Source organism: Pseudonaja textilis, chromosome 7, assembly GCF_049901715.1.
Source record: "Pseudonaja textilis isolate UNSWEBS1 chromosome 7, rPseTex1.2, whole genome shotgun sequence".
Lineage (NCBI taxonomy): Eukaryota > Metazoa > Chordata > Lepidosauria > Squamata > Elapidae > Pseudonaja > Pseudonaja textilis.
In genome coordinates this window covers 4021694-4092664 of record NC_141996.1, presented here as the reverse complement: position 1 = coordinate 4092664, position 70971 = coordinate 4021694, and the positions used below count along the sequence as shown (strand labels likewise).

General features: G+C 44.7%; 1 protein-coding gene across 2 annotated transcripts; it reads right to left on the bottom strand.

Annotated features, from left to right (window-relative positions):
* Positions 1–21407: 21407 nt before the first annotated feature.
* WNT11 (Wnt family member 11) lies at positions 21408–69454 on the bottom strand. 2 transcript variants are annotated; one of them, XM_087936905.1, is made up of 5 exons: positions 69207–69454; positions 53963–54198; positions 51056–51291; positions 44187–44479; positions 21408–22128 (listed from the first exon to the last, which is right to left on the bottom strand). In XM_087936905.1, exons 1-5 carry the CDS (start codon positions 69287–69289, stop codon positions 21954–21956), a joined length of 1023 nt encoding a protein of 340 aa, XP_087793031.1. In that variant the 5' UTR covers positions 69290–69454; the 3' UTR covers positions 21408–21953. The 2 variants fall into 2 exon arrangements, with proteins under 2 accessions (XP_087793031.1, XP_087793030.1); XM_087936904.1 differs by having other exon boundaries at positions 51056–51333; positions 69207–69453.
* Positions 69455–70971: the final 1517 nt, after the last annotated feature.

Sequence of the window (70971 nt, the reverse complement as noted above, 5' to 3'; positions counted from 1 at the left end):
TAGATTTGTTTGTGTTTTTTTTTACTGTTACCATTTGACTCTGGTGCCATCTGTTTTAAATTAGGAATAAGCCAGAACCTTGCGCTGTTTAGCTATGTGTTTATAGAGTTCAGCCTCAGGAAAAACACTTGGTTTCTGCTTGCGAACCATGTTCACAAACCGTGCTATAGTTTGAGACAACTTTCTTCCCGTGTTTAAGATTATAATTGACCCAGAGAATGGGAGAGCAACAAAAATAAGAAGACGGTGCAGTTAAAGCCAGAAAATTGTTAAAGCCAGAACATTTAGGAACAAGAAAAACCAAATGTACAGGTACAGAATAGGTGGTACCTTGTTCAATAGAGGTAACTGTGAGAGGGATGTTGGAATCCTAATAGACAACCATTTAAATATGAGCCAGCTGTCTGCAGCGGCTGCCAAAAAAGCCAACATAATCCTAGGCTGCCTTAACAGAGGGATAGAATCAAGATCACATGAACTGTTAATACCTTGATAAGACCACACATAGAATACAATGCAAATTTCTTCACGAGGATAAATGACGATTGATGGCTAAAAGACACTTTAAGGACAATGCTAGAACTGTGTTGGATATTTTGGAATGAAAATAAATATATGAAAATAGCAGAAGAAAACGTATTTATTATTAGGAAGATGGTAAAATACCCGGTGTCGCTATGACAACTACTAATTGAATGTTATCTTTTATTGTGCCTGAAAGCAGACTTGTATATTTATTTATTTCTTGGGAAATGTGATGTAACAAAGATGTGATGTAACAAAAAAAAAAAAACATTCACTTTTGGTCACCACAATATAAAGAAGATCTTGAGAGTTTGGAAAAAGTGCAGAGAAGAGCAACCAAGAGGATTAGGGGGCTGGAGGATAAAACATACGAAGAACGGTTGCAGGAATTGGGTAGGTCCTGTTTAATGAAAAGAAGGACTTGGGGTGACATGATAGCAGTCTTCCAATATTTGAGGGGCTACCACAAAGAAGAGGAAGGAGTCAAGCTATTCTCCAAAGCACCTGAAGGCAGGACAAGAAGCAATGGGTGGAAACTGATCAAGGAGAAAAGCAACCTGGAATTAAGGAGAAATTTCTTGATGTTGAGAACAATTTACCAGTGAAACAGTTTCCCTTCAGAAGTTGTGAATGCTCCAACATATACCGTAGATTTAAAACCAGAAATATTTTTGTCAGGTAGGCATTTTGCCAGAAAAATATAATAAAGGGAATATATATTTAATACTGCACGTTCTGATGGCAGTGAGAATTGTATTTGCACAATATTGGGAAAATGAGGAAACACCTTCAGATGAAAATATAACCAAAAAAAGATTAGATTGTGCTGAAATATATAGGTTAACATTAAAGATAAAGGATAAAGAAGATGCAGATTTTTTTTTAACTTGGGATTTCTTTTACCAACGGTTAGATAATAAAAATAGAAATTAGGAATGGAAAGAATACTATTATATAAAAGCAAAGAATATTGCCATCACTATTATTATGTATATATAAAATGAACCAGATAATTCACTGTTTATTACTTACATACGTTAAAGAAAAATGTACAAATAAAAATAATCAAAATAGAAATTGTGAGTGTTCCATCACTGGATGTTTTCAGAAGAGACTGACCAGCCGTTTGTCTGAAATGGTTTAGGTTCTCCTGCTTGGGCAGAGGGTTAGACTAGATAGTCTCCTGATGTCTCTCCCAACTCTTATTCTGATTGTGACTAATGATTCAGAAAGTCTCTAAATAACGCGAGGAAAAATAAACGAAGAAACTGAAATTTTCTCCCTCTCCAATATACAGGGAAAATGTCCTCCAGCTGCTTTTAACAGCTGGAATAATCTGATTTACGAATTCTCCCTGACGTTGGAAATCTAAGGTCAGGAGACTGTCCTTAAGGATTGAGGGTCATCTTCCAATATTGCTTAGAAATACAGTTGAAGATGCCCCAGATTCAGTTTTCCTCCGGTTACTTCTGGGAAAGGAAAGCAAAGGAGAGGAAGAATGCAGGGAGCAAGAATGCACGTGACTGAGACAAGAGCAAAACGAAGACTTACTGGAAAATAGTTCTGCGGACACGTTAGTCCGTATGCATCTGGCAAAAAGAAGGGGTGTGGGATTTTTCCCCCCTTGTATTGTTCTGGCTGTCCCAGGAGTTGCACACCCAGCTGGGGAAGTGAATAACAGGTGGGGCATTCAACCATGAGTCAGGCTCTGCTTGCAAGAATAAATGATGGAAGGTATCCAGAGGAGTTACTATAGACCAAGTGCTTCCCTTCACTTGTCTGCTCAAAAAAAAAAAAAAGGCATTTTGTGAAAACAAGAGAATTGCATTTAGCCAGTCCAGCGGCTGAGAGCCTGAAGCGACCTAGGCAGGGCTGCGATTCTACTGGTTTGGACCGGTTCAAATGAACCGGATGTTAAAGTTACAGCTGGTTCGCCGAACCAGTATCTCAATCGACCGGCTGGTCCTGCTCACCCCACCTCTCCCTTCCCAGTAGTATCCATGTGGGCCATTTTCAATGGAAGTAAGTGCAGGATCCACGCGGAGGCTCTGGGAGGGGTGAAAATGGGCCTTCCGGAAGTCTAGAAATGGGCCTATTTCTGGCTTCCAGTGGGCCTTCAGAGCCCGGGGTAGGTGAAAACAGCCTCCCCTGGGCTCTGAAGGTCCACCGGAAGCTGGAAACAGGAAGTTCCAATAGGCCACGTCTAGCGTGGCCGTGCCCACCCAGCAACTGGGCTGTGAAATGGTTGCTGGGATTTTTGAATCCCACCCCTGGGTTTAGGTGCTGCTGCTGAACTACATTCCCTGAATGTGCTGAAGAAGGAACGGTCCAACTCACCGTGGCCAACTCATTACAGCCAACCGGCCAAAGCACTCAAAGGCCAGACAAGGAATAATGGATGGAAACTGAACAAGGAGAGATTTTTCAACCTGGAAATAAGGAGAAATTTTCTGACAGTGAGAACAACCAACCGATGGAACGGAAGTTGCCTTCAGAAGTGGTGGGAGCTTCATCCCTTGAGACTTTCAAGAACAAACTGGGCTGCCATCGGTCAGAAATGGTGCAGTTTCCTGCTTGGGTGGGGAGCAGGACTAGATGACCTCCAAGATCTCTTCCAACTCTGTTAATCTATATCTGTATCTGTAACTTGCTGTGGGACAATTTAACAGTTCAATTTAACTATTTAAAATAAATAAAAAAATATTTTAATCTATTCCACCGTTTCTTTGATATTAGGGTAACTCTTGTCCCACAACAAATTGTCTCATGGCAAGTTGGCCATGGTAATTTGACTGTGGCAAGTTGGCCATGTTGAGTTGGCCATGGTGTGTTGGTCATGGTGAATTGGCCATGGTGTGTTGGCCATGGTGAATTGGCCATGTTGAGTTGACCATGGTGTGTTGGCCATGGTGAATTGGTCATGGTGAGTTGGCCATGTTGAGTTGGCCATGGTGAATTGGTCATGGTGAGTTGGCCATGTTGAGTTGGCCATGTTGAGTTGGCCATGGTGTGTTGGCCATGGTGAATTGGCCATGGTGAATTGGCCATGTTGAGTTGGCCATGTTGAGTTGGCCATGGTGTGTTGGCCATGGTGAATTGGCCATGGTGAATTGGCCATGTTGAGTTGGCCATGTTGAGTTGGCCATGTTTAGTTGGCCATGTTGAAATGCCATAGACACTGCTAAGGAAGCCTTCCTCATAGTAAGGGCTATTGGGATGTAGTTTTGCAACATCAGACCATAATGACCTCACATCAGGACTGGGTTTATCAGTTCTCCTCTGTTCAGGCTGACCAAGGAATCTTCTTGCTCATAGAAAAGGTTCCTATGCCAGACTCTAGGATGAAGGTCATAAACTGGGTGAGGGTGGTCAATAAGAATAAAGCTGGATGGGACCTCGGAGATCTTCTATTCCAACCCCCTTCTCAAGCAGGAGATCCTATACCATTCCAGACAAATGGATGTCCAGTCTCTTCTTAAAAACCTCCTGTGATAGAGCACCCACAAGTTTCTGGTGGCAAGTCATTCCACAGATTAATTGTTCTCACTGTTAGGAAGTTCCTCCTTAATTCCAGGTTGCTTCTCTCCTGGATAAGTTTCCATCCGTTGTTTCCCTTGTTTCTTGTCTTGCCTTCAGGTGCTTTGGCGAAGAAGTTGACCCTCTCTTCAAGTTAAGATGATGGTAATGACCTTGCAACCTCTTCGTTCACATGGGATGGTCCTTCACTCACACACACACAGCTGTGGCCAAAATTTTGATTTTATTTGGATCTTCAACGCCACGTAGATGCTCCAATTGAGCCAAGATCCGGGATAAAGATGGTCAGGTCTGCAGAAAATCAGTAAAAAAACAAAACAAAAATTAACTACAGGCCTAGGTTTGTTTTTTCCTCGGGCCCAGGTTTCATCAGTCTTACCTCTCCTTCACCCCAGGAGCATATAAACCAATCAAAGGCTTATGGGAGTCCAGGAAGGTTGTTCTCTCTGGATCGCTGCTGGTGTAAACAAGGCCCTTCTTGGTGGCTTAATTTGCTGGACCACCAGCAACGCACATCTGTCCTAAGGTAAATACTCGGCTTTGATGCAGACGCTGCTCAAATTATGAAAACCCAGAAATGTTTCCTTTCCATCCTGTGACTCTTTCCCAAGACTCCTTCGGCAGCCCGCCTGGAAAAGTCTGAGGTTCTGAGCCGTGAGAAGTTCGTCTTCAACTTTCTCGAGAGGGTCTTTTGGTCTGCTTAGTTTTAATGTTTGAAGGGAATAACGGAGTGGGAGGAGACCTGGAAGGTCTTCTAGTCCAGCCCCCTGCTTAGGCCACTTCAGAAAAAAGGCTTATCCAATCTCTTCTTTAAGCATTTCCAGTGTTGGAGCAGCCACAACTTCTGGAGGCAAGTAGTTCCACTGGTTAATTGTCCTCACTCTCAGGAAATCTCTCCTTAGTTGTAGGTTGCTTTCTTCTTTGATTGGTTTGCATCCATTGCTTCTTGTCCTGCCTTCTGGTGCTTTGGAGAATAAGTTGAGCCCCTCTTCTTTGTAGCAGCCACTGAGATATTGGAAGATTGTTAGCAAGTTGTTCCATGCACCAAAGACAAATTCCTTGTGTGTCCAATCACACTTGGCCAATAAAGAATTCTATTCTATTCTATTCTATTCTATTCTATTCTATTCTATTCTATTCTATTCTATTCTTCTATTCCATTCCATTCCATTCCATTCCATTCCATTCCATTCCATTCTATTCTATTCTATTCTGATTCTATTCTATTCTATTCTATTCTATTCTGTTCTGTTCTATTCTGTTCTATTCTATTCCATTCTATTCCATTCCATTCTATTCCTGATTCTATTCTATTCTATTCTATTCTATTCTATTCTATTCTATTCTATTCTATTCTATTCTATTCTACTCTACTCTACTCTATTCTACTCTATCCTTCTATTCTATTCCATTCCATTCCATTCCATTGCACTCCACTTCATTCTACTCTACTCTTCTATTCTATTCTATTCTATTCTATTCTATTCTATTCTATTCTATTCTATTCCATTCCATTCCATTCTATTCTATTCCATTCCATGCCATTCCATGCCATTCCACTGCACTCCACTCCACTCCATTCCCCATTCTTTCTATTCTATTCTATTCTATTCTACTCTACTCTACTCTACTCTATTCCATTCTTACTCTACTCTACTCTTCTTTCTATTCTATTCTATTCTATTCCATTCCAGGAGGAAAAAAATAGCAACTTACCAAATGCAGGCAAGTTGGATGGCGCGCATGCCAGGTAAGGAGTGAGCGGGCAGGGAGGGGCAGGGCCAGCCAGTAGCCGATTTTGCCAGTTCTCCAAACTGCGCAGAATCCTAACAACCAGTTCTATAGGTTGAATCCAACCAGGTAGAATCCCACCCCTGAAAACACTCAAATTGGACTGGAAGATGTGGAGAGACCTGATCCATGGGAATCCCCAAGAGTTGGACTTGACTGAATGTCATCATCATCATCATCATCATCATCATCAGGGAGGAGCACAATGGAGAATATACATTGAAAGGAACAAAGAGGCTCCTGCCGTTTGCCTAACCATCTGCCAAGGCCAACAAAAGCCAAAGATGTGAAACCCATTAAAGTCTTGTCAGTCACAGGCAGCAGCGGGCAGTTAGCTAATTCTAGGTAGTACTATTGTTTAGCAATAGTTAGTTGTTACAATGAAGGCCTTGGGGCTGCTTACTCTTGTTACAATTAGCCTTGGGGCTACTTACAAATTGGTTCCAAGGTTCTAAAGGTCAGTTCCCCTGTAGTCACGTGACTGAATTTTGGGTGCTCAGTGACATGACACATTTACAGCCATTTGCAATGTCTCATGGTCATGTTTGCTTAACAGTTCCTTCCTTTGTTCCTTCCTCCCTCTCCCCGTTTCCTTCCTTCCCTTTCTCCTTCTTTCCCCCTTCCCTTCCACCCCCTCCTTCCTTCCTTTCTCCCTCTCCCCATTTCCTTCCTCCCCTTCCTTCCTTCTTCCCTCCCTCTCTCTTTCCTTCCTTCTCTTCCCCCTCCCTCTCCTTCTCTTCCTCTTCTCCTTCCTCCCATCCTTCTTTCCTTCCACCTCCTGATTTCCTTCCTTCCTTCCCCTCCTCCCTCCTCCCATTTCCTCCCCTCCCTTCCCATCCTCCTCCCTCCTTCTCCTCCCTTCCCTCCTTCCTCCCACCCCATTTCTTCCTTCTCTCCCTCCTTCCCTCCCTCTCCCATTTCCTTCCTTCTCTTCCCCTCCCTCTCCTTCTCTTCTCCTTCCCTCCTCTCCTTACTCCCTCCCTCCCTTCCTCCTTCCCGATTTCCTCCCTTCCTTCCCTTCCTCCCTCATTCTCATTTTACCCCCTTCCTTTCCCTTCCCTTTCTCGCCTTCCTTCGTCCCTTCCTCCGATTGTCCACCAGGCATCCTTAAAACCATTTGCAAAGTTACTTCCGGTCTCGAAGCCTCTTTCCAAATGTTCCCATATGGTTTATCTCATCGGAGGTTGCCAGAGTAATAGCACATCATTAGGGACCTCAGATCGGAGTGCAATGCGTCGATGAAAAATGGAATTGCAGCCCTCCTAAAGCTATTCTTTGCCTTAATCACAGCTGGGCTGGGAGTGGTGGACACTCAGGGTAAAGAGATCTTTGTAGCAAAGGAGAAACAGAAGGAGAAGTCAACTGTGATTAGGAAGGTTCCTCCTGTGCCTAAGGAAGGAAGCCCTTCCTTTTGTACGCAAAAGCTTTGGATTGCATTTGGATGCCGGTAACGCTGAAATGGCCGGACCAGTTTTAGGTTACGGCAGGGCCCATGGAAAAAGTCAGAGTAATGGAGAGCAACAGCAAATATCAAACAAACGGTGAAGAGAAACAAAACAGGTCACGGGTTTGGAGTTGTTTTTTTAAAAAAAGTATTTGTTTGCTGCCTTTATTTAACAAAACAGAAGAAAGAGAAAGAAAGAAGGGAGAAAAAGAAAAGAAGAAAGAAAGAGGAAGGAAGGGAAAAAAGAAAAAAGAAGGGAGAGAAGGAAAGGAGGGAGAAAGAAAGAAAGAAAGAAAGAAAGAAAGAAAGAAAGAAAGAAAGAAAGAAAGAAAGAAAGAAAGAAAGAAAGGAGAAGGGAGGGAGGAAGAAAGGGAGAGAAAGGAGAAAAGAAAGAAAAGGGGAAGAAAAAGGAAAGAAGGAAAGAGAAAGAAAGAAGGAAGAAAAGAAAGAAAGTAAGGAAAAAGGAAAAAAACAGAAGGAAGAAAAGGAGTGAAGGAAAGGAAAGGAGAAAGAAAGAAAGTGGGAGGAATGGATGGAGGGAGAGAGTCAGAAAAGAAATAAAAGGGGAGGAAAGAAAAAGAAGGAAAGGAAGGAAGGAAAGGGAAGGAAGGAAAGGGGAAAGAGTAAGAAAAGAAAGAAAAGAAAAGGTAGAAAAAAGGAAGGAAGGAAGGAAGGAGGGAAGGAAGGAGGGAAGGAAGGAGGAAGGAAGGAAGGAAAGGAAGGAAAAACAAGGAAGAAAAGGAAGAAGAAAGGAAGGAAGAAAGAAAGAAAGTGGGAGGAGGAAGGAAGGAAAGGGAAGAGTAAGAAAGAAAGAAAAGGGAAGAAAGGAAGAAGAAAGAAAAAGGAAGGAAGGAAGAAAGAAAGAAGGAAGAAAGAAAGAAAGAAGGGAAAAAGAAAAACAGAAGGAAGAAAAGGAGTGAAGGAAAGGAAAGGAGAAAGAAAGAAAGTGGGAGGAAGGAAGGAAGGAAAGGGGAGAGAGTAAAGAAAGAAAAGGGGAAGAAAGGAAAGAAGAAAAGAAAAAAAGGAAGGAAAGGAAGAAAGAAAGAAGGAAGGAAAGAAAGACAGACAATAACTTAAAAATGATATGGTCTTCTTATATTGATACCTATAGATCTGGATCTCCTATGTGAACCTTATGGGGCTGGATTAGGAAATGTCTCTGTTGCAGCCATTGTAAGTTGAGGACAACCCATGATCCTTTTAGGAAAGGATTTCTACAGATAATTGTAAATGTATATGAACTGGCAATTTCAAGAGGATGAGAAACGAGAAACGAGCCTTTGGGGGAAGAGGAATCTCGACTTAAATGGGTTCCATTCCCACCGTTGGAAGCCAAAACCTGAAACACTTTCCATGCGTTTCCGTGGCCCTCGTGACACCACCTTGACGGATATTAATTATTTTAATAACCGGTGACCCCGGATGGGGTTGTCTAAGCTCTTTCCAAACTTTTAACGTGTCTCCGAATGCAGGGGAACCTTTTGATCTCCGATCTGGCAGGCTTCCTGACAGGCAAAATATTCACAGATTTTCTTCTATGGGCGAGGAACCCCACAGAAGGGTCTACCACAATTCCTTTGGCTTTGCACCATTTGTCTGGGAAAGGGAAACGGTTTAGAGATGATTTACAGCCAGTTTTAGTGGGGCATCGGTTTCCCACTATTGTCCTATTCTGTCTCAGCTTTGGGGGTGTTTCCCCCTCTCTCTCTCATCTCTCTCTCTCAACTCTCTTTCTATCTCTCTCTTTTTATCTCTCTCTCATCTCTCTCTGTCTCTCTCATCACTCTCTTTCTCTCTCTCATCTCTCTCTCATCTCTCATTCTCTCTCTCTCTCTCTCTCATCTCTGTCTTTCTCTCTCTCTCAGCTCTCTCTCTCTCTCAGCTCTCTCTGTCTCTTTCTATCTCTCATTGCTCTTTTTCTGTCTCTCTCATCACTCTCTTTCATCTCTCCCAACTCTCTCTTTCTATCTCTCTCTTTCTCTCATCTCTCTCTTTCTATCTCATCTCTCTCATCTCTCTCACAGCTCTCTCTTTCTCATCTCTCTCTCTTTCTCTCATCTCTCTCTCATCTCTCCCTGTCATCTCTCTCTCTTTTCTCTCTCATCTCTTTCTCCTCTCTCTCTCTCTCTCTCTCCTTCTTTCTCTCTCTCTCAGCTCTCTCTCAGCTCTCTTTCTCTCTCTCTCTCTCTCTCCTCCTTTCTCTCTCTCAGCTCTCTGTCATCTCTCTATCATTCTCTCTCATCTCTTTCTCTCTCTCATCTCTCTCTCTCTCTCCCCTCTTTCTCTCTCTCTCTCTCTCTCTTTCTCTCTCAGCTCTCTTTCTTTCTCTCTCTCTCAGCTCTCTGTCATCTCTCTCTCATTCTCTCTCATCTCTTTTCTTTCTCTCTCTCTCTCATCTCTCTCATTCTCCCTTTCTCTCTCTCTCTCTCTTCTCCCTTTCTCTCTCTCAGCTCTCTTTCTTTCTCTCTCTCTCAGCTCTCTGTCATCTCTCTATCATTCTCTCTCATCTCTTTCTCTCTCTCTCTCTCTCTCTCTCTCTCCTCTCTTTATCTCTCTCTCAGCTCTCTCTAGCTCTCTTTCTTTCTCTCTCTCTCAGCTCTCTGTCATCTCTCTCTCATTCTCTCTCATCTCTTTCTCTCTCTCATCTCTCCCTTCTGCCTCTTTTTCTCTCTCTCAGCTCTCTCTTTCTCTCATCTCTCTCTCTCTCTCTCTCTCATAAGAAAAGTGTGGGGACATTGATATATAGAAGAAGAAAAAAACCTTAAAGGTTTCAGGAAGAGAAGAGAAGACCATTAAAGTTGTCAATAAAAAAAGAATATTTGTAGCTCAGGATTGAACAGTGAGGTCCTTGGTGCTCTCTGAGGTTGGTTGTTTTCTTGTAGAGGGTTCATGACCCAACTAGGAAACGTTGTCAGTGCTGGAAGCAGTGGTGGGCTGCAATCAGTTTAACAACCAGTTCGGTTGTAGAGGTGAAGGTCTTTTGCTTGTGAATGGGCTGGCCCAGTCTTTCTTAATGGGCATAAAATATTTGATGAAGGCTGCTTTCTGCCTTGAAAAACCCGTTTCTCTATTTCTCCTTTGGGGAAATATACTATCCTGTTTCTTTTAATAGTCCCCCAAATATTTCATTCTCTAGGAGGGGTGAGGGGCTTCCCACATTACCAAGGGTGGAGAACGGTGGTCCTTTCATGACGTGTGGACTTCAACTCCCAGAATCCCTGAGCCAAGATGGGGGACCATGGCCCTTTCATGACGTGTGGACTTCAACTCCCAGAATCCCTGAGCCAAGATGGGGGACCATGGTCCTTTCATGATGTGTGGACTTCAACTCCCAGAATCCCTGAGCCAAGATGGGGGACCATGGCCCTTTCATGCGTGTGGACTTCAACTCCCAGAATCCCTGAGCCAAGATGGGGGACCATGGTCCTTTCATGCGTGTGGACTTCAACTCCCAGAATCCCTGAGCCAAGATGGGGGACCATGGCCCTTTCATGACGTGTGGACTTCAACTCCCAGAATCCCTGAGCCAAGATGGGGACCATGGCCCTTTCATGACGTGTGGACTTCAACTCCCAGAATCCCTGAGCCAAGATGGGGGACCATGGCCCTTTCATGATGTGTGGATTTCAACTCCCAGAATTCTGGTTCGCCATCATGGACCAGGACCAATCTCACCCCCATTAAAAAAAGGAGCAAATTAGGACTGCCTTCTGAGGAGAACAGAACAAATCACCCTCCACCCAAATGTTTCATTCCTCTCCAGAGCAAGTATTCTATATCCCTAATGGCTGTTTAAAAAGAGAATTGCTGTATATAACCATAGGGAGAACAATAGAAGAGCTCAGAAACACGAGTTTGCAATTTATCCAATCGGTGTAAATTATCCTGTTGGTTTTCATATGAATGCAAGCGGATGGAAGAGATGCCAGGTCCTATTTCCGTAATTGTTGGTTGCTATTATCCTTTATGCTGATCAGATGCAAAAACACAATTTGTAACTAGAAAAATATCCATGTGCAGAGGTAGAACTGGACCAGAGGTGGTATTTAGCAGGTTCTGAGCAGTTCTGGAGAACCGGTAGTGGAAATTTTGAGTAGTTCAGAGAACCAGCAAATACCACCTCGGACTGGAGATTTTACAGTATCCTTCCCCTGTCACACCCACCAAACCATGCCCACAGAACCGGTTGTAAAAATGTTTGAATCCCACCACTGAACTGGACCACAGAAAGGTAATACCTCAACTTAAAACCAACGGTTCCCTTAAGGACTAAAGTTGTAACAGAACTAGAAAAAGTAGATGACCACTGGCAGTTGTGGTCAAGGGGTTGATACCTTCTATAGGGGTTTCGTAGGAGGTTGCAAAGCCGGAGGACTAGAAACGTGATTTCTTCAAGCCAAAAAGCAAGAACAAATATGTTTTTAATTTAGATTTCAGTTTAGTGAGGAATTGATTATATAATCATTCAACTAAAATCTTAAGGCATCTCTGAACACCTGCATAACTGGATAGAAGCATTTCTGTCAAACAGACAACAAATGGTCAAAATTGGGAGCGTCCTATCAAATTCTGCACCCGTCAACAATAGTGTCCCCCAAGGCAGTGTCCTAGGACCAACTCTCTTCATACTCTACATAAATGACCTCTGTGATCATAATTAAGAGCAACTGTGTTCTTTTTGCTGATGATGTAAAGCTATTCAAAACCACCGATAATATTGCTACCCTTCAAAAAGACCTCGACTATGTGTCAGAATGGTCAAACAAATCACAACTTCAAATCTCAACAAATAAATGCTCTGTCCTACATATTGGCAAAAAAAAATCAGAAAATAAAATACAAGCTGAATAGTCAAGATCTTGTTGATGATTCAAACTTTGTCAAGGACCTTGGAGTACTCATCTCAAATGATCTAAGTGCTAGAGCCCACTGTAACTACATAGCCAAAAAGGCGTTAAGAGTTGTAAACCTAATCCTTCGTAGCTTTTTCTCTGGTAATATCACTCTACTAACTAGAGCATGCAAAACATTTGCTAGACCAATACTCGAATACAGCTCATCAGTCTGGAAACCACGTTACATATCTGATATTAATACAATTGAGAAAGTCCAGAAATATTTCATTGGAAGAGTTCTCCACTCCTCTACTCATTGCAGAATACCTAATGCCACCAGACTCGAAATTCTAGACCTAGAAAATCTAGAACTACACTGCCTTCAGTCCGATCTAAGTATTGTGTATAAAATCATACATTGCAATGTCCTACTAGTCAATAAATACTTCAGCTTCAACCATAACAATACAAGAGCAAACGATAGATACAAACTCAAGGTTAATCGTGCCAAACTTGGTTGCAGGAAATACGACTTCAGCAACAGAGTGGTCAACGTCTGGAATACTATACCTGACTCTGTGGGGTTTTTTTCCGCAAACCCCAAAAACTTTAACCTTAGACTGTCTCCTATTGACCTTACCCCTTTCCTGAGAGGTCTGTAGGGGACGTGTATAAGCGCACCAAGGTGCCTACTGTCCCTGTCCTATTTCTTTTATATATATATTTTTTATTTTTCCTATTTTTCTTATATGTATCCATGTGTTCATAACTATGTTTTTACTTATACCTATTATCTTGTAAGCAATTGACTAAATAAATAAATACATAATGATCTGAAAGTTTGAGAACATTTAATAAAAAGATATCAGGCAACAGACAGGTATGTGAGCGAGTTCGGTCTAGTAGTTAAGGCAACAGATTAGAAACTGGGAGATTGGGAGTTCTAGTCCTACCTTAAGCATGAAAACCGGCTGGGTGACTTTGGACCAATCTCTCTGAGCTAACCATCAAGAGACAGTGAGTTCTAGTTCTGCCTTAGGCATAAAAGCCAGCTGGGTGACTTAGGGCCAATCACCAGAAGACTGGGAGTTACAGTCCCATCTTAGGCCTGAAAAGTCAGCTGGGAGACCTTGGGCTAATCACCAGGAGGTGGTGAGTTCCAATCCCGCCTTAGACATGAAAGCCAGCTGGGTGACTTTGGTCCAATCGTCAGGAGATTGGGAGTTCTAGTCCCGCCTTAGGCATGAAAGCCAGCTAGGTGAGTTTTGACCAATCACCAGGAGACAGTGAGTTCTAGTCTTGCTTTAGGCATGAAAGACAGTTGGGTAACTTTGAGCCAATCACCAGGAGACAATGAGTTCTAGTTCCATTTTAGGCATAAAAGTCAGCTGGGTGACTTTGGGTCAATTACCAGAAGATGGTGAGTTCTAGCCCCAGCTTAGGCATGAAAGCCCAGTGGGTGACTTTGGACCAATCACCGGGAGACTGGGAGTTCTAGTCCTGCCTTAGGCATGAAAGCCAACTGGGTGACTTTGGTCCAATCACCAGGGGACAATGAGTTCTAGTCCTGCCTTAGGTGCGAAAGCCAGCTGGTTGAATTTGGACCAATCACCAAGAGACAGTGAGGTCTAGTCCCGCATTGGTCATGAAAGCCAGCTGGGTGACTTTGGTCCAATCACCAGGGGACAATGAGTTCTAGTCCTGCCTTAGGTGCGAAAGCCAGCTGGTTGAATTTGGACCAATCACCAGGAGACAGTGAGTTCTAGTCCTATCTTAGGCCTGAAAGCTGCTAGGTGACTTTGGGACAATCACCAAGAACTAATGAGTTCTAGTCTCGCCTTAGCAATAAAAGCTAGCTGGATGATCCTGGGCTAATCACCAGGAGACGGAGAATTCTAGTCCCACTTTAGACATGAAAGACACCTCGATGGGCTCGTCTCTCTCAGTCCCCAAGGTTGTTGCTGTGGACAAACCTGGAGGAGGAAAGAGGATTAGATACGTTCACACACACCCTTGAGTTATTTATACAAATAATAAAGATGGGATCAAAATCTACTAAATAAAAAGAAAATCAATTCAAATTAATGGAATGGGAGAGGCCCTAAGCAGGAATGCCGATATTCCATGTACCCACGAAGGGGACAAAATTTCTCAGCAATCTTGACAAGCCAGAACGCAAAGTTACATTAAGCAGAAACAGCCCATTAAGCTGAAGGACTTCAGTATGTACTTATGCCTGTCAGGGCAAATCCTAGCTGGAAACCACAGAAATAGGCCTGGGAAGAGGTTGGCTCTTTGGCTGGTCTTACTCTAATCTCTTCTGCTGTCAATCCTGGTGATACAAGAGTGATAAATGTCTCTGGAGATTTGCCGTCATCCAGGTCATGCTGGTCTCAAAGCATGCTTTTTTTTTTTCCAAGAGGCAAATGGACTTCCTGGTTTTCCTTTGAAGACATTTTGCTTCTCTTCCAAGACGCTTCTTCGGCTCTGACCGGATGGCGAAGGATGGAAGGATTTATACACCTTGCAGACAGGGGGCTAGTTTTTGGCCTGCAGAAGCCTGCAGAAGCCTTCCTCAAGCCTTGAGGCCGAAAAAAAGCCTCAAACCGGCTGAAAATCAGCTGTGAGGCGCGCGCACGCGCTGTGAGGTAAGTTTGCCTGCAGCTCGCGTGCCGGCACAAATGGCTCTGCGTGCCACCCCCGGCACGTGTGCCATAGGTTCGCCGTCACGGCTCTATACCATTTCAGACAACTGGCTGTCCAATCTCTTCTTAAAAAACCTCCAGTCATGAAGCACCCACAACTTTCTGGTGGCAAGTAGTTCCACTGGTTAATCGTCTTCCCTATTAAGAAGTTTCCTTAATTCCAGGCTGTTTCTCTCCTTGGTTAGTTTCCATCCGTTGTTTCTTGTCCCGCCCTCAGGTGCTTTGGAGAATAATTTGACCGCTGCCTTAGCCTTCTCTCTTTTACGTTTTGCAATGCAGGAAAACGATGGGATGTGAAGAAACATATTGAGGTGGCAAAAGAGAGAGGGGGAAATAAAAGCCCCTTTTCCAAAAGACACGTGAACGTTTTGGTTTCGCAGCTCTGTTTTCTAACAGGAAACAGGGCAATTCCCCCCTGGGAGCCCTTGATCACTTCGGGAACAAAACCACAGTTAATTGCAGTCAGATTGCCAGATCCTCCTCTCACCCCCCATCCCCCTCACCTGAGTACCCCCAATTCCTCCCCTCCCCAGCAGTTTCAGGTTTTTTAAAAAAAACACACTTTCTGCTTTGATCTAAAATAGGACAAATCAAGGCAGCTTTGGATGGGAACGAGTTGAGTTTCTCCAACAGACACGGACTGCATGCCTGCAGATGGGATGTAGGAAAATGTCAGAAGAGGAATTGCAGAATTTATGGACCAGGGACCAGAAATGGAAAGCATGAAGTTATGTTCCATATAGGACCAGGATGATGAGGGGACTGGAGGCTAAAATATACGATGAACGGTTGCAGGAACTGGGCCTGGCTAGTCTAGGGAAGAGAAGGACCAGGGGAGACAGGAGAGCATCTTCCAATATTTGAGGGGCTGCCACAGAGAGGAGGAGGAAGGGGGTCAAGCTATTTTCTAAAGCGCCTGTAGGCCAGACAAGGAATAATGGATGGAAACTGAACAAGGAGAGATTCAACCTGGAAATAAGGAGAGATTTTCTGACAGTGAGAACAATCAACCCATGGAACAGAAGTTGCCCTTGGAAGTTGTGGGAGCGCCATCACTTGAGACTTTCAAGAAGAGATTGGATTCCCATCTGCCAGAAAAGGTGTAGGGTCTCTCTCTTGGGCAGGGGGTTGGACTAGATGACCTACAAGATCCCTTCCAGCTTTGATTATCTGTTATCAGTCTTCCTATTTCATCCCAAAAGTGCTTAGAATAGAATAGAAAAACAGAGTTGGAAGGGACCTTGGAGGTCTTCTAGTCTAACCCCCTGCCTAGGCAGGAAACGCTAACACCACTTCAGACAAATGGTTACCTAACATCTTTCTAAAAACCTTCCAGTGTTGGAGCATTTACAACTTCTGGAGGCAAGTTGTTCCACTGATTAATTGTTCTAACTTTCGGGAAATTTCTCCTTTGTTCTAAGTTGCTTCTCTCCTTGATGAGTTTCCATCCGTTGCTTCTTGTCTTGCCTCTTCAAGTGTTTTGGAGAATACCTTGACTCCGTCTTCTCTGTGACAGCCTCTGAGATATTGGAAGACTGCTATCATGTCTCCCCTAGTCTTTCTTTTCATTAGAGTAAACATACCCAGTTCCTGCAACCGTTCTTCGTATGTTTTAGCCTCCAGTCCCCTAATCCTCTTTCTTATTCCTTATTGTTTTTTTGAAGAGGCAATGGGACTTTCTGTTGTTGTTTTTTTAATTAATTAATTAATTTTATTTTTGTTTGTCAATTGCTTACAAGATAATAATTATAAGTAAAAACATAGTTATGAACACACGGATAAGAAAAATAAATAAAAAATAAAAAATATAAAAGAAACAATAGGACAGGGACAGGAGGCACGTTGGTGCACGCCCCCTACAGACCTCTTAGGAAAGGGTTGAGGTCAATAGTAGACAGTCTAAGGTTAAAGTTTTGGAGGTTTGGGGAAGAAACCACAGAGTCAGGTAGAGTATTCCAGACATTGACCACTCTGTTGCTGAAGTTGTATTTCCTGCAATCAAGTTTGGTGCGGTTAACCTTGAGTTTGTATCTATCATTTGCTCTTGTGTTGTTATAGTTGAAGCTGAAGTATTCATTGACAGGTAGGACATTGCAATGTATAATTTTATATACCATACTTAGATCGGACCGAAGGTGGCGTAGTTCTAGGTTTTCTAGGTCTAGAATTTCGAGTCTGGTGGCATTAGGTATTCTGCAACGAGTAGAGGAGTGGAGAACTCTTCTTGTGAAATATTTCTGGACTTTCTCGACTGTGTTAATATCAGATACCTAATGTGGGTTTCAGACTGTTGAGCTGTATTCGAGTATTGGTCTAGCAAATGTTTTGTATGCTCTAGTTATTAGTGGAATATTACCAGAGAAAGAGCTATGTAAGATTAGGTTAACAACTCTTAACGCCTTTTTGGCTATGTAGTTACAGTGGGCTCTAGCACTTAGATCATTAGAGATGAATGCTCCAAGTTCCTTGACAGAGTTTGGATCATCAACAAGGTCTTGACTATTCAGCTTGTATTTTATTTTCAGATTTTTTTTTGCCAATATGTTAGACAGAGTATTTATTTGTTGAGATTTGAAGTTGCCATTTGTTTGACCATTCTGATACATAGTCAAGGTCTTTTTGAAGGATAGCAGTATTTTCTGTGGTATTGAACAGCTTTACATCATCAGCGAAAAGAACGCAGTTGCTCTTGATATGATCACAGAGGTCATTTATGTAGAGTATGAAGAGAGTTGGTCCTAGAACACTGCCTTGGGGGACACCACTGTTGACAGGTACAGAATTTGATAGGACGCTTCCAATTTTGACCATTTGTTGTCTGTTTGACAGGAATGCTTCTATCCAGTTATGCAGGTGCCCAGAGATACCATAAGATTTTAGTTCTGCTGTTCCAGGAGATTTAGATTAGCTAGAAAGCAGGAAATCGTTGGATTTCTTGCTTTCTAGTTAATCTAAAAGCAGAGCTGAACCTTCCTTAGGACTGAAGCTTCTATTTTTCAGTGCAAACTTCCAACTCTGTTAATCTGTAAGCTTCTTCAGCTCTGACTGGCAGTTGGGGAACACAAAGCTGAAGAAGCTTCTTGGATGAGAAGTGAAACGTCTTCAGAGAAAAAAAAATTGGCAAAAAAAATCAGAAAATAAAATACCGGCTGAATAGTCAAGACCTTGTTGATGATCCAAACTCTGTCAAGGACCTTGGAGTACTCATCTCAAATGACCTAAGTGCTAGAGCCCACTGTAACTACATAGCCAAAAAGGCATTAAGAGTTGTTAACCTAATCCTACGTAGCTTTTTCTCTGGTAATATCACACTACTAACTAGAGCATACAAAACATTTGCCAGACCAATACTCGAATACAGCTCAACAGTCTGGAGTGAATCTGGCTTCCCCCTTGACTTGGCTTGTCAGAAGGTCGCTAAAGCGGATCACGTGACCTCCCGGGACCGTCATAAATACAAGTCAGTGGCCAAGCATCCGAATTTTGATCGCGTGACCACAAGATACTGCAAAGGTCGTAAGTGCGAAAATGGTCCTAAGTCCCTTTTTGTCAGTGCTGGTGTAACTTTGCAGTCACTAAATGAACTGGTGTAACTCGAGGACTCCCTGTAATATGGCCAAGCCCAGATTGGTTTATTCAGCAGGAAGTCAAGTCAGGGAGCCCAATCTTAGGTTGTGTGTTATGACGTTGTCATCCTGAGAAGGTTTAAGTGCAAGTTTCTTGAAATGTCAACCTGTAGAAGGTACCCAGAGATGATACATCTCATATTTCTCCCACACTCCAGAGTCTGCCAACCCCCAAGTAATCATGATTAAACTTTAGATATCTCCCAATTCTGACTACTGCGGTTGAACAGGTAACAGATAATCAGAGTTGGAAGAGACTTTGTAGGTCATCTAGTCCAACCCCCCACCCAAGCGGGAGACCCTACACCATTTCTGACAGATGGGAGTCCAATTTCTTCTTGGAAGCCTCCAGGGATGGTGCCCCAACAAACTTCCAAAGGCAACTTCTGTTCCATGGGTTGGTTGTTCTCACTGTCAGAAAGTTTCTCCGTATTTCCAGGTTGAATCAGTTTCCATCCATTATTCCTTGTCTGGCCTTCGGGAGCCTTGGAAAACAGCCTGACCCCTTCCTCCTCTCTGGGGCAGCCCCTCAAATATTGGAAGATGGCTATCCTGTCTCCCCTGGTCCTTCTCTTCACCGGACTAGCCAAGCCCAGTTCCTGCAACCCTCCATTGTATGTTTTAGCCTCCAGTCCCCTCATCAACCTGGTTGCTCTTCTCTGCACTTTTTCTAGAGTCTCAATATCTTTTTTTATAGTGTTGTGACTAAAACTGGATGCAGTGCTCTAGGTGTGGTCTTACTAAGGCTTTATAGGGTAGTATTAGTACCTCCCTCGATCTCGATTGTATCCCTCTGTTAATGCAACTTAGGATTGTGTTGGCTTTTTTGGCGGCTGCTGCTGCACACGGCTGGCTCCTATTTAGCTGGTTGTCCACTAAGACTCCAAGATCCCTCTCACAGTTCCTGCAAATGAGTTTAGTTTCCCCCAGTCTATAGGTCTCCTTTTAGTTTCAAGTCTGAGATTTGATAAGGGGTGGGATTCAAAATTTTAAACAACCAGTTTCGGTGGACGTGGCTAGGTGGGAGTGGCTAAGTGCGGGCATGGCTAAGTGGGCATGGCTAGATGGGTATGGCCGTGTGACTGGGTGGGCATGGCTTCTTTTTTTTTGCAGCAAACCCCCCCATTTTTTTTGGCCTTCTGGGCCTCAGGGAAGCCTCCTGGGGGGGCGTTTTTGCTCCCAGAAAGCTGTGCGCCCTCCTACGCTTCATTTTTGGGCCTTCTGGGCCTCAGGGCTCCTGGGGGGCATTTTTGCACATCACCCGCTACTCCCTGTGCCCTTTTTTTGCCTTCTGGGCCTCAGGGAAGATTCCTGGACGAAGCAACAAGGAGGAATCTAGTACAACTGATCCTTAAGGAGTGACTGGGGTAGGGAGAACGCAGTCAACGATGTCAGGCAGCGATGTCGGGCGCAGAGGGGCAGGGCAGGGGCCATCCAGGGGCACGATTTGCCTGTTCACCAAACTGTGCCGAATCATAACAACCGGGTCTATAGAACCGGTCCGAACCGGTCAAATTCCCCCCGCGGATTTGATCCTGGATGAGAGTGCCGATCTGGTGGGTGTTTCTGAGATATGAAAGTGGAAGAAGCGCCTCACTCTAAAATGTATTGATTATTGATTTGGCTTTGTGGCTTTGAAGGCGGCAATCGCCTCCTGGAATGGGAACCAGAAGCCAATCAGCTGCCAAATTAGGGAGGGAGCGGTATATGGGCAGGAAAAAAAAGGGGAAAGAAGGAAGGGAAAAAATGGAGGGGATATATGGACAGAAGGAGAAGGAAGGAAGGAAGGAAGGAAGGAAGGAAGGAAGGAAGGAAGGAAGGAAGGAAGGAAGGAAGGAGGAATGGAAGGAAGGATAAATAATGGAGGGATATATAAGAAAGGAAGGCATGAAGGATGAAGGAAGGAAGGAAAAGAACAAAGGAATATATGGATAGAAAGAAAGGAAGGTAGGAAAATAATGGAGGGATATATGGGCAGAAAGGAAGGATGGATAAAAGGCAGGCAGGCAGGCAGTTAAAGAACAAAGGGATATATGGCCACAAAGGAAGGAAGGAAAATAATGGACAGATATATATGGACAGAAGGAGAGGAAGGAAGGAAGGAAACAAAAAAGGATATATGGTCAGAAAGGAAAATAATGGAGGGATATATAAGAAGGGGAGGAAGGATGGAAGGAAGAAAGGAAAAGGACAGAGAGAGATATAGACAGGAGAGGAAGGAAGGAGCCACCTTCTCCTCCTCCTCTTCCTCTCCACAACCCCAGTCTCTTCCAGCACTGATGGTGTTACTTAGTTGAGTCATGAAACGTCTGCAAGAAAACCACCCAGCTCAGTGAGCCCTCATTCTGACAAGACACAAAGGAAGCATTACCAGTGAGATTATCCATGGAATCTTTGCTCTGTCCAACTTTTTTTTAAAAAAGGATTATTTTTAATAAATGAAAGGAGCCCAATAGCTGGTCAGCTGCCCAGCAAATCAGCAGCTATTAGCATCATATTTATTGGCTATAAAGCGTTGAAGCCGCACAAAAGATTTCGCCCAAAGAGAAGAGAATGTCCTTGATCAGACCGCAAACCAGAACTCGGTCCGTAATATCAACCATATTGCGAGTGGGCCCACCGCATGGTCTCGAAAGCCCAGCGATTCCCCAAAAGTAGCGACACCATCTGCCTCTTTCATGGAGGGGAAAAAAAATCACCAGATATAAAGAGACAAAAGGAGGGAAAGAATTTTCCAGCCAAAAATCAGATGTGGGCAAGAATTAAAAAAGAAGCAAACAGAACATTTTAAGGATTGGTCCTTTCCATTTGGTCTTTCCAAGCCATGCTGCCAGTTTAAGAAAAAATAAAAATAAAAGGAGCCAAATGGAGACAAAGAGAAACAAATTTAAAAGAGAAACTATTCCAGGATGGAAGAAGTCCGACAAAATCCACTTTTTTGAGGGGGGGAAACTGAACATCAGGGTGTCCACTGTATTAGTGCAGAAAAGCAAATATTTTCTTGCAGCAGGTCCGTGCATTTATTTATTTTTTTGGAAAAGGTGTTCTCTATTTCCCGCCAACATGTTCTGTGGGTGTGGCTTGGTGGGAGTGGCATGGCTTGGTGGGTGTGGCTTGGTGGCCACAGGCAGTCTGAGATCCCAAATGGCGAAGCTGGGTGGCCACAATGAAACCCAAGATTCTTCATCTCCGTGAAGGAGATTTCTCACGACGACGACTAAGTCCTGGCTTTCAAAGACTTTCACACGAGCCGGCTTTGTGGTCGTCGGCGAGCAATCGTTCGAAAAGATCACTGAAGGGATACAATCTCTCTGTTGGCCAAAGATTGAGGACCGGCTTGTCTGAATTCAACCCAGATTTCCTTGCAAGGAAGATTGTTTGTTTCATCCTTCTTGTGAGGGTCCCGTGGGCGGTGGGGGGAGGGGAATAGGTGGCACCGGTGTCTCCCTTTGTCACACCGGGAAGCAGCGGAGAGGCCTGGAACGCGGCTTCATTTGCACACGTACCTCTCGACAGTCCGCTGGCACTTCTTGCAGGTAACGTAGCAACACCAGTGATACTTGCAGTGGCATCGCTCCACCACCTGGTCCATGTAGGGATTGTAGCCACGGCCGCAGCACATCAGGTCGCAGCTGTCGCTGCCGTTGGATGTTTTGTTACACTGCCTGGAAAAAAAAAGAAGAAAGGACAGCCGGTCAGCGGTGGGATTCAAAATTGTTGTTTTTTTTACTAGCGGTTCTGTGGGCGTGGCATGGCTTGGTGGGCGTGGCTTGGTGGGCATGGCAGGGGAAGGATATACTGCCAAATCCCCCTTCCCTCCCCACCCCACTAATGTCCTGACCCACGCCTTTTTCCGACCAATCAAACACAATCCAAAAGGAACAAAACCCTTTTACAAAATAATTCACTGTGATAAGCACAAGCCTTGCCAAAAGATAACAGACAAGAAATAATTTGCAATAGAAAAATATTTAAATATGAACTCAGGATACTAGAATGTCCACGAGGCTGGCGTTTCAAAACATCTTTGCTTCCTGCAAAGAAGGTTTGCTTCACAGCTGGCTTTTATCTTCTTGAAGGAGGGGCCATTACCTTGCAGCCTTACTCCTGAGTCGCCCGTGCTGTTGCAACTGCTCTTTCCTCTGAGCAATCCTGCGTGCACGCACACTTGGCTCCTCGGGAACCTCCTCATCGCTGCTGCTGGCCCCCACAATCTCTGAAGGCAGCGGTCTACTCCCTAATGGTCCTGGCCCCTCATCTGAGTCCTCGCTCTCCTTAGCCGTCCGCACCTGCTGCCGGCTAACCACAACAACTAACCTGCTTTCCAGCTCCGTTCTCCTGTGCAGGGCATCCAAAGAAGACCCAGCCAATCAGCTGGGACTCTATGGGAGGCAGAGAATAGATGGGGGTGGGGCCAGTCAGTGGGTGGTATTTGCCGGTTCTCCGAGCTACTCATAGTTTCCGCTACCGGTTCTCCAGAACTGGTCAGAACCTGTTGAATACCATCTCTGCAGCCAGTGAGTCTTTGTGGCAGCAGGGAGGGGCTGCCCCCCCCCAAAGAAGAGGGGGGTCAAGCTAAGAGGGGTTCAAAGCACCTGAAGGCAGGACAAGAAGCAACGGATGGAAACAGATCAAGGAGAGAAGCAACCTGGAATTAAGGAGAACGTTCTTAACCGTGAGAACAAAGGTGCTTTTTCAAGAGGCAACTGGATTTTCTGTTTTTTTTCTTTTGAAGATGTTTCTCTTCTCATCCAAGAAGCTTCTTCAGCTCTGACTGGATGGTGGAGGAGGAAGGATTGATACTCCTTGCAGACAGCTGGTCATTTGCATCCTTTGAGAGGTTTGTTGAGGCCATTTGGAGGTTTGACTGTATCCTCATCCTCAGGCGCTCCTGGAAAAAATTGCAGACTACAGGAACCATTCACACCACTCAGGTGACCCTGAGGACACAGATAAACCTCCAAGTGGCCTCAATGACCCTCTAAAAGGATGCAAATGACCAGCTGTCTGCAAGGAGTATCAATCCTTCCGTTCCCCACTATCCTGTCAGAGCTGAAGAAGCTTCTTGGAGGAGAAGTGAAATGTCTTCTAAGAAAATCTACAGACAGTGAGAACAATTAGCTAGTGGAACAACTTGCCTCCAGAAGAGACTAGACTACCATTTGTCAGAAATGGTGTAGGGTCTCCCACTTGGGTTGGACTAGATGACCTACAAGGTCCCTTCCAACACCGTTAATCTGTAAGTTGTGGGTGCTCCATCACTGGAGGCTTTGAAGAAGAGACTGGACAGCCATTTATCTGAAACGGTATAGGACAGTGACGGTGAACTTTTTTGTTGTGGTGTGCCGAAAACGCGTGTGCTGGCACTCATAATTCAATGTGCCCCACCACTGCGCGTGCATGCGCCTCACAGATGATTTTGGGCCTGTCTGAGGCTGTTTTCACCCTCCTGGAGGTTTGAGGGAAGCCTCTGCAGCCTTGGGAGGCCGAAAAACAGGCCTTCAGGGAAATACCGGAAGTGCCAAAACAGGCCCATTTTTCGGCCTCCCAAGGTTGCAGAGGCTTCCCTCAAGCCCCCAGGAGGGCAAAAAAGGCCTCAAATGGGCCAAAAACCAGCTGGGAGGCGTGTGTATGCGCAGTGCAGGTAAGTTTGCCTGGGGCTTGCGTGCCCGCACAAATGGCTCTGCGTGCCACCTGTAGCATGCATGCCATAAGTTCACTATCACGGGTATAGGGTCTCCAGTCTGAGCAGGGGGTGAGCTAGAAGATCTCCGAGGTCCCATTCCAGTTCTATTATTGTGTATTCTGCTTTGTGAGTTGCCAAGCAGCCCTTCTGGCGACAACCCCCTTTCTTGAAAAGGGGGAAAATAATGACCTGCACCCAGAGAGTCCTCGAGTTACGACCACAATTGAGCCCAAAGTTTCCCTGGGCGAGACAGTCGTTAAAAATGAACTTTGCCCCGTTTGATGATCTTCCGTGACACAATCGTTAAGCCCCATCGCCGCAGTCGTGAAGTGAATCCTTTGGTCGTTAAGTGAATCTGGCTTCCCCTATTGATTTTGCTCACCAGAAGCCTCCTGGGAAGGTCGCACAATGGGGATCATGTGACCCTGGGATGCTGCAACTGTCATAAGTACATGCCAGTTGCCAAGCGTCTGACTTTTGACCACGCGGAAGCATGCAATGCTCCTAAAGGTGAAAACTGACCATAGAACATTTTTTTTCCAGTGCCGTTGCAACTTCAAATGGCCACTAAACGAGTGGTTGTAAGTTGAAGATTAGATGTAATCAGCAGTCACCTCGAAGACTTAATTTGATTTCTCCGTAAGTCAAGTCACCTTTGAGTCAAGCTTGATTCCTGCTGAATTCAGGGCTGTGAAATATTCTAGAACCTTCTAACCGTTGCTTTTTCCAATCTAGCCTACAGTTCTGGGTTTCTCCAGGGTTCCCATCCAAGCAATGAAATTTAATCTCATCCTGTTCATAATTTAATCTCATCCTGTTCATTTTCCCAAGTTTAGCCAAGATTAGAGGAAGTATATACAGATTTTTCCCTTCTTTTCCCTTCCTCTTCCCTTCTCTTCCTTTCCTTTCCTTTCCTTTTCTTTCCTTTCCTTTCCTTCCTTCCTTCCTTTCCTTCCTTCCTCTTTTTTTGTTTTGTTTCTCCCTCCCTCCCTCCCTCCCTCCCTCCCTTCCTTCCTTCCTTCCTTTCTTCTTTCCTTCCCTCCTTTCCTTCCTTCCTTCCTTCCTTCCTTCCTTTCCTTCCTTCCTTCCTCTTTGTTTTTGTTTTGTTTCTCTCTCTCTCTTTTTTTCCTTTCCCTTCCTTCCTTCCTTCCTTCCTTCCTTCCTTCCTTCCTTCCTTCCTTCCTTCCTTCCTTCTTTTTGTTTTGTTTCTCTCTCTCTCCTTCCTTCTTTCATTCCTTCTTTCCTTTCCTTCCTTCCTTCCTTCTTTCCTTCCTTCCTTCCTTCTTTTTGTTTTGTTTCTCTCTCTCTCCTTCCTTCCTTTCTTCCTTTCTTCCTTCCTTCCTTCCTTCCTTCCTTCCTTCCTTCCTTCCTTCCTTCCTTCCTTCCTTCCTTCCTTCCTTCCTTCCTTTCTTCCCTTCCTTTCCTTTCCTTTCCCTCTCCTTTCTTCTTCCCTTCCTTTCCTCTTTTTCCTCCTCTTCCTCCTTCCCTTTCCCTCCCTCCCTCCCCTCCACCTCCCCCCCCAAACCTTGGCAGCCCCTGCCCCAAAATGTACAACCCAGGGGCTGCTTTGCATCCTTTGCGGCCCAATCAAGGCCGGTGAGGAGAATTGGGTTGGGGCTGCTCTCACCGCCGCAGACCCCTCCTCACGAAGGGGAGGAAAGGAATCCAGCAAGATTTATGGGAACAAGCCCCCCCACCTTCCTCTCCCTCCCTGGGGGCCATCGCTCTGGGATTGATGAAGTGCTGAGACCTTGTTCCAGGTCTGCCCCGTGTATTATTCCTGAGGCCGCCAGAGGCCCCGGTTTGTTATTCCAGATCTCAGTCAGCCCTCCAGGTTCAAGTCCCGTCTCTCCCCTCACCCCCAGGCCCGTCCCCTCCCTCTCTTAACCCCCCCTCCATTTTGTTTCTCAGAGCAGGCCTGGGAAGAGGGGTAATTATTTAGAAGTCCTTGGAAAGCGCCTGGAGGCCTTTGTGGTGTTGGAGACAAGAATTTGGTCCTCAACACCAATAAGGCCAAGGAGCTGATCGTGGACTATGTAGAAGGAAGAGATCAGAAATCCAGCCCTTGCTTATCAAGGGAGACCGAGGGGAGCAAGTGGCCAGTTTTAAGTTTCTGGGTGTTACCCTAAAAGAGGACCTGGCCTGGGGTGGGGGCTCACATTGCAGCCCTGGTCAAATGGGCCCCAGCGGAGATTATACTACCTGAGGCTTCTCAGGAAACAACAACTGAATGAAAAACCGCTGGTGACCTTCTACCGCTGCACCACGGAGAGTATTTTTTAAAATTACTGCACACCTGTGTCTGCTTTGCCAGTTGCACAGGGGCAGATAGGAAAGCACTTCAGAGGGTTAACCTCGTTGCCCAGAGGATCATGGGTTGCCTTCTCCCGTTTTTGGAAGAGCTTTATAGCTCCCGCTGCCTTAAGAAAGTTCAAAATATTCTCAAAGATCCATCTCATCCTGGGAATCCCTTTTTGTTTGAACTATTATCATCTGAAAGACGGTACAGGATAATAATAAAAACAAGGACAAATAGGCTGAAAAACAGCCTCTATCCCAGGACAGCAGCTCTGTTGACTTCTACTGTATAGTGCAGTGTTGGTGGGGTGTTCGGGGTTTTCCATTCAAGGTGTGGAGTGTGAAGGATGTGCGTTTGTGTTTATTTTCAAGGTCATGATGTGCACTGAAGGTGGTGTTGGATTTCATTGTACGAGGTACAAGGACAATAAACTGAACTAAACTTCTTTAGAAATTCTGCTCCATCCTGAGGCTGCATGCTGTGTGTTTGTCCAGCGAAGGGAGTTGTCTGCACGTTGTGAGTTTCAGAATGCCCCCTCCCCCCCTGCCCTGCCCTCCGGATGAGGAAAAGACCCCTCCTCCAGCACAATCTCTCTCTCACACACACCAATTGGCAAAGATAAGCACAATGGTGAGATTCTACCGGTTTGGCCCGGTTTCAGTGAACCGGTAGTAAAAATGTTACTGTTCAGCAGAACCTATATTTCTTTTTCCCCCTTCCAATGATCAGCCGTTCCAACGATCAGCTGTTCCAATGATCAGCCGTTCCAACGACCAGCTGTTCCAACGATCAGCTGTTCCAACGATCAGCCGTTCCAATGATCAGCTGTTCCAATGATCAGCTGTTCAAACAACCAGCTGTTCCAACGACCAGCTGTTCCAACAATCATCTATGCCGGGATCCCCTTCACTGTCTTACTGCTTCACCCGGGAGGCTTCCCTGAGACAAGGAAACTCAAAGTGGGGGAAGCCAGAGTCAACTCACTACCGTGTGGCTAACTTAACACCTGCAGCGATTCCCTTAACAACCATAGGAAGAAAGGTTGTAAAGTGGGACAAAAACTCACCCAACAACTGTCTCACGTAGCAACAACAATCTGAGGCTCAATTGTGGGCGTAAGTCGAGGACTACCTCTCATAATTTTTGAAAAACAGTTACCTTTATTCCATTTCGAATGCTGAACGTTAGATCCAGGGTGGTCTCTTTAAAATATTGAGACCACAATTTCCGGGGAAGCCCCTCAAATATCCAATATTTGAGGGGCTGCCCCAGAGAGGACGGGGTCAAGCTATTTTGTAAAGCGCCTGTAGGCCAGACAAGGAATAATGGATGGAAACTGATCCAGGAGAGATTCAACCTGGAAATAAGGAGAAACTTTCTGACAGGGAGAACAATCAACCCATGGAACAGAAGTTGCCCTCAGAAGTTGTGGGAGCCTCATCATTGGAGGCTTTCAAGAAGAGACTGGACTCCCATCTGTCAGAAATGGTGTAGGGTCTCCTGCTTGGGCAGAGGGGGGTTGGACTAGATGACCTACAAGGTCCCTTCCAACTCTGATTATCTGTTATCTATTAAAAGATATGAGATCTTGCAGTAATTCTTACTTATATAGTTATGATTAAAATGACAGGTCACCGTTAAAGGGAATTGAACAACACGGAAAAAAACGAGGAGGTGGTTCAATTAAATCTGCCTTTAATCATTAATCACTACCTTGATAATGTTTACCAAGTTTGTGTGATGCTCCGTTTTTTGCCTCCCTAGGAAGCTTCCCCGAGGCCCAAGAGGCAAAAAAACAACAACAACAGACCGAGGGTGTGTGTGTGTGCTGTACACACAAAGACATGCCCACTCAGTCACATGCCCAGGCCCGCCTAGCCACACCCACAGAAGCGGTAGTAAAAAAAAATACTTGCATCCCACCCTCGGATGAGGAGAAACGAGAGACGAAGCCGGAAGGGACCTCGGAGGTCTTCTAGTCCAACCCCTTGCCACGACTCTCTCTAACAAGCGAAGTCAACCGGGAAGCCCGATTCCCTTAACAACCGTGTTCCTAGCTTCCCATCTGCAGGGATCCACTCCCCAACGGCGGCAGGAGAAGTCGTACAACGGGGCAAAAGTCCTTTCACGGGTGACTCGCTGAGCCACCAGAGGTTTTGGCCTCAACGACGGTCGTTAAGTTGAGGTCCCCCCCCCTCTGTATTGATGAGGAATGTTCGCGTAACCAATGGGGAATCGAAAGGAAAAAAAAATTAAAAAACAGTGCGAGGAAAGAGAAAGTAAAGTTAAGAAATGTGTAAGTGACTTCGGACCTTCTTTTCAACAGGTTTTTACTTTATCCTAAATATTTTGCCAGTCCCTTCAGCCCCTCGCTGAATCGTTCCATCTTTCTTAATCTTCAAGCTATAAATTGTCCGTTTATTTTTTTTACTTCTTTTAGCAAAAAGTCCATAGATGGTTTTCAGTCTAACCCCCACCCCCCAGCCCCACAAAATAATAATAATTATAAACGTTGTTTGTTCTCTGACAGGTCAGTTCTGCCATTCATGCAAAATTTGGATGTGTTTCCAATTATTTTTTCTCTCCCGCTAGAATTACACGGTTATTTTGCAAATGTCAGGAGCCGCAAGCGAATTCAGAAGGAAATGGGAGAAACGACTAGACTTTACCACGATCGCTATTGCTCTCTCCGGCAGTCCCAGAACGGGGGCAACCCTTTGAAAAATATTTTGACTCAACTCAAAAGCTTTGAGCAAGTTTGAATTTCTCCCGCCAGCAACAAAGGACTTCAAAAGCGAACAAGATTCTATTGGTTTTATTGTTTTGGAGTCAATAAAAGAAATTGAGAAAAAGGGAGGGAGGGAGGCATGAAAGAAGGAGGCAGAGAGAGGGAAGAAGGAGGGAAAGGGAAGAGAAGAAGGAGGGAGGGAGGAAGCAATAGAAGGGAAGGGAAGGGGAAGGGAGGGAGGAAAGAAGGAAGGAAGCGATAGGAGGGAAGGAAAGGGGAAGGGAGGAAAAGAGAGAAGGAGGGAGGGAGGGAGGGAGTAAGCAATAGGAGGGAAGGAAAGGGGAAGGGAGGAGGAGAAGAGGGAAGGAAGGAAGGAAGGAAGGAAGGAAGGAAGGAAGGAAGGAAGGAAGGAAGGAAGGAAGGAAGCAGTAGGAAGGAAGAAAAGGGGAAGGGAGGAGGAGGAGAGAAAACGAAGGAAGGAAGGAAGGAAGGAAGGAAGGAAGGAAGGAAGGAAGGAAGGAAGGAAGGAAGGAAGGAGTAGGAAGGAAGAAAAGGGGAAGGGAGGAGGAGGAGAGAAAAGGAAGGAAGGAAGGAAGGAAGGAAGGAAGGAAGGAAGGAAGGAAGGAAGGAAAGGGGAAGCGAGGGAGGAAGGAAGAAAACAATAGGAGGGAAGGAAAGGGGAAGGGAGGAGGAGAAGAGGGAAGGAAGGAAGGAAGGAAGGAAGGAAGGAAGGAAGGAAGCAGTAGGAAGGAAGAAAAGGGGAAGGGAGGAGGAGGAGAGAAAAGGAAGGAAGGAAGGAAGGAAGGAAGGAAGGAAGGAAGCAGTAGGAAGGAAGAAAAGGGGAAGGGAGGAGGAGGAGAGAAAAGGAAGGAAGGAAGGAAGGAAGAAAGGGGGAAGCGAGGGAGGAGGAAGAAAACAATAGGAGGGAAGGAAAGGGGATGGGAGGAAAAGAGAGAAGGAAGGAAGGAGGGAGGGAGGGAGTAAGCAGTAGGACGGAAGGAAAGGGAAAGGGAGGAGAAGAGAGAAGGAAGGAAGAAAAGGGGAAGTGAGGGAGGAAGGAAGAGAGGCAGGAGGGAGTGGAAGGGAGAAGGAAGGAAATCTATAATTATTTTTATTTATTTTGATTTGCCAATCGCTTACAAGATAATAGGTATAAGTATATACATAGTTATGAGCACATGAAATGGATACATATAAGAAAAATAAAAAGAAACAAGAGGACAGGGACGGTGGGCACGTTGGGGCACTTATGCACGCCCCCCCCCTACAGACCTCTTAGGAAAGGGGTGAGGTCAACATCTATCTATCTTTTAGAAATGCTCGTCTCCCTCAAACAGGGACTCTGGGGAGCGCACAAATAAAAACACGAGGTGACTTGAGATCATTCGTTTCCGCCCACTGCATAGCGTAGGCACCCCAAAGATTGAGAGAAGGAGACAGGGCGCGACGGGGAGGTGGGGAGATGGGAGAGACAGAGAGAACACAGAGAGATGATAGATGATTGATAGAGAGATAGAGAAACAGACAGACAGACAGATATAGATGACACACAGAGAGAGGGGGATAGGGAGAGAGAGAGAGAGAAAGAGAGAAAGATCAAGACAGAGAGAAGAGAGAGAGAGAACTGGTTGTCAACTTTTTGCTGAAAGAAATCCAATGAAGAAAAAGTAAGCTCCTTATTGGATAATGGACTCTTATCACTTGTTTTATATCTCATTTAAAGATTAAAACCCCTAAGAAGCCTCCGTGGGGCGTGACAGAATCCATCAGCTGATCAGTCTGGAACCCACATTAGGTATCTGATATTAGCACAATTGAGAAAGTCCAGAAATATTTCACAAGAAGAGTTCTCCACTCCTCTACTTGTTGCAGAATACCTTATGCCACCAGACTCGAAACTCTAGACCTAGAAAATCTAGAACTATGCCGCCTTCGGTCTGATCTAAATATAGTATATAAAATCATACATTGCAATGTCCTACCTGTCAATGAATACTTCAGCTTCAACCATAACAATACAAGACCAAACAATACATACAAACTCAAGGTTAACCGCACCAAGCTTGACTGCAGGAAATACGACTTTAGCAACAGAGTGGTCAATGTCTGGAATACTCTACCCGACTCTGTAGTTTCTTCCCCAAACCCCAAAAACTTTAACCTTAGACTGTCTACTATTGACCTCACCCCTTTCCTGAGAGGTCTGTAGGGGGCATGCATAAGCGCACCAACGTGCCCACCGTCCCTGTCCTATTGTTTCTTTTATTTTTCTTTTATTTTTCTTATATGTACTCATTTCATGTATTCATAATTATGTATACACTTTTACTTATCTCGTAAACAATTGACAAATAAATAAAATAAATAAATAAATACAAATAAACCTGTATCTCCCTTGGCTGCCTGGGGGATGTCATACCAGCCATGGGAGCAGACAGATAAGATGCCTCGTCTCAGTAAATAAGCAGAAATTTTGGGGGGCCTCCTTTCCAAAAATTGTATTGTTTTGACTTTTGAGGCTTTCATCTTTTCTTTTCTTTTATTCTTTTGTTTATTTTACATTTTAATTTACTATGTATTATTGGAAGCTTTTACGATTTATCTTATTTCATTCGAGGGTAAATAGCTATAGAAAGACGGTACAGTTGGCAGAGCAAGGAAAATAAATTGTTTTTTATTAAAAGAAAATATTGGTGGGCTAGATGGCTGGGTGGGAGTCTCTAAAATGGAAACTAAAACCAACTTTCGCCTGGGGTGAACCAATTCTGATTACTGACAATCGTGCAGCTAAACTCTCACTACCCAATTCTTGCCAAGTTTTATTTTTGACTCCCAATGTAGTTTTTCATTAGGTTTTCTATATTTCCAGATGCTTAAAACCAGGAGGCAGGTCAAAAATCAGCTACAGAAGGCAATCCTTAATTCAAAACTGTAATAATAATGATCCCAGAATCATCTCAATCATCCTTCTAAGAACATAGAATAAAACATGGATTAACAGAATCGGAAAGGACCTTGGAGGTCATCCAGTCCAACCCATTGCTCAAGCAGGAGGCCCTATACCCATGATGGCGAACCTATGGCACGCGTGCCACAGGTGGCACACGGAGCCATTTGTGGGGGCACATGAGCCCCAGGCCAACTTACCTCACTGTGCATGTGCACACCTCCCAGTTGATTTTCAGGCCTTTTTCGGCCTCGCATAAGCTTGAGGGAAGCCTCTGCAGGCTTTGCAGGCCGAAAAATTGGCCCGTTTCATCACTTCCTGTATTTCCGGAAATACCAGAAGTGATGAAAACAGGCCCATTTTAGGCCTGCAAAGCCTGCAGAGGCTTCTGGCAGGCCAAAAAGGCCTTAAACGGGCCAAAAATCAGCTGAGAGGAACAGTGCAGGTAAGGGGGTGGCGGGGGGGAATTGCGCATGCATGCCTTCTGGGTGCTGGCACGCAAACATGCGAGTGCGCAAGTGCGCATGCAATTTTTGGCACAGGAGCCCAAAAAGGTTAGCCACCACTGCCCTATACGATTTCAGACAAATCGTTGTCCAATCTCTTCTTTAAAAACCTCCAGTGTTGGAGCACCCACAACTTCTGGTGGCAAGTAGTTCCACTGGTTAATTCTCCTCACTGTTAGGACGTTTCTTCTAAATTCCAGGTTGCTTCTCTCCTTGGTTAGTTTGCACCCATTGCTTCTTGTCCTGCATTTTGGTGCTGGCCAAACCCACAAATATAAACTTTTCTGCGCTTAACAAGATTGCAACTTTTACCCTTCCTTCTCCCGTTAATTTTTGTTCATTTTTTCTCCAATCTCCCTTCCTCTCAATTCCTCTTTTTAGATCATTTTTGCAAACCCTGGTCTGGAAAAATAAAATAGCTCTTCGTCCTGTTGCATATCAAACTAAATGGATTAAACAGAGACCTTGCTTTTTTCCAACATCGATCCATCCACAGGCTGTTTATTCCCTTTCGGAATAAGCCACAAATTATGCAGAGTGCAAAAGAAGAAGGAGACCTGGGAAGTCCAAGAAAAAGGCTCTAGACTTATGACAATTCATTTAGTGACTGTTCAAAGTTACAACGGCACTGGAAAAAAAAGTGACTTATGATCATTTTTCACAGTTACGACCTTTCCAGCATCCTTGTGGTCACATCATCCTAGCTAGAGGCAGATATTTCTCTCTCTGGGCACAATGAGAATATACCTGTGATGACCCAAAGGGGCGTGGCACAAAGGCAGCACAGTCAGATACTCGATAAGAGTCCCTTTATTAGCTCCAACTTTGCCCCCAATGTCCAGGTTACCTTCTGGGCTGGAGAAAAACTCTCCCAGGAACAGCCTTTGGTTGCAGAGAACCAAGTCCAAAACAAGGTAAACACAAACTGTAACTTAAAGTCCAAACAAAGCAAACTGAAGTAATTAGCGTAACAAGGTCAGGAGCAAGAATTTCAGACTTGAAAGCACGGCAAAACCTACACAGTTGGGAAGATGACAGGAACATAGATAAGCCACAACAACATAAGATAAAGTCACATTTGCTCCCAGCAGCCTGCCTTTCTTATCAACTGTCTTCCCAGCTGCAGCTAATGAAGGGAATCAGGGCCATTTCCTCCCCCTTAAGCCACGCAACCCACGTTGCTCTCTTCTCCGTTCCTCCCTGCGTGCCCTAGGATGAAGAGGAGGTGGGCCTGGGTTTTCCTCAAAATTCCCTCTCCCTTGTTCCATCTCTTTCCTGCTCTGCCCAGCCGGACTTTGCCCTTCCCCAGTTTCCTCCACAGCCAATGGAGCCACACTCCCGCTTCCTGTCAGCTGTTTGGCTTCAGATTCAGACTCTGGCAGGTGCAGGACACTATCTGCTGAACAAAAGTCCACACTGGCGACAGGAAGGGCATCCAGCCATTAAAACACCCTGCTAGCTCCATTTAGTTGCCCAAGCCCCACCTCGCAAAGGATTATGGGGTCATTAATAGATGATGATGATGATTTAGTAACTGTTTGGAGTTATGACAGCCCTGAAAAAAGTGACTTACGACTGTTTCTCCCACTTATGACTGTTGCAACCACCTCGCGGCCACGTGATTAAAATTCAGACGCTCGGCAACTGACTCATATATACGACGGTTGCAGTGTCCCTGGGCCATACGATCCCATTTTGCGAACTTCCAATAGGGAAGCCGGATTCACTTAATAACCGTGTTCCTAACTGAACAACTGCAATGATTCGCTTAAGAACGGTGGCAGGAAACATCGTAAAATGGGGCAAAACTTACTTAACAACGATCTCGCTTAGCAGCAGAAATTTTGGGCTCAATTGTGGTCGTAAGTCGAGGACTACCTGTATTTAGGAGGAATGTTCATATAACAAAAGGGCAAGCGAAAGAAAAAGAGGAAAAAAAACAGCGCCAGAAAAAAGAAAACTAAAGTTAAGAAATGTGTAAGTGACTTCCGGCCTTCTTTTCAACAGATTTTTGTTACAACTCCTTCCTAAATATTTTGCAAATCCCCTCAGCCTCTCGCCGAATCTCCATCTTTCTTAATCTTCAAGCCACAAATCATCCATTTTTTACTTCTTTTGAGCAAAAAGTCCATATATGGTTTTCAGTCTTTCAAAAAAACAACAACTTATAATGTTATTTGTTCTCTGACAGGTCAATTCTGCCATTTCTGCAAAATTTTGGCGTTTTTACAAAGTCCGTTTGCAAATGGGATTCACTTAAAAAGCCACGTTACTAACTTAAACAACTGCAGTGAGGTCGCAAAATGGGGCACTTAAAAACGGTCTCGCTTTAGCAACAGAAATTTTGGGCTCCGTTCTGGTCGTATGTCAAAGACTACCAGTATGAGAAAAGGAAAAAGAAGGAAGAACAGAGCTAAAACTCTCCTTTGCTTATCGCTGCCTTATCATCCAATATATTGCTTTTTTTACCTTTAAATTGCAAGCTGGCAGGAATAGCCAACACCCTAGAAGATAGGCTCAAGATCCAAATGGATCTTGACAGACTAGAACCCCGGGCCACATCTAACAAAATGAAATTCAATGTAGAGAAAAGTAAAGTTCTACACTTGGGCAAGAAAAAACAAAAGGACACATACAGACTGGGTGAAACCAGGCTCAATAACTATGACAGGGATCTTGGAGTCTTAGTGGACAACCAGCTAAATAGGAGCCAGCTGTGTGCAGCAGCAGCCCAAAAAGCTAATGCGATCCTAAATTGTATTAACAGAGGGATACAATCAAGATCAAGGGAGGTACTAATACCGCTCTATAAAGCCTTAGTAAGACACTTACTAGAGCATTGCATCCAGTTTTGGTCACCACACTACATTGAGACTCTAGAAAGAGTGCAGAGAAGAGAAACCAGGATGATTAAGGGACTGGAGGTTAAAACATACAATGGACGGTTGCAGGAACTGGGCTTGGCTAGTCTAGTAAAGAGAAGGACCAGGGGAGACAGGAGAGCATCTTCCAATATTTGAGGGGCTGCCAGAGAGGAGGAAGGGGTCAAGCTGTTTTCCAAGGCACCCAACGGCCGGACAAGGAATAATGGATGGAAACTGATCAAGGAGAGATTTTTCAACCTGGAAATAAGGAGAAATTTTCTGACAGTGAGAACAATCAACCTATGGAACAAAAGTTGCCTTCAGAAGTTGTGGGAGTTTCATCCCTGGAGGCTTTCAAGAAGAGTCTGGACTGCCATCTGTCAGCAATGACATAGGGTCACCCCCTTGGGTGGTGGGCTGGACTAGATGACCTACAAGGTCCCTTCCAACTCTAATTATCTGTTATCTGTTATTTCTTTAAATGTGCCAATTCCCTTTGAAGCATCTCCTGGGCTTTCTCACGTCCCTAATCCCCACTGGTGAGAAATGAAAACACAACTGTTTTTTTTTTGCCTTTTTTGACAAACTGTTCGCTTTCCATAATCAATCACATTCTACCTCTTCGGACGCAGCTCTGATTCATTTTAGGTTTTTTTAAAAATCAGTTTATAACGTAGCATTGCAAAGAAAATTCAAAAGTAAATATTGGGAAAAATAGGGAAGGGGAAAAGGGATGAGAAAACTGAGGGAAATAAAAGGGGGAAAAAGCATTGATTTCTAACTCCTTTCGGTACAGTTAGAATAGAGTATTAACCTCAAACCTCAACTTTTTACTTTTACGTAATAAAACTAGCTATTTCTAGAACAACCAACCTATCTAATTGGTCAAACCTAAAATCAACGTTTCGTTTTTTTTTTTCCACCCCAAGAATAAAGTCCAGAAGTGGTTTCCTGGTACCAGTAGAAATAAAAGTATTTGTATTTTTATTTCGTCTTCTTTAATTCAAGTAGTCAATTTAACCGTCTCAGCTAACTCCATCTCTTTCATTTGTCCATTGTGAGAGTCGAGGGGATTAAAATTGTTTGGAAAGAGCTGCAGAAAAACAGAGCAAGGAGAAGGAATTGGTATTTTGGGGAGGAACCGAAAGAAACGGAATGTCGATTATTAGAATGATAGGAGATGATAAAACTGTCATAGAAAAATGTTAATTTTAGACCCTAGAATGAAAAGAACGAAGCACATCAGAATATTATAAAGTATGGAACAACTTTTACACAGGGAGGGACATGAAAGGAAGTCTATAAAATGAAAATTGGAACTTAGGTATAACTGATATGAGGTATAAGAACTAAAATGATACAAAGACTAAATGTGTATATGTAAATTTGTGTAGATATGTATATAAATGCTTATATTTTCTATCGATTTTTTTCTTAGTGCAAAATGTAAAGACTGAAATGTATGTTAACGAAAGTTCATCACATTCAATACTTTTTAATGTTTATTTTCAATAAAAATAATTTTAAAAAAAGAAAAATGTTAATTTTAGGGTAAGTTGAATGTGTTTCTGTTGTTCATAGCTCTCAAAGAAAGCTGGACGTTGTTCTTATTTCTACTTTTTCTTTTATTTCTATCTCACTGCAGGTAGTTCTCGACTTACAATGGTTCATTTAGTGACCGTTTGAAGTTACAACGTCACTGAAAAAAGTGACATAGGGCCGTTTTTCACGCTTACGACCTTTGCAGCATTCCCCCCCGGGGCACGGGACCAAAATTGGGACGCTCGGCAACTGACTCATAGTTATGACGGTTGCTATGTCCTGGGGGTCGTGTGATCCCCTTTTGCGACCTTTTGAGAAGCAAAGACAATGGAGAATCCAGATTCATTTAACAACCGTGTTATTCATTGAACAAGGGCCGTGGTTCACTTCAAAATGTTGATTGCGTGACCATGGGGAGGCCGTAACCAGTCGTAAGAATGAAAAACAGTTGTAAGTCAATCTTTTCCCCAGGGCTGTTGTATCTTTGAATGGTCGCTAAGTGTGTTGTGGTTCGCCGGCTGCCTGTGCGGACAGCAGCGGAATCGGACAGTGGGGAAGAACAGGGACCAGTCCGGGAGTCTGGGGAGGACTTGGATGAGGGTCCTGCATCCGACGCAGAGATGGGGCCAGGACCATCTGGGAGTGGGGTGCTGCCTCTGGAGCCTCCGGAGTCTGGCAGAAGTGAGGCAGAGGAACAAGGGGAGCCTGTTCCCAGTGCGCGTATGCGCAGAGCTGCTAGAAGGCGAGAGCAGCTGAAACAAAAGGGGCGACTCAGGAGTAAGGCTGGGAGATAATTGCCCCTCCCATAAGGTATAAAGGACAGGCAAAGCTGAAGAAACCTTTGCAGGAAGCAAAGTCATTCGTTCAGTTCAGATTCATTCATGAAGCTCTGTGTACTTCGCTTGGTTTTTTTTTGTTTTTTCTAGTTCATTGGACATTTCTGTTATTGGCAGCACTTCACAGGGAAGAAAGGGGGGTGCTTATCTCAGGGGACTATTTGAGAGTCATCAGTGGCTGGGAATGAAAATAATTCCCAGCGTAGCAATAAAACAAGACTTGTTTTTAAGATAAGCATGTATGTCATTACGGTCTCGGAAGCCTTGGTCAGAACAAAGTGAAATGGTTGTAAGTCGAGGACAGGATTCGCGAGGAGGAGGCAAACGATTCAAGCAATTTAGGAGAGCGAATTGTGGGAATAAAAACCTGTGATACCTTGACAGGTGGGATTAATTGATCCCAGCTCCCTGTAATATGCTGCTAAGTCTGTATTCCAGCCATAAATCCATTTCACTGCCCCACTGAACTATTGAAGTGAACGGAGCAAATGGAAACAGGAAGACGAAGGTGGGTTGGAGAGGGAGGGGGGTTATATTCTGGCAGTGTCACGGCTCGGACACCCCCTGCAGATGTTGAGGGCTCCGCCAGGCCCTGTTTGCAGACAGCTTCAAAGGAGGGAAAGGCCTTTCTTTAGCGGCCAGGCGGAAAGAAGGGAGCTTTGTCAATGAGACAAAGAGAGAGGGTGAGGGGGCAGAAAGGAGGGAAGGAATAGAGAGGACAGGAGGGAGGGAGGAAAGAAGGAGGGAAGGAGGTAGGGGAGGAAGGAAGGAAGCAAAGGAAGGATGGAGGGAGGATAGGAAGGGAGGGAGGGAGGAAGGAAGATTGGAATGGAAAGGGAGGGAAGGAGAGAGGAAGGAAGGAAGGAAGGAAGGAAGGAAGGAAGGAAGGAAGGAAGGAAGGAAGGAAGGAAGGAAGGAAGGAAGAGATGGGAATGGAAAGGGAGAGAGTGAGGGAGGAGGGAAGGAAGGAGATGGGAATGGAAAGGGAGAGGTGAAGGAAAGAAGGAAGGAAGGAAGGAAGGAAGGAAGGAAGGAAGGAAGGAAGGAAGGAAGGAAGGAAGGAAGGAAGGAAGAAGGGAAAAGGAGGGAGGGAGATGGGAATGGAAAGGGAGGGAGGAAGGAAGGGAGGGAGGGAGGGAGGAAGGAAGGAAGGAAGGAAGGAAGGAAGGAAGGAAGGAAGGAAGGAGATGGGAATGGAAAGGGAGGGAGGGAGGGAGGAGGGAAGGAAGGAGATGGGAATGGAAAGGGAGAGGTGAAGGAAGGAAGGAAGGAAGGAAGGAAGGAAGGAAGGAAGGAAGGAAGGAAGGAAGGAAGGAAGGAAGGAAGGAAGAAGGGAAAAGGAGGGAGGGAGATGGGAATGGAAAGGGAGGGAGGGAGGAAGGAAGGAAGGAAGGAAGGAAGGAAGGAAGGAAGGAAGGAAGGAAGGAAGGAGATGGGAATGGAAAGGAGGGAGGGAGGGAGGGAGGAAGGAAGGAAGGAAGGAGATGGGAATGGAAAGGAAAGGAAAGGAAAGGAAGGAAGGAAGGAAGGAAGGAAGGAAGGAAGGAAGGAAGGAAGGAAGGAGATGGGAATGGAAAGGGAGGGAAGGAAGGAAATTGGAATGGAAAAAGAGGAAGGGAGGAAGGCGATGGAAATGGAAAGGGAGGGAGGGAGGGAGGGAGCAGTGAAGGCACCAGGCTAAAAACCAACAGATGGTGAATTCTAGTTCTGCTTTAGCCATGAAAGCCAAGTGGGTGACTTTGGCCCAATCACCAGGAGACGGTGAGTTCTAGTCCCACCATAGGCACGAAAACTGGCTTGGTAACTTTGGATCCTCTCTCAGTCCAACCCACCACATACGGTTATTATTGGCGGGAAAATCAGTGAGAGAAAGAATATTGTGTGCGCTTGCCACCTCGAGCCATTTGTAAAAACAGTAAAGGCAGGATACCAATAAGAAAATAAATAAAAATAGGAAATAAGAGAAGGAAAGGAGGAAGGGAAAGGGAGACCATGGCAAGGCCATACAGAAGGGAAAGAGGACGGAAAAACAGCTCAGAACAGTTTGGAATTACATAAGGATTCTTTCAGCCAAACAGGCCTATTAACAGCCAAGTCAACATTTTAGGAAAGTGGACACTTTAATAGCACAAAATATTGAAAGTGCCTGAGGGATCGATTAAGCCAGTTGGAAAATATCCACATGTGCGTTTTTATATCTGGAAAGTGTGAACATATATATTTTGCACACCCTCACATTTTTCTTTTCCTTTGCTTCAAGTAAAGCTTGCTCATACTTTACACAAAGTTATTTGGCCGGAGTAAAAAAAAAACAACAAATTGGTTTATCAAGTCAGATATTTCTGGTCTGCATTCAAATCCAGCCTGACCCCTATCTACATCACTTTGCGACATGGATATAATCCATTCTCAGAATAAATTCTGGACTCTGTAAGCCTCATTTGAAATCATTATGTAATTGAAGACCACCCCATAAACACACATAGGACTGTGCTGTCCGTTTCTTCGCCTCGCATTTGCAAATTAAATTCTATCAAACTAAATCAATTTACATTAATGCAAAGTCTCTAGGCCATTACTCTGCTTGCACTGAGTCCTTTTTGTCCTATGCATGATGTACTCTAAATTTATTTTGCAAACTCCATGTACATGGCTTGCATGATTAAAAAAAAATAATATCAAAATCCATGTATTTTTTTCCTGGACAAAAAGCACCAATGTGGTTTTATTCTGGGATTTTGACTGCCCGGCTCCGTCTACACTGTGGGATTTCCTGTGGTCTCCCATCCAAGTCCTAGTCAAACCCAACACGGCCATTGGTCCCAGAAGAAAGGTCTATGGAGATTCTCGATCATCCAAATTGTGGTTGTCCCAAAAGTGTTTTACAAAAGGCAACTGGAGTTTCTCGTTGTTGTTTTTTTCCTTGAAAACTTTTCACTTGTCGTGAGAAGTGAAATGATTTTAAGGAAAAAAAAGCCAAAAAGTCCAGTTGCTTTTTTGGGGAGGAAAGCATCTTTGGGTCCCAAGATAAATTAGTTCCAATAGACCAGGGTGGATAAAAATCAATGATTTTCTTTAAATAAAAAAATAAAAAAAATCAGATTTTTAAAAAATTTAAATCAGACTTTTTACTTTATTTTTATCAAACTTATTTTAACAAAATGCGTTTGGAGTAAAAATCTATCTATGGATAGTTTTCTATTTAAGATACATTTTTAATGGCCCGAAAGGAGCTGCTGATCCAGTTCTACAGAGGAATGACGGAGTCTGTCATCTGCGCCTCTATAACTGTCTGGTTTGGTTCTGCAACCCAACAGGACGGACATAGTCTTCAGAGGAGAATTAGGACTGCAGAAAAAACAATGGCTACCAACCTGCCTTCCATGGAGGACCAGTATACTGCACGAGTCAAAAAGAGGGCTGTGAAAATATTTACAGACCCCTCACATCCCGGACATAAACTGTTTCAACTCCTTCCCTCAAAACGACGCTATAGAGCCCTGCACACCAGAACAACTAGACACAAGGACAGTTTTTCCCCCAATGCCATAACTGCTAAACAAATAATTCCCTCAACACTGTCCAACTATTTACAAAGTCTGCACTACTATTACTGTTAATCTTCTCATCACTCCTTATCCCCCATCCCCTCCCACTTGTGACTGTATGACTGTAACTTTGTCGCTTGTATCCTAACAATTTATATGGACTGTTTCCTAGTAGGATTTGATTGCTTATTGTACCCATTCAACAACCGTGCAACTAACTTAACCACTGCTGTGATCCACTTAACAACAGTGGCAAGAATGGTTGCAACGTGGGGCAAAGCTCACTTCACAACCGTCTCGCCGAGCATCAGAAATTGTGGAGATAATTTGTGGTCATAACTCGGGATTACCTGTGATGACCCAAAGGGGCGTGGCACGAAGGCAACACAGTCAGATAATCCGTAGGAGTCCCTTTATTAGCTCCAACTTTGCCTCCAGTGTCCTCGTTACCTTCTGGGCTGGAGAAAAACACTCCCAGGAACAGCCTTTGGCTGCAGAGAATCAAGTCCAAAACATGGTCAACAAAAACTGTAACTATAAGTCCAATCAAGGCAAGATGAGGTAATTTACCCGGCAGGGCAGGAGCAAGAATTCCAGATGTGAAGGAACAGCAATAACTCAACACGGTTGGGAGGATGCCAGGAACACAGATAACCAAAGCCAACACAAGAAAAACTCACATTTGTTCCCAGCAGATGCCACACTCTTTTAAACTCTCATTACCAGGTGTAACTAATGAAAGGAATCAGGGCCTTTTCCTCCCCCGTAAGCCAGGCAACTCACATTGCTCTCTTTCTCTGCATCAGACACGGGACCCTCGTCTGAGTCCTCCCCAGACTCCTGGACTGGTCCCCATTCTTCCCCACTGTCCGATTCTGCTGCCGTCTGCACTGGTTGCCGGCAAACCACAACACCTACTTCAAAGGGACTGGAAAGATACTTCCTTGGTGCAACCTCCAGCTGCCAACAGACCAGCCTAACTGAGGGAGGCTCAGATCCAAGCCAACAACTCTACAAAGCCTCATTTCCCAGAAGGGAATTTCACCCAGAGACCAGATATTCAAAACAAATAAATCTGCATTGAGAGATCTCGGAAAGTCTGAATCCAAAGTGCCTCAGATGTAAAACTGTTCTGCTGGACCCCTTCCAGGATAGCTGGACCCCTGCCTATTCACTACGGGACTGCTCCAATTGTAAGACTTTTGTTTGGCCAAAGACAAGGAATGTTTGTCTAAAACAGAACAAAAACCTTACTTGTGAAAAGCAAAATACGAAGGCAACTTGCAGGATTGGTTGGGGAAACTGAACATCAGGGCATAATCCTATCTGTGCATCAACGATGGGCAGCTGCCCTCCAGATGTGCTGGATGCCAGCTCCCATCAATGCCATTCAGTGAACCTGCTTGGTGGGGATGATGGAATGGTACTGGTTGGGAAATGTTCAGGCAGGCAGGGAGGAGGAGTTAAGTGGGGAATTAGCCTCACATCATTGCGCAGTTGCAAAAGTTCCAGGACTGATCCCTCCTAAGTTTCATCCTATCTATCTATCTATCTATCTATCTATCTATCTATCTATCTATCTATCTATCTATCTATCTTATCTATCTATCTATCTATCTATCTTATCTATCTATCTATCTATCTATCTATCTATCTTATCTATCTATCTATCTATCTATCTATCTATCTATCTATCTATCTATCTATCTATCTATCTATCTATCTATCTATCTATCTATCTATCTATCATCGTCTGTCTGTCTTATTTTATAGTAATTATTTTATATCAATATCACTTTAAAAAATGATGTAAAACGAGGCCAGTTCTGTGATGACTGGCTAAAGATCAACACAACGTACAAATATATAATTCTGAGCTCAGTTAAAGTCTTACATTTAGGCAAGAAAAACCAAAAGTACACACAACACATAGACTGGGTGAAACCAGGCCCAATAGCAGGAACTGGGAGAGGGATCTTGGAGTCTTAGTGGACAACCAGCTAAATAGGAGCCAGCCCTGTGCAGCAGCAGCTAAAAAGCTAATGCAATCCTAAATTGTATTAACAGAGGATTCAATAGAGACCAAGGGAGGTACTAATACCACTCTATAAAGCCTTAGTAAGAGTAAGACCACACCTAGAGTACAACTACATCCAGTTTTGATCACCACACTATAAAAAAGATGTTGAGGCTCTAGAAAAAATGCAGAGAAGAGCAATCAGGAGGATTAGGGGACTGGAGACTAAAACATACAACAAACAGTTGCAGGAACTGGGCCTGGCTAGTCTAGTGAAGAGAAGGACCAGGGGAGACAGGATAGGAGTCTTCCAATATTTAAGTGGCTGCCACAGAGAGGAGGAAGGGGTCAAGCTATTTTCCAAGATACCCAAAGGCCAGACAAGGATTAATGGATGGAAACTGAACAAGGAGAGATTCAACCTGGAAATAAGGAGAAACTTTCTGACAGTGAGAACAATCAACCCATGCCTTCAGAAGTTGTGGGAGCGTCATCATTGGAGGCTGTCAAGAAGAGTCTGGACTGCCATCTGCCAGAAATGGCGTAGGGTCTCCTGCTTGGGCAGGGGGTTGGACTAGATGACCTCCAAGATCTCTTCCAACTTTTTTATTCTGTTAATAAAAGCTACCTGTACCCTTAAACTGGGCTCAAGAGAAGACGTTTTCCCTCAGCTATGAAAAACAGCCACCCCCCTCAAAGGGGTCCAAAATTCAGAAGAGCCACTCATGCTCACACCTGGACACTCCTTACCTGTCCTGCGTCCCGTAGGAGCCCACTTTCTCGTTCTTCATGCAAAAATCAGGAGAACTTTGCAGGTAAACAAGCTCAGATTCCTTCACTGGACGGATGTCCAGTTCCTTAGGCACCAGATGCTTGCGGTTGCCCATGGGCCGGTGGACAACCTTGGTGGCCGAAAGGTATCGGTTTTTTAAGTCCAGGGCGATGTCCTTCAAGTCTTGAAGGCCCTTCCAACAAGTCTTGATGGAACAGGAACCGGACACTCCGTGACATTTGCATTTCATCTCCAAGGAAGCTTTCAGGGACTGTCGGGAGACGGGGGGAAAGAACGTTGAAGGAAGCATTGCTCTAGTCTGCCAACACCCAACATCCAACAGTGTGTAACTTTCTCTCCTCAGGGTGAGTAGAGTCCTAGAGCAGGAAGGAACCTTGGAGGGCTTTCGGGTTCAACCCCATGGTGGGATTCAAATTTACAAAATACATGTTGCTATTCAGAAAAGTTACAAGTGTGGCCAACTGGAGAGGCTTGCACTTAAAATTAATGGGAAGCAGGATACAGATTATTACCGGATATGGGACAAATGGCATAAGTGGGTAGACAATAAAAGGGGAAACATAGAAATGAACCTAAGATAAAAAATTATATCAGCGATTCATCATATATTAAGTACATAGAAACCATTAAAGGTTTTAAACCTTCTTTTCTTTGCTACTACTGTTGTCAGTATTAGCTATTTATAATATTTTTGTGTTTATTAGTTAAAAAAAACATGAATGTGTTAGCAATAGAAGAGTAGTTATAATCCAACGTGAAAATAAATGGAGTATATTGTGAATTATGTAGCGCTTAGGATGTGAATATGTGACTAGTACTAGCCAATAATGATTTTTAGGACTCACCAAATTCAACAACGAATATTGAAAAAAATATGTGTTGTTATTGTTTCTGTATTTTTGAAATTGTACGTTTTTAAATTTGTAAATAAAATTGTTTTTAAAACTTAAAAAAAGTTTTTTTACTACTGGTTCTGTGGGCGTGGCTTGGTGGGTGCGGCTAGTGGCCATGTGACTGGGTGGGCGTGGCTACATGGTCACGTGACTGGGGGAGTGTCAAAAGACCGAAATTCGCTTCCTGGAGCAGGGGTTGGACTAGATGACCTCCGAGGGGGTAGGCGTGGCTACATGGTCACGTGACTGGGGAGTGTCAAAAGACCGAAATTCGCTTCCTGGAGCAGGGGGTTGGACTAGATGACCTCCGAGGTACCTTCCAGCCCTGGATTGCTGTGCTATTTTCCTCTGAAGCTGTGTCTAGTGCCAAGGTTTGTGGTCCTTCTTTCCTCTCCTTTTTCCCTCCCTCCCTTTCTTTTTTTCTCTTTCTTTCTTTCTTTCTTTCTCCCCTCCTCCCTTTCTTTCTCCCATCCATCCCTCTTTCTTCCTCTTTCTTTTTTTTTTCCTTCCTTTCTTTCTTTTTTCCCCTCCCTTCCTTTCTTTCTCCCATCCATCCCTCTTTTCTTCCTTTCTTTCTTTTTCCTTCCTTTCTTTCTTTCTCCCCTCCCTCCCTTTCTTTCTCCCATCCATCCCTCTTTCTTCCTCTTTCTTTTTTTCCTTCCTTTCTTTCTTTCTTCCCTCCCTCCCTTTCTTTCTCCTTTCCCTCCTTCCCTCTTTCTCTTTCTTTCTTTCTTTCTTTCTTTCTTTCTTTCTTTCTTTTTTTCCTTCCTTTCTTTCTTTCTCCCTCCCTCCCTTTCTTTCTCCTTTCCCTCCCTCTTTCTTTCTTTCTTTCTTTCTTTCTTTCTTTCTTTCTTTCTTTCTTTCTTTTTCCCCTCCCTCCCTTTCTTTCTCCCATCCATCCCTCTTTCTTCCTCTTTCTTTCTTTCTTTCTTTCTTTCTTTCTTTCTTTCTTTCTTTCTTTCTTTCTTTCTTTCTTTTCCCCTCCCTCCCTTTCTTTCTCCCATCCATCCCTCTTTCTCCCTCTTTCTTTTTTTCCTTCCTTTCTTTCTTTCTCCCCTCCCTCCCTTTCTTTCTCCTTTCCCTCCTTCCCTCTTTCTTTCTTTCTTTCTTTTTCTTTCTTTCTTTCTTTCTTTCTTTCTTTCTTTCTTTCTTTCTTTCTTTTTCCCCTCCCTCCCTTTCTTTCTCCCATCCATCCCTCTTTCTCCCTCTTTCTTTTTTTCCTTCCTTCCTTTCTTTCTTTCTCCCCTCCCTCCCTTTCTTTCTCCTTTCCCTCCTTCCCTCTTTCTCTTTCTTTCTTTCTTTTTCTTTCTTTCTTTCTTTCTTTCTTTCTTTTTCCCCTCCCTCCCTTTCTTTCTCCCATCCATCCCTCTTTCTTCCTCTTTCTTTTTTCCTTCCTTCCTTTCTTTCTTTCTCCCCTCCCTCCCTTTCTTTCTCCTTTCCCTCCTTCTTCCTTTCTTTCTTTCTTTCTTTCTTTCTTTCTTTCTTTTCCCCTCCCTCCCTTTCTTTCTCCCATCCATCCCTCTTTCTCCCTCTTTCTTTTTTTTCCTTCCTTTCTTTCTTTCTCCCCTCCCTCCCTTTCTTTCTCCTTTCCCTCCTTCCCTCTTTCTTTCTTTCTTTCTTTTTCTTTCTTTCTTTCTTTCTTTCTTTCTTTCTTTCTTTCTTTCTTTCTTTCTTTCTTTTCCCCTCCCTCCCTTTCTTTCTCCCATCCATCCCTCTTTCTCCCTCTTTCTTTTTTTCCTTCCTTCCTTTCTTTCTTTCTCCCCTCCCTCCCTTTCTTTCTCCTTTCCCTCCTTCCTCTTTCTCTTTCTTTCTTTCTTTTTCTTTCTTTCTTTCTTTCTTTCTTTCTTTCTTTCTTTCTTTCTTTCTTTCTTTTTCCCCTCCCTCCCTTTCTTTCTCCCATCCATCCCTCTTTCTTCCTCTTTCTTTTTTTTTCCTTCCTTCCTTTCTTTCTTTCTCCCTCCCTCCCTTTCTTTCTCCTTTCCCTCCTTCTTCCTTTCTTTCTTTCTTTCTTTCTTTCTTTCTTTCTTTCTTTCTTTCTTTCTTTCTTTCTTTCTTTCTTTCTTTCTTTCTTTCTTTTTCCCCTCCCTCCCTTTCTTTCTCCCATCCATCCCTCTTTCTTCCTCTTTCTTTTTTTCCTTCCTTTCTTTCTTTCTTCCCTCCCTCCCTTTCTTTCTCCCATCCATCCCTCTTTCTTCCTCTTTCTTTTTTTCTTTTGAAAACGCCCCATTTTTGGCCTAGTGGGCCTCAGGGAAGCCTCCCGCGTGCTGAGAAAAGAAGCATTTTGCAGGTAAGGACGACAGCGAGGGGGGCGATCTCGATTAGCTAGAAAGCAACAAATCCGACGATTTCCTGCTTTCTAGTTGATCTAAATTGCGCAGCGCAGCCGATCGTGGCCCAGCTGATCATTGGAAATGCCGGTTCAGCCGAACCGGCGGCATTTTTGCTACCGGTTGGGCCAAACCGGTAGCAATTTTTTTTTTTTTACTACCAGTTCAGCCAAACCAGGCCAAACCAGCAACATATCATCTCCCTGCTCAAGGCAGAAACCGTAGACCAGCTTAGTCAAATGCTTATTCCCTCAACGGAGCAACGTTGCCTCCAGAAGTTGTGAATGCTCCAACACTGAAAGTGTTTTAAGAAGAGATTGGATGACCATTTGTCAGAAATGGCATCGGGTTTCCTGCCTGAGCAGGGGGTTGGGCTAGATGACCTCCCAGGTCCCTTCCAACTCTGTTATTCCTTCTGTTACTCAGTGATTGAGCATTCACAACTTCTGGAGGCCAATAGTTCCACTGGTTAATGGTTCTCACAGTCAAGAAATTCCTCCTTAGTTCTAGGTTGCTTCTCTCCTCGATGAGTTTCCATCCGTTGCTTCTTGTCCTGCCTCTTCGGGTGCTTTGGAGAATAGCTTGACTCCCTCTTCTTTGGGGCAGCCCCTCAGATATTGAAACACTGCTATCGTGTCTCCCCTAGTCCTTCTTTTCATTAAACTTCCCAACAAATGGCTATTCAAGTTCTTCTTGAAAATCTCCAGCGATGGTACACCATGTGGCAAGTCGTTCCAATGATTAATTGTTCTAAATATCGGGAAATTCCTCCTGAGTTCTAGGTTGCTTCTCTCCTTGATTAGTTTCCACCCATTGCTTCTTGTCCTGCCCTCAGGGGGCTTTGGAAAATAGCTTGACCCCCTCCTCTTCTCTGGCAGCCCCTCAAATATCGGAAGACTGCTATCTTGTCGTCCCCCCCTTCTCATCAATTGAGATCAAGTGGGGTACTAATATTACTCTAAAGCCTTAGTAAGGCAGTACTTAGAGTACTGCATCCAGTTTTGGTCAACACACTATAAAAAAGAGGTTGAGACTCTAGAAAGAGTACAGAGAAGAGCAACCCAGATGATTAAGGGACTGGAGGCTAAAATATACGATGAACGGTTGCAGGAGCTGCCAGAGAGGAGGAAGGGGTCAAGCTATTTTTCAAAGCATCTGAAGGCCAGACAAGGAATAATGGATGGAAACTGAACAAGGAGAGATTCAAACTGGAAATAAGGAGAAACTTTCTGACAGTGAGAACAACCAACCCATGGAACAGAAGTTGCCTTCAGAAGTTGCGGGAGCTTCATCCCTGGAGGCTTTCAAGAAGAGATTGAACTCCCAAGTGTCAGAAATGGTGTAGGGTCTCCTGCTTGGGTAGGGGGTTGGACTAGATGACCTACAAGGTCCCTTCCAACTCTGATTATCTATTATCTGTTAAAGGCTAGACCCATCTCGCTCCCTCAGATATTTGCCACATGATTTAGCCTCCAGACTTTGGATGTCAGACTCGAAGCCAGTGGTGTCCCATGCTGGTCACCCCCATCCCTTAAAGGGGAAAGAAGTTACAATACGTTGTGTGATGACGACATGATGACGACCCGAGTTTGACACCCCCGCTCCAGATTCTTTATCATCTTTGCTACTCTTCTCTACATCCTTGGTAGGATCTCAGGGTTTGATCCAGTGGTCACAAGGGTGGCTTGGTGTGATTTGATCTTGTCAGAGTCTATTCATGAACTGGAGCAGAGCTGAGGAACAAGATCAGCCAACGAGAGCTGAATTGAGGGCCGAGAGAATCTGGGCGTGGTTTGTTCTCTATGAAAAAGTGAAAGAGAAACCAACCTGCTTGCTTTTGCTTGCTGAACTAAAGTGAAACTGATATTAGTTTCCGAGTTCCTGAGTTGCTATTCTGCCCTGAACCTGTAACATGTCTGCTTCTGTTTGAGGTTGCTCCATGTTGGAGAAATCTACAACTGGTCTTGTAAAATTGACTTTAGGAGTTTATAAAGAAGTGAAATGAAGACTCAGCCTTCTGCGCTTACTTTTCTGGTGCTGAATTTACACTGCAGTACACTGAACAGATCTGGCTTGGAGTGAGCTGCCTGTTTTTATACACGCTGCCCATGTGCAAAAATTCGGTCACACCACTGATGATCTGGTGGACCAAACCCCGTGACCACCTCTGACTTAGCGACTTGCAGGCCAGGCTCTGGAGCAAGCAAGGAAATTTACACGAGCTTTGCATTCAATTTCTTCCCCGGAGTTAGGTCTGTCCTGTTCACAGGCAGTCCTCCCTTTACAACTGTTCATTTAATGACCACTGGAAGTTAGAATGGCACTGAAAAGAAGCGCCCTTCCTTCTCTTTCTAAGTGACTCGGAGGCAGGGGTGTCAAACTCGATTTCATTGAGGGCCAAATCAAGGTTGTGTTTGACCTCGGGGAGGGGAGGATGGGTGTGGCCAGGGTGGGTGTGGCCAGCTTGATATCACTCATGTCATGGGGCACCTGTGGTGGCCCGGGCGGGGCTGGGGGCGGCATCCTTCTGCAGCTCTTTGCTAGTGGGCATGGCGCGACTTGGTGGGCATGGCCGGGAAGGATAGCGTAAAATCTCTGGCAAATGGCCTTTTTGTTGTAGTGTGCCAAAAGCGTGCGCATGCGTGCTGGCACCCACAATGCAATGCGCCCCATCCCCCTGCACATGCACGCACAACACCCCCGTCCTGCCCCCTTACCTGCACTGAGCATGTGCGCGCTTCCAGCTGATTTTTGGCCCATTTGAGGCCGTTTTCGCTCTCCCAGAGGTTCGAAGGAAGCCTCTGCAATCTCAGGAGGCCGAAAAACAGGCCCGTTTCAATACTTCTGGTATTTCCAGAAGGCCCGTTTTTCAGCCTCCCAAGGCCGCAGAGGCTTCCTTCAAGCCTCCGGGAGGGTGAAAAAGGCCTCAAATGGGCCAAAAATCAGCTGGGAGACGCCTGCATGCGCAGTTCAGGTAAGTTTGGCTGGGGCTCGTGTGTCCGCACAAATGGCTCTGTGTGCCACCTGTGGCACGCGTACCATAAGTTCCCCATCACACCTCTATTCCCTCCCCACTCCAGGGAAAGGAGACTACAAAATCCCCATCCTCTTCCCAACCCCCCCATTAAACCTGCTTTCCAGCTCTGTTCTCCTGTGCAGGGCAACAAAAGAAGACCCAGTTGATCCGCTCGGACTCGGGAGGTGGAGAATAGATGGGGGCAGAGCCAATCAGAGGTGGGATTTTCCGGTTCTCCCAACTACTCAGAATTTCCGCTACCGGTTCTCCAGAACCTGCTCAGAACCTGCTGAATCCCACCTCTGAGTTTGACACCCCTGCTCTAAGGCATTGAGCGACCAAAATGAGTCCTCCCACTTAGAACACACACACACACACCCGGGTCACCTGATCAAAATTTGGGGGCTCGGCAACTGGCAGGTACTTACGACAGTTGCAGAGTCCCAGTGGCACGTCCTTGCTCTATGCCAACCTTCCCAAGCTGGTTTTCTAGCACCTTAACCACTACACAAAACTATTCATGTGTCCAACGCCCCTCCCCCACCAATGTGATGATTGCACAACGACAACAACCCTCTTGGATCGGTTACCTGTCTCCCTACTTCACTGTTGTGTAGATGCATCAGCTTATTGGCTTGAGATCCTGACTTTTTCATCTTCATGGGAGCATCTGAAAATTTGGACCCCATGACAAGACCATAGTTGAGGTTGTCAGCACATCCTCCCCAGCGATACCCAGGTCCAGGTGTCTCACCTGGGATGGGACCACAGGAGCAGCCAGGGAGGTCCCCGGTGGTGCAGGCTCGGGCGATGGTGTGGCTGATGGCTGCGGCGGAGAGAGCATACACAAAAGCAGACTCCCTGGTACCTGGAAAAGAGACCAACAACATCACACCTTGTTCTGTAGAACAGCGGATCCCCAAACTTTCCGACATGGTGGCCAGACCTGTGTGTGTGTGTGTGTGTGTGTGTGTGTGTGTGAGTGGCAGGCGCACCAGTGCCCGTGTGCATCTCCATTCATGCCAGAGGCAGGCGTACGCGCCCTCCCCTGGCACGAACGGAGCTTTGCGTGCACGCCGAGGGTGCTTACACTGGTGCGCAAAGCTCGACGTGCATGAGCGGCATCCACTCGCGTGAGCAGGGGGCATTTGCGCTCGTGCGCAGAAGCTCTGTTTGCCCGAGTGGAACTTTGCAGGCGAGGGCAAGCGCCGTCTGCTGGTGCGCGTGGCATTTCACGTGGGAATGCAAGCGCCCTCCACTTGCGACGAGTGGAGCTTCGGCGCATGCATGCACTTGTCCCTCGGTCCCACAGCCCGGTTTCGAACAGGTCACGTCCTGGGGGTTGGGAAACCCTGCCGTTGACCTTTCTAAACCAAGAGCATCAAACACAAGGCTTGTGGGCTGGATGCAGCCTGTGATGTGGCCATCCTGGAAAAGGTAAGGGGCTGGTGTGTGGCGCTTCGACTGGGGTCTGCCCAAAGCAAAGGGGAGCAGTTTGGGGAGTGGCATTAAGCTGTTGACACCCACCCAGCCCACCCAGTTGGCCACACCCACCCAGTCAGCCACGCCCAGTGAGAGGTGTCAAGCTTGTGACGCCCACCCAGTCGGCCACACCCACCCAGTCAGACACAGCCAGACAGTGGTGTGAAGCTGGTGGCGCCCACCCAGTTGGTCACACCCACCCAGTTAGCCACGCCCAGTGAGTGATGTCAAGCTGGTGACGCCCACCCAGTTGGCCACGCCCACCCAGTTGGCCACACCCACCCAGTCAGACACAGCCAGACAGTGGTGTGAAGCTGGTGACGCCCACCCAGTTGGCCACACCCACCCAGTTAGCCACGCCCATTGAGTGATGTCAAGCTGGTGACGCCCACCCAGTTCGCCATGCCCACCCAGTTGGCCACACCCCCAGTTAGCCACACCCAGTGAGTGATGTCAAGCTTGTGATGCCCACCCAGTTGGCCACACCCACCCAGTCAGCCACACAGTGTGTGTAATGTCAACTGGTGATGCCCACCCAGTCGGCCATGCCCACCCAGTTGGCTACACCCACTCCAGTCAGACACAGGCAGATAGTGGTGTCAAGCTAGTGATGGCCACCCAGTCGGCCATGCCCACCCAGTTAGCCACACCCACCCAGTCAGACACAGGCAGATAGTGGTGTCAAGCTAGTGATGCCCACCCAGTCGGCCATGCCCGCCCAGTTGGCCACACCCACCCAGTTAGCCACGCCCAGTGGTGATATCAAGCTTGTGATGCCCACCCAGTTGGCCACACCCACCCAGTCAGCCACACACAGTGTGTAATGTCAAGCTGGTGACGCCCAACCAGTCGACAATGCCCACCCAGTTGGCCACACCCACCCAGTCAGCCATGCCCAGTGAGTGGTATCAAGCTGGTGACACCCACCCAATAGGCCACGCCTCCTGCCCCCCCCGAGGTCAACCACAGCCCTGATGTGGCCCTCAATGAAATTGAGATTGACACTGTGGTGGCATGCTACCGGTTTGGACCGGTTCTCCTGAACCAGCAGTAAAAACAAGCCGACAATCAGCTGAGAGGAAAACTAAGAGAAAAGCGCAGGATCGGCCTCTACTCTCTACTCTACTCTACTCTATTCCTATTATTCTATTCTATTCTACTCTATTCCTATTATTCTATTCTACTCTTTCTACTCTACTCTACTCTACTCTATTCCTATTATTCTATTCTATTCTACTCTATTCCTATTATTCTATTCTACTCTACTCTACTCTACTCTACTCTATTCCTATTATTCTATTCTATTCTACTCTCTCTACTCTACTCTACTCTATTCCTATTATTCTATTCTATTCTATTCTACTCTACTCTACTCTCTACTCTATTCCTATTATTCTATTCTATTCTACTCTACTCTACTCTACTCTACTCTACTCTACTCTACTCCTATTATTCTATTCTATTCTACTCTACTCTACTCTACTCTACTCTATTCCTATTATTCTATTCTACTCTACTCTACTCTACTCTACTCTACTCTATTCCTATTATTCTATTCTACTCTACTCTACTCTACTCTACTCTACTCTACTCTACTATTATTCTATTCTACTCTACTCTACTCTACTCTACTCTACTCTACTCTACTCTACTCTACTCTACTCTATTTTGGTTAAATGAATCTGGCTTTGTTTGTCCAAAGGTTGTAAAAAGGGGATTGGGACACTACGATCGTCATAAATACGAGACAATTGCCTAGCACCTGAAATTTGATTCCGTGACCATGACGGATGCTGCAACGGTCGTAAGGGTGCAAAACACTTATCAGTCCCCCCCTTTTTTCCCCGCAGTGACATCGTAGCTTCGAACGGTCACTTAAACGAACAGTTGCAAGTCAAGGACTATTTGTACAAGAGCCAGTGGGTGGAGCGGCAGCGAATCAAGGATGTCTGGAAAATTTGGGGGGAAGACGTTTCCCCATCCTCCACCCCCCGCTCCCTCTTTTTCCCCTTTACCTCTCTCCAAATCCAGCAAGTAATTTGGGGCTCGTTCGATGGACGAGCAATTCCACCGCATGTCAGAAAAGGCTTTCCGGCACGTCTTGATGACCTCGCGAGCAGCCTGGATAATGGTCTGCATCAGCTCCAGGTTGCTGCGGCAGAGTTGCACTTGAGAAACCACCAGCCCTTCCAGCTGCTTGCAGTGCTGGCTCTGGTTCAAGGCCAAAGCCGAAGGAGTCTTGAACAAAGCTCTGCAAAAAAAAAAAAAAAAAGGAGAAAGGAGACCACCTGGTGATCCAGCAGCCAAGAACAACAACCTCCGGAGAACTGGGAGAGAAAAAACAAAACCGTGTGTGCAAGGAGATATTGGAGGGAGTGAGGAAGGAAGTGGAGGAGACACCCGATTCCCCTGAAGGGGGGAGAATCATTTGGCACTTGGAAGAAAGGTGCAAGATTCTGTTATTAATACAACCTTCTACTGTAATAAAGCCAGAGCTAGTAATAGTCAGTGTGGTTCTTTTGTGGACTACGCCCTCTTTAGAATGAATGAATAGATAGATGATAGGTAGATAGGTGGATAGACAGACACATAAGTAGGTAATTAGGTAGGTAAGGAGATAGAGGTAGATCAGGTATATAGAGATAGATAGATAGATAGATAGATAGATAGATAGATAGATAGATAGATAGATAGATAGATAGATAGATAGATAGATAGATAATGAGAGTAGACAGATAAGAAAGAGGAAAGAGAGGAGTAATAGATAGATAGATAGATAGATAGATAGATAGATAGATAGATAGATAGATAGATAGATAGATAGACAGACAGAGATAGATAGATAGATAGATAGATAGATAGATAGATAGATAGATAGATAAGTAGATAGATAGATAAATAGATAGATAGATAGATAGATAGATAGATAGATAGATAGATGATAGATAGACAATCAGATAGATAGATAGATAGATAGATAGATAGATAGATAGACAATCAGATAGATAGATAGATAGATAGATAGATAGATAGATAGATAGATAGAGATAGATAGATAGATAGATAGATAGATAGATAGATAGATAGATAGACAGACAAACAGACAAATATAGATATAGACAGATAGATGATAAAAAGACAAATAGACAGACAAGATATATATTGCAAGTACTTTCTTGTTTAATAACCACTGGAAAATTTAGGCTTCTTGTTTGCCTTTTTTCTTTTAATAAAAAAAATAACAGAAGTTGGAAGGCTTTTCGGGTGGAGGGAGGATGGTGGCTCATCACAAGATGGAAGACTGCTTGGGTTCCGGATTCCAATTCCTCAGAGAAGGGATTGTAAAAGTTTACTGGTTTGATAAAAAGCCCCAGATCGAAACCTTCTCTCATCCGGGATTTTAACCGAAGCTCTTAAAACCCATTTATTTCTGCCATTAAAACCCATCCATTAAGGATCTCCATCGACCACAAGGCCTGCCAGATGGAGCTGAGCCCACGGATATCATCTGAAGAACATGTGTCAGATCCGCATGGCTCAGGTAGAGGCCTGATGGGCTTGGGGTTCCTTTTGCAACTGGGAATAACCCTAAAGTTACTTCGGATGAGCCAAAAATATTGGACCGGTTGACCTCTCTGTGAAAGGCAACCATAGCTGCTGTCTCTGAGTGGATGGAGAAATCTGACCATTTTTCTAACATTCTCCCAAATGACCAGAATTGCGCTCAGTTCTTGCTAACATTTCAATTTTCTTTTCCAACTATATTACAGAGATGACGTCCCTTCTCTGGGGAGAACAAATGGCTGATTGGCAGCCCCTGAAGGGGACTCTCCTTGGACTAGGAGAAGATTAATTTTCCACCCCTGATCCGTTTCTAACAGGATGAAATTCCTATCTATCTATCTATCCTGATCCCTATCAAGCAAAATGAAATTTAACGATGTAAAAACATGTTCTCTGCCTGTCTCTCCCCTCCCTCTCTCTGTCTTTCTGTCTCTTTTTCTATCTCTCTCTCTATCATTTATCTCTATATCTCTGTCTCTCTATCATCTATTTCTCTCTCTCTCTCTCTCTGTTTGGCTGTTCGTCCATCCATCTGTCCATCCATCTATCTTTATCTCTATCTCTATATCATCCATCTATCATCTATCTATCTCTATCCATCTATCATCTATCTATCTCTATCCATCTATCAATCTATCTTTCTATATCATCTGTCTGTCTATCTATTTATCTATCTATATCTATATATCTATCGTCTACCTATCCATCTCTCTCTCTCTCTCTCTCTCTCTATCTATCTATCTATCTATGTATCTATCTATATCTATATACCTATCTATCATCTATCTATCCATCTATCTCTATCATCTATCTATCTATCTATCTATCTATCTATCTATCTATCTATCTATCTATCTATCTATCTATCTATCTATCTATCTATATCTATATCTATCTCTCTATCTATCTATCTATCTATCTATCTATCTATCTATCTAATTATCCATGATATATCTATATCTATCTATCTATCTATATCTATCTATCTATCTATCTATCTATCTATCTATCTATCTATCTATCTATCTATCTATCTGTCTATCTATCTATCTATCTATCTATCTATCTATCTATCTATCTATCTATCTATCTATCTATCTATCTATTTGTATTATCTATCTATCTATCTATCTATCTATCTATCTATCTATCTATCTATCTATCTATCATCTATCTATCTATCTATCTATCTATCTATCTATCTATCTGATTGTCTATCTATCATCTATCTATCTATCTATCTATCTATCTATCTATCTATCTATCTATCTATCTATCTATCTGATTGTCTATCTATCATCTATCTATCTATCTATCTATCTATCTATCTATCTATCTATCTATCTATCTATCTATCTATCTATCTATCCATCTGATTGTCTGTCTATCTATCATCTGTCTATCTATTTAAAGAGGAGGCCCAAAGCTTTTGTCAAAGTTGCTCAAAAACAGCCAAGAATTTGGGACCACGGATGTGCCCAGCCTTTTAAACCAGACATTCCAAGCAGGGAAACTGACTGGGGGTTGGGAAGAGAAAACCTCTTGCTGTGTTAAAACAAACCAAGAATTCGGATCCTTCTTGGGTTTCATTGTTTCTCACTGAATCAGATGTGTTTGGAGGAGCTGGCCGGCGATGGATAAATACAGGGCTCTGATCCACTTTCATTGCCGAGTGTTTTGTTTCCAAACTTTTTAAAATAAGAAACATCATTTCTATAAACCGTTCTCCTCTGATCTAGAGGTTTGGGACGATAGACCTCATCACTCCCATCATGCTGGGAATTGGGAATGATGGGATGGGATGACCCAAAGGGGCGTGGCACAAAGGCAACATAGTCACATAAGTAAGAAAAGTCCCTTTAGTACCTCCAACTTTGCCCCCAATGTCCAGGTTATCTTTGGCTGGAGAAAAAACTCTCCCAAGAACGGTCTTTTAAGTGGAGGAAATTCAATCCGAAAACAAAGTACACACAAACTGTAAATAAAAACCCACACAAACCACGCTGCGGCAATTAACCGGACAGGGCAGGAGAAGGAATTGCAGACTTCAAAGGCCAACAAAACACACACAGTTGGGAAGATGCTAGGACCTCGACAATAAAAGATAACTCATGATTCGCTTCCAACAGCTGGCTGTGCACAATCTCCCTTTTTAAGCACTGTATTCCCAGCTACAGCTAATGAAGGGAATCAGGGCCCTTTCCTTCCCCATAAGCCATACAACTCACGTTGCTCCCTTCTCCATTCCTCCTTGCGTGCCCGAGAATGAAACGAGGGAGGGCCTGGTCTTTCTCTGAACTCCCTTTCCCTTGTTCTACCTCTCCCCTGCTCTGCCCAGCCGGACTTTACCCTTCCCCAGTTTCTTCCACAGCCAATGGAACTCCCATTCCCTGTCAGCTGCTCGGCCTTCCCCTCTGAATCAGATTCCAACAGGGGCATGACATGGGAATTGTAATCCACTGGGTCTTGAGGGCACCAGGAGAAAGAGAGACACGCTTTGTAACCTTTTTTTCACACTTACGACCATTGTAGCATCCCCTCTGTCACATGATCCAAATTCAGACGCTTGGCGACTCATATTTATGATGGTTGCAACATCTCGGGCGGGTGGGGTGTCATGTGAATCCCCTTTCGCGACCTTCCGACAAGCATAGCCAAGGGGGAAAGCCAGTTTCACTTAGCAACCGTGTGACTCACTTAACAACCGCAGCGATTCCGTTAAGAGCTGTGGCAAGAAAGGTCGTAAAATGGGGCAAAACTCACTTAACAAAGATCTCACTTAACAACAGAAATGTTGGGCTCGATTGTGGTCGTAAATCGAGGACTACCTGTAATGTTTGCAACCCAAGGGATACATTTTTCAGTTTCATTGTTTAGTACTTTGTTTCCCAGAAAATACGGCCTACCCTGAAAGTAAGTCCTAGCTTGATTTTTACATATGCGCCCAATATAAGCCCTACCCCCCAAAATAAGCCCTAATTAAAATTCCACCCACTCTAGAGTGGACAGGTAAAAATTAAGCTAGGGTGGGGATGAGGGGGTGGAGCTACCCTACTACTTACCTTTGGACAGTTGTAGCCAGGCCTCGCACACCCTGACACCTGCCTCACCGGCCCATTTCTTCTGCAGCCGGCAAGACTGCCAAGGCTTTCCTGAAGGCCTCTGGAGCTGATGACAAAGCTCAGGATCGATCCAGAGCTCTATTATCCATCACAGAGGCCTTCAGGAAAGCCTTGCCGGCCACAGAAGAAGAAGTTTCTGAAGGCCTCTGACAGCGAAAAGGAGGCCGGGGGCGATGTGTGCAAGTGAGGTTAGTCAGTGGATGACATCCACCCTAAAATAAGACCGGGTGCCTTTTTGGGTTGCAAAAAAAAATTAAAAGACAGGGTCTTATTTTGGGGACAACACAGTAGTACTAAATTGCTTGCTAGTAACACAGGGGTGGAGTTTTTTGTTGTTTTTGTTTCATATAAGAAGTTTTTTGCCGGCATGCGAGTTCTAGATATCTAGATATCCAAACCTAGATCACCGCAGTATCTGGAAGGTTAGAACTACGAATCAAGATATTAAAGTTCCGCGAAATGTTCGTCTTATTAATGGTCTCTTTTCTTACCGATAAGTCAGAGCTGGGAGACAGCCTGAGGTGTGAACCAAGACAGACCACACAAGGGTGAGGAGGTGGCCAACATCTAAAAGATTATTATTATTATTTTCCCCCCTGTATCAATATTCCTGAATGTAAAGATTGAACAGTGAAGATTTCGGCAGCAAAGAGCAGCCGTGAATTTCACAGGCGCCTTTTATTTATGCTGCGTGATTGTTTATCGTCTGCCCACATTCTTCCGAGTTGGGAATCTACTTCAGGCCTAATTTTTATTCCATCAATCCCACTATTGGTCCTGCAGCAAAAACTCCTGCAGTTTTTTTTTCCTCCTGCCAAGTTTTGTTCAGCCTGATGAAAAAGAATTTCCTTTTGGCATTTCCTTTCCAAGGAGATGAGGATTTTTGGTGAAATTCTCTTGGCTTGAAGAGAATCGTGTCCCCTTATTCCTTGGGCGATGAGGCATCAGAGCTGCTCAGAGCCTCCTTGAACTGTGAGGTTGGAGAGGGAGGAGGAAGAGGAAGAAGAGGAGGAGGAGGAGGAAGAGGAGATTGAGAAGGAGAAGAGGGAGAAGCAGAAGCAGGAGGAGGAGGAGGAGGAGTAGAAGTGCACCGAACCTTAGAGTTCAGTCTTTTCTTTTCTTTTCTTTTTTCCTTTCCTTTCTGTTCCCTCCCGTCCGTTCCCTTTGTCCTTTTCCCTTTCCTTTCCTTTCCTTTCCTTTCCTTTCCATCCCTTTCCTTTCCTTTCCTTTCCTTTCCATCTCTTTCCTTTCCTTTCCTTTCCTTTCCTTTCCTTTCCTTTCCTTTCCTTTCCTTTCCTTTCCTTTCCTTTCCTTTCCTTTCCTTTCCTTTCCTTTCCTTTCCTTTCCTTTCCTTTCCTTTCCTTTCCTTTCCTTCCTTTCCTTTCCATCTGTTTCCTTTCCTTTCCTTTCCTTTCCATCCCTTTCATTTCCTTTCCATCTCTTTCCTTTCCTTTCCCTTTCCTTTCCTTTCCTTTCCTTTCCTTTCCTTTCCATCCCTTTCCTTTCCTTTCCTTTCCTTTCCTTTCCTTTCCATCCCTTTCCTTTCCTTTCCATCCCTTTCCTTTCCATCTCTTTCCTTTCCTTTCTTTCCTTTCCTTTCCTTTCCTTTCCTTTTTTCCTTTCTTTTCCTTTCCCTTTCCTTTCCTTTCCATCCCTTTCCCTTCCCTTCCCTTCTCTTTCTTTTTGAATTATACATAGTCCCATCTGGGTTGCACTGAACAAAGAAGAGTTACGGCTTTCAAAAAGAAAAAGAAAAGTAATGAATGAAGCGGCAAACATTATCTGCTTATCCATCTAAATTGCTACCATTCTCCTTCTCTCTCCTCCTGGCCCAAAACATTATATATATATATATGTATATATATTTGTTTGTTTTCTTAAGTTTTCGTGGGTACTTACATGAATGGTATTCAGCTTTGTTAAACAGAGCTGAATACTATATATATATATATATATATATATATATATATATATATATATATATATATATATTGCTGTCTTTAAAAGAAAAGAAGTTATTACTGTTCTTCAGTCTTTCAGCTGGTAATATAAACAAGTGTCAAATTAATTTTCAAGGATAGCAACGGGGTTTTCAAATAACATTAGGGAGACTGTCAAGAAAGTGCACCATTCGTGGCAAAGGACGGGTCTAGTAAGAGCTTTAATTGCTTTGGGCGAGTAGAATATATTCACTTAGAATCCGAAAGACGCCACGGCAGACAAAGCTTTGGAAATGGTTTTCCTTCAGTCTGGGAAAGTAAAACGAGCTTTTTGTGCAAGAAGAGATGGACCACACTGAGAATTGCATGCAGAATTCCGCATGCAGAAGTACCCAGTGGTATACAGGCCTACATACAGTATTCTAGGCGTGGTCTTGGTAGGGACCTTGGAGGTCTTCTAGTCCAACCCCCTGTTCAGGCAGGAAACCTACACCAATCTCTTCCTAAAGAAAACTTCCAGTTTTTTGAGCACCCACAACTTCTGTAGCCAACTCATTCCACCGATCTAATTGTTCTAAATTTCTCCTTAGTTCCAGGTTGCTTCTCTCCTGGATTACTTTCCATCCGTTGTTTCTTGTCCTGCCTTCATGGGCTTTGGAGAATAAGTTGGCCAGCATTTGCTGGGGAAGCTTCACCATTGGGGTTTTGCAGGGAAGAGGAGGGACAGAGGGAGGAAGAGGAGGAGGATCAGGAGGAGGAGGAGGACTGTGGGGTCCTTGATGCTCTCTGAGCTTGGTAGTTTTCCTGCAAACGTTTCATTACCCAACTAGGTAACATCATCAGTGCTGGAAAAGGAGAGGAGGAGGAGGAGGAAGAGGAGTGTGGGGTCCTTGGTGTTCTGAGTTTGTTTGTTTTCCTGCAGACATTTCACAACCCAACTAGGTAACATCATCAGTGCTGGAAAGGAGAGGGATTGGAGGAGGAGGAAGAGGAGGAGGAGGAGGAGGAGCGTGGGGTACTTGGTGTTCTCTGAGCTTGTTTGTTTTCCTGCAGATATTTCATGACCCAATTAGGTAACATTCTCAATGCTAGAAGGGTGTAGGGTTTGCTCTCTGCAAACAAGCCACTAGCACAGGGATCTTCAAACTTGGCAACTTTAAGACTTGTGGACTTCAACTCCCAGAATTCCTCCTCCAGCCATGTTAGCTCAGGAATTCTGGGAGTTGAAGTCCACAAGTCTTAAAAGTTGCCAAGTTTGAAGACCCTTGAAATAGATAGATACATGGATAGATGGATGGATGGATAGATAGATAGATAGATAGATAGATAGATAGATAGATAGATAGATAGATAGATAGATAGATAGATAGATAGATAGATAGATATAGACAGACAGAGATGAAGATAGAAGATAAATACTGTAGATCAGGGGTCTTCAAACTTGGCAACTTTAAGACTTCTGGACTTCAACTCCCAGAATTCCTCCTCTGGTCATGTTAGCTCAGGAATTCTGGGAGTTGAAGTCCACAAGTCTTTAAAGTTGCCAAGTTTGAAGACCCTTGGAATAGATGGATGGATGGATGGATGGATGATAGATAGATAGATAGATAGATAGATAGATAGACAGACAGACAGACAGACAGACAGACAGACAGACAGAGATGAAGATAGAAGATAAATACTGTAGATCAGGGGTCTTCAAACTTGGCAACTTTAAGACTTCTGGACTTCAACTCCCAGAATTCCACCTCCGGTCATGTTAGCTCAGGAATTCTGGGAGTTGAAGTCCACAAGTCTTAAAGTTGCCAAGTTTGAAGACCCCTTGCACTAATATATCAACATACAGCAACTCCCACTCCCTTCTGGCACTGATGATGTTACCTAAATGGGTAACGAGATGTCTGCAAGAAAACAACCCAGCTCAGAGAGCACCAAAGACTCCACAGTCCTCCTCTTCCTCCTCCTCCAACCTCACTCCCTTCTAGCACTGATGATGTTACCTAGTTGGGTCATGAAATGTCTGCAAGAAAACAACCAAGCTCAGGGAGAACCAAGGACCTCACAGTAGTTGTCCTCCTCCTCCTCCTCCTCCTCCTCCTCCTCCTCCTCCTCCTCCTCCTCCTCCTCCTCCTCCTCCTCCTCCTCCTCCTCCTCCCCTCCTCCCCCCACTGATGATGTTACCTAATTGGGTAATGAGAAGTCTGCAAGAAAACCACCCAGCTCAGAGAGCACCAAGGATCTCCACAGTTGAGGCTAATGTCTAAGCAAACGTGATTTCTACCACCTTCACTGGTGTTCACTTGGCCTCAAATTATTTTATTCCTCCCCCTTCCCACCCCCACAAGAAAATAAAAGAGACAGAACACTCGGCCTTTGATGATAAACAAGGTTTGTTCTCCGGAGCAGAACGAAGAGAACCAAGTTGGATGCCTTTGATGGGCTCCTTAGAGAGGAATGAACTGAAAAGATTCCATTTGAGAAAAAAGAGCCAACTCTGCGTTTGTGACTCGGGAGGAAGCACCATGACTTAAAAAAACATTGGATTAAACAAATCAGGTGTAAAATACGAAGGGCCAGTTGACCGACGGGCGCTGAGCCAACGTTGCTTGGTGGGCTTCAAACGGAGAATGTCCTCCTGGGCCAGTGGACGGATGGGCTTTGCTAGCGTGAAGAAAAACATCCCATTCATGAAGGTGCCTCAGATGTTGTTTGGTCCAGCTGCCCTGCCAACCTAAATCTGTCTTCCATCGATTCACACTCTTTCTCCAGTAGGTTGTCTGTTTCTTCTTCAGATCTTGGGAAGAAGAATAAGAGTTGGCAAGGGAGGTCTTGGAGGTCTTCTAGTCCAGTGGTTGCCAACCAAATGGGCCGGGGACCGCTGATGGTCCGTGAGAAAATGTCATCCCGAAGCAATGAATCCAAGCTGTGCGGGAACCCGAGGTTTGTGTCGCTTGCATTGCAAACAGCACAGAAGTAGGAGGAGCGGGAAAGGGCGGAGAAGAGGGGAGAACTTGCCCCACGCGCCCCACGCGACTGGCCTGGCCACCGGGCTGCTTCTTTCCGCTTCTTTCTTCTTCTGCAGCAGAAGTCTTTCTTTGTCTCCCCAAACTCCGCCAGGAATGAGTCTTTGGGGACCCTGCAAGGCCTCCTGCTCCAAGAGGCTGCGAAGACTCATTTCTTGGCAGAGTTTGGGGGAGAGAAAGAAAGACTTCTGCGGCTTCTGCTGTTTTCCTTGCATGAAGCCCAAAGTCTCTCTCTCTCTCTCTCTCTCTCCCCCCTTGAGAACGGAGCTGGAGACGGTATCCTGCCATCCCAAATGAAGAATGGTCGATTCCATTTCAGACGAATGGTTATCCAATCTCTTTTTTTTAAAAAAAAAACTCCGATGTTGGAGCATCCACACCTTTTGGAGTCAAATCATTCCCTTGATTAATTGTTCTCACGGTCAGGAAATTCCTCCTTTAATTCCAGGTTGCTTCTCTCCTTGGTGAGTTTCCATCCATTGCTTCTTGTCCTGCCTTCTCTGGTGCTTTGGAGAATAGCTTGACTCCCTCTTCTTTGGGGAAGCCCTTCAAATACTGGAAGACTGCTATCATGTCACCCCTAGACCTTCTTTTAATCAAACTAGACATACCCAATTCCTGCACCCGTTCTCCATAATCCTTGAATTACGGCCACATCTGAGCCCAAAATTTCCAGTGAGACAGTCGTTAAGTGAGGGGCTTTTTTTGCCCCACGCAAAGACTCTTTTGGCCACACCATTGTTCAGTGGATCGCTGCCATTTTTAAATTAGTCACACGGTTGTTAAGCGAATCCGGCTTCCCCGTTGACTTTGCTTGTCAGAACGTCACAAAAAGGGAATCACATAACCCCGAGGACATTGCGACGGTCGTAAGTAGGAGTCCATTGCCAAGCATCTGAATTTTGATCATGTGAATGTTGGAGATGCTGTGCAACGGTCGTTAAGTGTGAAAAACTGGTCGGGGTTTCCTTTTCTTCCCCAGAGCTGTTGTAACTTTGAACGGTCGCTAAACAAATAGTTTAGGATTATGTGAAAGCACCAGCACTCTCAAAGAGTAGAATTAAAAAGTCCCCCTGCAAGACTACAATCAGGTATCATGCCCCTGTTGGAGTCTGACTCCAACAGGGAGTGGGAGTGTGGCTCTGGTGGTTGAGGAGGAAACTGGGGAAGGGTACAGTCTGGCTGGGCCTTCAAAGGAAGACCCAAGCCCATCCCCTCTTCATCCTAGAGCAAGCAGGGAGGAACGGAGAAGGGAGCAACGTGAGTGGTGTGGTCTATGGGGGAGGAAAGGGCCCTGATCCCCTTCATGGGCTGCAGCAGAGAGGACTGCTTAAAAGGACAACCTGCGCATGGCAAAGTTGCTGGAAGCAAAGTGTGCATTATTCTGTCGGAGCTTATCTGTGTTTTGGCTTCCTCCCAACTGCGGTTGCTGCCGTTATCTGGTAGAAGTCTGCAATTAATCATCCTGGCCTGCTGTATCAGTTCCTTCAGTGTGGCTTGTGTTGGGTTTTGTTAATTTCTAATTAACTTTACTTCAGGTTCAGACTACATTTACTCCCTCCATAGACTGTTCTCTCTAAGACAGGGGTCCCCAACCACTGGGCCGCAGACCGGTACCAATCCGTGGAACATGTCCTACCGGGGCGCCAGTTTTCTGGGCCACCATCTTGTTTGACGAAGAAAGTGCTTCCGGGTGAGCTTTTCCAGTTGGAAAGCGGCGTTTGGGTCCTGAAGGAATCCTCGCGCCTTAGTTTCATCGAAGGGGGCTTCGAACGAAACTAAGGCGCGAGGATTCTTTCAGCACCCAAGGCAAGGCAAGCCGAGCGACCGTCCCGAAGCGAAGCCCATCGACAAAGGTACAAAGGAGGAGTTGAAGGTGGCAGGGAGAAGCGGGGGACGGCTGGCTGGCCGGTCTCTTGGCTCGACTTGCCTTGTCATACGTGCTGATGCCGGTACCGGGCCGCGGATCATTTTGTCATGCCGGTACCGGGCCGCGGCGCAAAAAAGTTTGGGGGCCCCTGCTCTAAGAGTTTGATATCCAGCCTAGGATAACCGGACATCGGGGGCCAAGTCGGAGGCATTAAAGGGACTTTATTCCATTTTTGAGACTTGGTTATTTTCATGTTTCGGTTCTATAGACCTGGTTGCTATGATTCTGCGCAGTTCGGAGAACCGGCAAAACCATGCGCCCCCCGATTGGCCCCCCCCCTATTGCTGCATCCACCGGAGCATGCTCCTGCACCCAGTCCGCTTTCTTCTTTCTTTTCTTTCTTTCTTTCTTTCCCACGTTCCTCGCGCATGCCGACCCTCTCTGACTGCATTCTCCCCAACCCAGGATCCCCCTCTCCCGATCAGCTGTCGACCCACTGTCTTACCGCTTTGCCCAGGAGGCTTGTCCTGAGGCCCAGGAAGCCCCCAAAAAAGGGGGGGGAACTGCCCAAAAGCCACGCCCACCCAGTCCCACGGCCACACCTCCCTAGCTACAGCCACCCAGCCACGCCTGCAGAACTGGTTGTTAAAAATTTTGAATCCCACCCCTGACTACAGGTATTGAATTTATTCCTAAACTTTTTGCAGAGATATTTCTTGAAGCTTTTCCTTGGTGGTGGTTGGGTTTTTTTTAATCCCCTTTAAAAAAAAAAAAAGTGGGGGAGGAACGATTTTTGCAACAGAAATGGAGATTTGGAAGATTATTATTATTTTTTTTAATAAAGGCTTTCGGTCTTTAATGGCAGGTGCCAAGTCAAGCACCTTCTTCTTCTTCTTCTCTGTGTGTGTGTGTGTGTGTGTGTGTGTGTGTGTGTGTGTGTGTGGCTTGTAGTTGCACAGGGCGCCCCCTACTGGTCTGCTTGAAAACTCCTTCTCAGTTCCTTTGTTGGGGTGGGGGTGTCTCTCTCCTCCAGGCCTAGAGAAGTCCTAAAAACTAATGTATTTGTTGTTATACTGGACAGACCTTATTGTTTTCTTTCTTCAGTTTCCTTCTTTCCTTACCTAACTACCTCCAGCTTTCTCCCTCCCTCCCTTCCTTTCCTTCCTTCCTTCCTTCCTTCCTTTCCTTTCTTTCTTTCTTTCTTTCTTTCTTTCTTTCTTTCTTTCTTTCTTTCTTTTTTCTTTCTTTCTTTCCCTCATTCCCTCCCTCCCTTTCTTTCTCTTTCTTTTCCTTTCTTTCTCTCCCTCCCTCTTTTCTGTCTTTTCTTTCTCCTTCTTTTTCTTTCTTTTTTTATTTTCTTTCTTTCTTTCTCTCTCCCTCCCCCTCCCTCCTTCCTTTCTTTATTCTCCCTCCCTCCTTCCATTTTTCTTTCTTTTTCTTTTCTTACTTTCTCCCTCCTTCTTTCCCTCCCTTTTTCTTTCTTTTCCTTTCTTTCTTTTTCTTTCTTTTTTTCTTTCTCCCTCCCTCCCTTCATTCTTTATTTCTCCCTCCATCCTTTCTTTCTTTTCTTTCTTTCCCCCTCCTTCCTGCCTTCCCTCCCTCCCTCCCTCCTTCCCTCCCTCCCTTTTCCTTTCTTTCTCTCCCTCCCTCCTTTCTGTCTTTTCTTTCTCCTCCCTTTTTCTTTCTTTTTATTTTCTTTCTTTCTCTCCCTCCCTCCTTCCTTTCTTTTTCTCCCTCCCTCCCTCCCTTCCATTTTTCTTTCTTTTTCTCTTTCTTACTTTCTCCCTCCTTCTTTCCCTCCCCTTTTCTTTCTTTTCCTTTCTTTTTTTTTCTTTCTCCCTCCCTCCCTTCGTTCTTTATTTCTCCCTCCATCCTTTCTTTCTTTTCTTTCTTTCTCCCTCCCTCCCTCCTTCCCTCCCTCCCCTTTTTCTTTCTTTCTTTCTTTCTTTCTTTCTTTCTTTCTTTCTTTCTTTCTTTCTTTCTTTCTTTTTTTTCTTTCTTTCTTTCTTTCTTTCCCATTCCCTCCCTCCATCCTTCCCTCCCCCTCCCTCCCTTTCTTTCTCTCTCTCTCTCTCCTCCCACCCTCCTTTCTTTTCTTTCTTTCTCCCTCCTTCCCTCCCACTTTCTTTCGTTCTTTTTTCTTTCTTTTTCTCTCTCCCTCCCTCCCTCTCTCCTTTCTATCTTTCTGTCTGTCCTTCTGTCTCTCTTTCTCCCCCTTCCCCCCAGTTCTCTACACGGAATTTTTTTGTGGGAAACTAGAAGTGAGTGCCATTTTTCAGCAAAAAAAAAAACGTAAACTGCAGTGAAATCACTTGCAAGGACTCTGTAAGTCATCCTAAATGCAGATTGATTGATCGGCGCCCCAAATGCAGTCAGGCGACCACGAGGTGCAGGGCGGTGGCTCTTCCAACTTTGGAACTGGATCATAAGTAGCTTTTTTGGGGGGGTGTGGGGAGTTGGAGTCCATTGTAATTTCAAACCGTCACAAATTCGAGGACTGCCCGGAATGAGCTAACGTGGGGACAACCAGACCATTTGCTTATTATGGCAATGCAAACCAGCGCAGGATTTAGATTGAAATAGTAAAAAGACGGATTGCTAAAAGCTATGTGAAATATTTCCTGAACATTTTTGCAGCTAGCCTCCCTCCGAAAGAGAAAGATTTTTCATAATATGATAAATTACCCCACAGCACCCAGGAGAGAAATCTGATACACCTGTAATCACACACAGGGGTGGGATGAACAAAATCTGCCAGATCTAATTCTGCTCAGGTTTTTTTTTTCCTAGCCTTAAATGTACATCGTTGTATTTTCTTTCCTTTTCCTTTTCTCTCTCTTTCTTCCTTCCTTCCTTTCTTTCTTCTCTTTCCATCTTTCTTTCTCCTTCCATCTTCCTTTTCTTTCTTTCCTTTCCTCCCGAAATACCCAAACAAAGCCGAATACCATACATGTAAGTACCCACAAAAACTTAAGAAAACAAATATATATATGTGTGTGTGTGTGTGTGTGTGTGTAAAAAATACGGCTGTGTCATACCCCTGTCGGAATCTGATTCAGAAGGGGAGGCCGAGCAGCTGACAGGGAGTGGGAATGTGGCTCCAGTGGCTGTGGAAGAAACGGGGGAAGGGCAAAGTCCGGCTGGGCAGAGCAGGGGAGAGGTAGAACAAGGGAGAGGGAATTCAGAGGAAGACCCAGGCCTGGCTCATCCCCTTTATTCTAGGGCACACAGGGAGGAACGGAGAAGGGAGCAACATGAATTGTGTGGCTTACGGGGGAGGAAAGGGCCCTGAGTCCCTTCATTAGCTGCAGCTGGGAACATAGTGTATTAAAAAAAAGGAAGCTGCGCACAGCAAGGTGTTGGGAGCAAATGTGAATTTATCTGGTATCATCATGGCTTATCTGTGTTCCTGGCATCTTCCCAACTGTGTGAGTTTTGCCGTGGTTTCAAGTCTGAAATTCCTTCTCCTGCCCTGTCAAGCTAATTACTTCAGTTTGGTTGGTTTGGATTTTTAGTTACAGTTTGTATGTACCTTGTTTTGGACTGAATTTCCTCCACTTAAAGGCTGTTCCTGGGAGAGTTTTTCTCAAGCCGAAGGTAACCAGGACATTGGGGGCAAAGTTGGAGATAAATAAAGGGACTCTTCTTGCTTATCGGACTGGGTTGCCTTTGTGCCACGCCCCTTGGGGTCATCCCAGGCTGTTATTTGAAAGAGGAGATAGAGAAACAAAAAGACTTACAACCATTTGATCCCGTTGCACGTCCCATTTTGCAAGACGAAAGCCAGGAAAAAGGTGATTAAAAATTGTCGCTTCATCATCATTCTTGGAGCCCCAGAGTCTGGCAAATTTTTTTTACAGGGGACAAAATAAATGTGTTGTTTGTCTCTATTTCTCCGCAGGACAAAGGATTCCTGCTTTTATCCCGAGGTGAGGAGAAGGAAGTTTTCCTCCAGGGATCAACCTAAAATGGAAGGGGAGAAAGAGAAGAGAAAGTCAGTCAGCTCACCCTAAACTCTTTACCTTCAAAACGACACCAAGCTTTCAGCTGAAATGGCATATAATGAAAATTCCTTCATACTTCTTCCTGCTCCTTCTCTCCCGCCCTCTTTCTTTCCTTCTTTTTTCCTTTTTCCTTCTTTCTCTCTCTTCCCTTCTTTCCACCTTCTCCTTACCGTTCTTTCTGTTTCTCTTTGTTTTTTCCTTTCCTTCTTCCCCCTTCCCCCTTGCTCCCTTTAATCTCCCTTTTCTAACTTCTTTCTTTCCCCTTCCTTCTTTCTCCCTCCGTTTCTTTCTCTTTCTTTTCCTTCTTTCTTTCTCTCTTTCTTCCTTTCTTCCTCTTTTCTTTCTTTTTCTTTCTTTTTGCTTCCTTACTTTCTCTCTCTTTTTTTCATTCTCTCTTTCTTTCCTTCTTCCCTTCTGCCTCCTTACCTTTCTTTCTGCTTCTTTTATCTTTTTTCCTTCTTCTTCCCTCCCTCCCTCCCTTCCTTCTTTTAATCTTTTTCTAACTTTCTTTCTTTCTCCTTCCTTCTTTCTCTTTCTTTCCCGCTTTATTTTTGTTTCCTTTCCTTTCTTCCTCTTTTCTTCCTCCTTTCTCTTTCTCCTTCCTTTAATTATCTTTTTCTAACATTCTTCCTTTCCTTTCCTCTTCTCTCTCTCTCTCTCTCTTCCTTCTTTCCTTCCTCCAATTAATCTTTTTCTAACTTCTTTTGCTTCCTTCCTTCCTTCCTTCCTTTCTCCTTCCTCCTTTTCCTCTCTCTCCCTCTCTTTATTTCTCTACTTTTCTTCTGCCTTTCTCTTTCTCCTTCCTTTAATTATCTTTTCTAACTTTCTTTCTTTCCTTTCCTTTCCTCTTTCTCTCTCTCTTTCCTTCTTCCTCCAATCAATCTTTTTCTAACTTCTTTTGCTTCCTTCCTTCCTTCCTCCTTCCTTCCTCCTTCCTCCTTTTCCCTCTCTCTCCTCTCTTTATTTCTCTACTTTCCTTCCTTCCTTCCTCTCTCTCTTTCTTTCTTTCTTTCTTTCTTTCTTTCTTTCTTTCTTCTTTCCCTCTCTCTCTCTCTCTCTCTCTCTTTCTTTCTCTTACTTTCCTTTCCCTTCCTTCCCTGTCCCCTTCCTTCCTCCCTTCCTCCCTTCCTTCCTTCCTTCCTTCCTTCCTTCCTTCCTTCCTTCCTTCCTTCCTTCCTTCCTTCCTTCCTTCCCATATTTGCTTGAGAAGAGGGAAGGAAAGAACCTGCCTATCAAAACTCCAAGCCTTCCTGGAGGCTTTTCACTTTTTGCCTGTTCATTGTATAAAAGAGTTGATTTTGTCTTTGCTTGAGAGTTCTAGTGCTTCTTCTTGTCCTTGCCACTTCTTCTCTCTACCCCATTGCAAGAGCTGCATGGGTATTGTATACATGCATCATGTTTTATATTATTGTATATTAAAAAATTTCTTCTATACAACGAATCCTGCTCAATCATTTGTTTGTGTGCTGGCTGGACTGCTACAAACTCCAACATCTTCTTC

Coding starts and splice junctions, on each gene's coding strand:
- WNT11 (XM_087936904.1), bottom strand. CDS start 69,289: ATGATGATGAAGCGACAATTTTTAATCACCTTTTTCCTGGCTTTCGTC. Junction 51,334..53,962: donor CTTGCTGGATTTGGAGAGAG/GTAAAGGGGAAA, acceptor TCTCTTTTCCAG/GTACCAGGGAGTCTGCTTTT. Junction 22,129..44,186: donor TCCTACGGGACGCAGGACAG/GTAAGGAGTGTC, acceptor TTTTTTTTCCAG/GCAGTGTAACAAAACATCCA.